General features: G+C 43.2%; 2 protein-coding genes across 2 annotated transcripts; both read left to right on the forward strand.

The window, feature by feature from the left end:
• Positions 1-7,551: 7,551 nt before the first annotated feature.
• Positions 7,552-8,214, forward strand: LOC148101096 (uncharacterized). Its single transcript, XM_087845728.1, has one exon. The coding sequence runs from the start codon at positions 7,573-7,575 to the stop codon at positions 8,212-8,214; it is 642 nt and encodes a 213-aa protein (XP_087701854.1). The 5' UTR covers positions 7,552-7,572.
• Positions 8,215-25,982: 17,768 nt separating this feature from the next.
• Positions 25,983-55,010, forward strand: snx7 (sorting nexin 7). The gene is made up of 9 exons (XM_006805161.3): positions 25,983-26,152; positions 38,027-38,215; positions 39,665-39,775; positions 40,257-40,415; positions 40,516-40,714; positions 42,775-42,974; positions 43,266-43,352; positions 45,543-45,695; positions 53,629-55,010. Exons 1-9 carry the CDS (start codon positions 26,069-26,071, stop codon positions 53,701-53,703), a joined length of 1,257 nt encoding a protein of 418 aa, XP_006805224.1. The 5' UTR covers positions 25,983-26,068; the 3' UTR covers positions 53,704-55,010.
• The last annotated feature ends 17,079 nt before the right edge of the window (positions 55,011-72,089 follow it).

Genomic DNA, 72,089 nt, shown 5'->3' on the forward strand with positions numbered 1-72,089 from the left:
CATCTTTATTCATTATCAAAGACATAATGAAACACAATTTCAACCTCTGCATATCAGTGTCTGTGTGTGGCTGCAAAAATGCAAAAGATAAGAAAGGTGTCACCGATTCTGAATAGGAGAAACGGTATTAACCTGCAGTAGTGGTTGATCACAGAACCGTCATTTATAATTGATTTTTGCGATAGTTAATTGTGGTTAATTGCTTAATACTGAACCAAATATAATCACATATAAGTTTAATCACTATAAGGAAAAAGAAAGTATGGTTAATCTTAGATAAATGTCTCAATTTAAATGTATGATTTAATAAAATAAATTGTATCGAGCATATCGTGATCATCAAACACAGATTTTTGAAGAGAAAAAGTTAAAGAAAGTATTCCTGGATCAAAAAGAGCAGAAATGGATGTTCATGTGAAAATGAACTGAAGATAAATTGCTGAATGAAACATGAAGTATTAATATGTAGTATTGACAAATTATAATAAGTATAACACAAAATAGAAGAAAATGTAATGAAGTTTCAAAGTTTAAACTGTGTTTTAAATTATGTATATAAAAAGTCATATAAGGAGAGGATTATGTAGTGTTGCTGGACATTGGAAGATTATATGTCGACAACTGTGATTGGATGTCCAGAGGGGAGAAGAGGGAGGGGAGGAAATTGGGCAGATGAGTATGAAAGATAGCACCTAGAAACACTCTGGGACACTTCCTCTAATTCTCACAATGAGCAGACTCCAGAGAGTCCACAAGCCGAATTATATCAAACAACGTCAACACCGAGTCAGAGTAAGTTAATTAGATAAGTATAATTCAGTTCAGTTTGATTTATACAGCACCAAATCCCAACAACAGTCACTTCGAGGCGCTTTATATTGTAAGGTAGGCCGTACAATAATAAAAAGGAGGAATCTCAACAATCACATAAATATTAGAAAGAGGTTGCAGATATCGGGAGCTGAAATTAGCAAAGATGCTCTATATACATATATATAGCGGGAGGTGCCCACAGCAGCACCTGCTGCTTGTTGAGAGTAAGAGCAAACCTGCTTTCACACCAGAAAGTCGTCATAAGTCTCCAATAACACCAGTAAAAGTCGCCAGATTTGTCGCTAGTTGCTTTTTAGAAAGAAAATTGCTAAGGGTGTCTGAAAACTCGCTAAAGATAGTGACAAAGTTGCTAAGTTGGCAACACAGCTTGATGAGTTCCAAGACTTGGACAATATTATACAGACCGAAAAGACAAAAGTCAAACTTTTTTGAATCCCATTAGGAGGAATGGGAATTTTGTGCAACAGAATGATATATAACATGGTTGCATGACCCCCACCAACGTCTTCTGTGCAGACTTTGCTGCTGTGCAGGACAATTTATCTTCATCACTGATTATCTCTGTCTTTGGCATTTTGGATACAGAAAAGGTGATTTCTTTTTCTCTTTTGTTCCTTTTTTTGCCATGCTCTTACACCATCAGTCACAAGACACACACACACACAAACACACACACTTGTGTGTGTACCCGGCCCCCAAAAGGACATCGTTGCCCTTAATCATCACTAGTGATGCGACTCAGCTTTCATATCTTTTTGAATAACCATTTAAAACTATTTACAGAACAATCAGGTGTTCTGCGTCAAATAAGCAGTCACACAAATTACTGATTTTTAAATATAAATTTATTTTGCCTGAAACGCCAGAATCGCAGGTTAAACCTCACAAAATTTCAACAACCACCAAACAGCTAAAACAGTAAATGAGAGCAGGAACACGGATTCTGCACAAAGACGTAAACACAAAGCGTGGACCCGCCAACGGATCAGAATCAGTGAGATGTGACTTTCTCACCCGACGGCACAGACACAGTTGAGGCTGAAAGCCGACAGCTCGCTGATTCTGATCCGTCAGCAGGTCCGCACTTTGTGTTTACTCCCTTTTTGCAATAGATTCAGAAGCTGCAGGTTTTTATCTCTCTCCAAACAATAATGAATGAACCACGATCCAAACTACGCTTCACATTTCGCTTCACATAAACATCGTCATGAATTCACTCTAAGTTTTGCTGTTTTGCTTCCACCAGGATAAAATCACACTTCATGCACAGCTCTCTCTCTCTGTACTTCAAGAACAGTTTTCCATCTAAAAATCTGTTTTCTGCATTATTCTCTTGCTTATTACGCACCAGTCTACTGTTATTTACAGCGCTGTCGGCCGCGGTTGTTTTTTCCTTTAACTTAATTCTGAAAAGAAAACCTAATTTCTGCTGTTCAATACGCTACTAAACAAACTTAAACTTTTTAAAATGATGCAAAATTGCAAAACGCTCAGCTGTGTCTCTAATCAAACCTCTGTAACTTTGCTCTGCTTCACTTCAGCTGCATCAGGTCATGTTCATATGTTGATTAATGACTTTCTTTCATTTTTGATCTACTGCAGAATATTTTTAAGGTCATCTGCTATAAAATCCCGGGCAAGGAACGTCGCCTTCATGTTTTTCTGTGTTTTATCCAGAGTCACTTTGACACAAAGGCATCTGCTGTGATGTTTACACTTTTGATAAAGTCTTGCAAGTGTCAGCTTTCTTTTTATAGCCCTTCCTTTTATAGCAGCTCAATGCAGCGGCTTCAGCAATGGAGATGCTGAACATGGTCTATTCGGACTCATTGTCCCCAGTCTCCCTGGTAGTTCTGTTGAAGCTCTGCCGGAGGTGTGAGTTGAAGATCTCGTGGACCAGGGCCTCTGCTAGGCGTTCCCAGCACACCCTCACTGTACGTTTAGGCACGCCAGGTCTGTCCAGCGTCCTCCCCCTCCCACCTGATCCAACTCTCCACCAGGTGGTGATCAGTTGATAGCTCGGCCCCTCTCGTTACCCAAGTGTCCAAAACATATGGCCTTAGGTCTGATGATACGATTATAAAATCGAGTGTCCTGGTGCCACGTGCACTTATGGACACTCTTATGTTCAAACATGGTGTTCGTTATGGCCAAACTGTGGTTTGCACAGAAGTCCAATAACAAAACATCACTTGGGTTCAGATCCGGGAGGCCGTTCCTCCCAATCACGCCCCTCCAGGTCTCGCGGTCATTGCCCACGTGAGCATTGAAGTCTCCCAGTAGGACAAGAGAGTCCCCAGGTGGAGCACCTTATTCATAATTCAGAATAATTAAGTCATTCATTACGGAAACAGCTAAAAACACATGAGCTGCTGCAACCAGCAGAGCACCATGGTAACTAATTTTATACATTTGTTGTATCAAAGTAATTGTAAATTGCACCTTTTCACCCACTTCCCTTAAAGTCTGAGGGGGCTCAAACAGCAGTGTTCAGCTTGCCTCTTCCTTGTCCTCTATAGCAGTCTTTTCAAACTGTGGTACACGTAACACTAGTGGTACACGTAACACTAGTGGTACGTGGGAAATCTCCATTTTTTTAAAGATTCAATAATATAGCATTGTGGAGGTATGCAAGGACGATACAAGAGTTCCCAAGACTCTTCTGGGAGCCGGAGTCAACCAGAAAACGTCTCCCTGAGCATGACACCTCTGTGAAGAGCAGCCTTTCCTTATTGCCAGCGGTCGCGACCGCTACCGAGCGCTGGCAGGCTCATTTCCCTGGGCCTTAAAACTGCAAAGGCGGCACTGTCACGCTGATGGTAAAAACACAACCCTTTTCCACTGTGCCGTCGTGCTGCGATCCCAGCCACCATCGATGAGTCGGAGGCCCCCAGGAGAATCGTGGGGCCGCGGGAGATGCCGTCAGTGAGCCGGGAACTGTTGCCTGGATGCCGAAGCTCCTAGTATCCAGGAGAATGCAATCCGCTTCTTCTGCGAGTGAGCGGTAATCCTTCACGGCAAGCACAAAACCATGCAAAAACCACAAAGGAGGGTCGTGAAGCCAAAAATCCGGCAGCTTAACTGCCACAGCACAAATTCAAACATACAGCTCTGCTGTCACTTCCAACATAAATGAAGACAGAAAACTAAACAGCAGTGACGTTTGTAGGGTTACTGAAGTTGGGCTAGCTGCTATATAATGATGTGCTACGTGGTGGTTAGCTACACAGCTATGTTAGCATAACATAAACACAGTGAAGCTGGAGGATGAACGCCAACTTTTTCCACTCAATCAGGGTTCTCGATGGTTAGGAACAAGATGCATGGCAAGATGCTGTAAATGGACCAAACTTCAGTCAGGAGAACAACTGCGATATAAGGTTAGTCATTAATATACTGCTGCATGGGCTGTAGTTACATTGTAAGGTTTTAAAAATTGAGCTTTAAAATGATTAGCGGTGATAAAAACCGAGAGAGGCCGACAGTGATGCTGTTGACCGTAACATTTTATTGAAACGATTAGAGCACGCTGTAGGTGTTCAAGGTACTTCACTACAGTGGTTTGAATCAAACGTATCTATAACAGACTTCAGTTTGTTTTTGTAAACACAGAGTCCTCTTCACACACTAAGGTTAATTATGGAGTTCTACAGGGTTCAATCAGAAAACTTTATTTATCTCCAAGGGGCAATTAACATACAGCAGAGCAGCATGGCGTTGAAGATAAGGATGCTAGAACCAATTCTGTTTACATTATACATGTATACAGAATTATACATGCAGTATCATTAGAAGGCATAGCGTACATTTTTACTGCTATGGAGACGACACACAACTTTTTCTGTGCATGAAGCCAGATAACACACAGCGGTTAGTTAAACAGCTTGGATGTCTTGGCTTGACTTGAATGATCTCCAATTTTCTGCTTCAAAATTCAGATAAAACTGAGGTTATTGCACTTGGCCCTAAGAGTCTTGTCAGATGCTTACTCTGGTTCCTTTTTTGATAAAGCATATGGTTAGGGATGGATATTGTTGTTACACTCTAATAGGCTGCTGGGGGATCCCAGTGATGCAATGAGTGTTTCTTCTTCTGTCACCTTTTTCAGTCACTATGTATTTATACACCTCTCTGCATTTTATCATTAGTTATTATCAATCTCTGGCTCTGTTCCACAGCGTGGCTTTGTCTTCCTTCTCTCATCCCAGCTGGTCGGGGCAGATGACCACGCCGCCCTGAGCCTGGCTCTGCTGGAGTTTTGTGCCTAGAGCACAAATATATATATATATATATATATATATATATATATGTAGGGTCTCGATCTCCAGTCCTCGAGGGCCGGTGTCCTGAAACTTTTCCATGTGTCCTTGTTGCAACCAGTGTTGGTCAAGTTACTTGAAAAAAGTAATCAGTAACTAATTACTGATTACTTCCCCAAAAAAGTAATCCCGTTACTTTATTGAGTACTTATTTTCAAGAGTAATTAATTACTTAGTTACTTTTTAAAAACACGATTTACAACCTGAATAGGTGATAAAGTGATAGATCTTTCAGCCCAATTCTACTTTTTCTGCATAATCCATCATACAAAATGTAATCAAATGAAAAAGTCTCTTTTTAAAACTTGTTTTATTCGTTTTAATCTTTTAACTTTATGCATCAAGCAAAAATTTAATTATATGCAACATTCACTGACTGGAAGAAATTAGTTTAATATTTAAACCTATTTTCTGCACATTCCAGCACATAAAATAAAATATTTTGTGTGTTTACACTCAGTCTTTCAAATAGATGCAAGTAAAACAGCAGAAAATAAATAAAGTCAAAGACTAGCGGTCCTGTTGCTCTATTTTCACCTGTAAAGCAGGAGTGGGGTAGGCGGAGGTTTACCCTGCGGCAGGTGTGCAGCGGTCAGTGGAAGAATCCGCGAGTTTCTCTGTGAGTTTCCCATTACGTACCCCTACTCGGTGCTTGCTCGGAAGTTTAGGGGTTTTTTTGGCTGTAAAAAGAAGTTTTCTTCCCACGCACAACGGACACTAATGTTTTTGTCACTTTTTATGGAATCAAACTCAAAGTAAGGTCAGTACTTCCACGCTTTAAACGCTGCACGCTCATACTCTCTCTGCACTCGATATATGATCCATTGTTGATCTGCACACAGCTGTTGTCACGAACGTCGCACTCGCTTACGTCACTGTCATGAGACATTCTCGCAAAAAATCACGGTTTTAGTAACGCAGTAACGCAGCGTTCCTACGGGAAAGTAACGGTAATCTAATTACCGTTTTTGCAATAGTAATCCCTTACTTTACTCGTTACTTGAAAAAAGTAATCAGATTACAGTAACGCGTTACGCCCATCTCTGGTTGCAACACACCTGAATAAAATTAGAAGGTCATTAGAAAGAGTCTATAGAACTTGACTGCATGCTGAAGTGGCAACCCCTAACCCTACTCAAGTAAATTTAAGTAAATGTACGTGTTTGGAAAAATGTACTTCTAAAAGTACTTTTATTGGACCATGTTCATTCACTCATGAGCTGCTATAGCAGGAATCAAATGGCTGAATCACCACCTCAGCATGCAGTCACATTCTATAGTCTTGCTAATAACCTACAAATCGTATTCAGGTTTGTTGCAGCAAGGAAATATGGAAAAGTTTCAGGACAGCGGCCCTCGAGGACTGGAGTTTGAGACCCCTGGCCTAGAGGCAACTGTTGTTGTGATTAAGCGCTATATTAATAAAATAAAATGGATGGATAAACACAGTGTATAGAAATAATAATGCATGCTCAATCATCCAGGTAAGTAAATCCCAAAAAGTTGACTTTCTTTATCCATCCTTTAACTTGTCTTTATCCTTCAAGCTTGGGTCCTCTAACAGAGGAGTTCCTCTTCTTGCCAGAGATCTTCGAAGACGACAGGATCTTAGCTTGGTTGTTATCAACCACCCTAGGGGGCATATCCCAATTTGACCTCAGGTCTTCAGGCAGAAAAAAACAAGAAACACGAGGAGCAAGAAGCATGAAGATACCAAAAGCATCTTGCTGAGGTGTTACTTGCTATGGGAAACTTATTATGTGGGAAGGGTATATAGTTGAGCCAGTATATATTTGATCCCATGTAGATTAGAGAAAACCCAAAATAAATTCAAGCTTGTGCACCCAGTTATTGTTTTTTATAATCCCCCTGGAAAGAGAAGAGTAGGATGAAATCATTAATAGTGGATGCTCATAAATGGTAAATAGTCTGATTCCTATATAGGGCCTTTCTACTCTATACAACATGCCACATTCACCCATTCACTTCCTTCTATTCCTTTAAGTGCTTGCTTATTCCTTTAAGAGGCTAAAACAGCTTGTTTCATACAGTGGATGGTCTAATAAGCGGCACCAAAGCACAGAATAAAAATCATACAATGCTTATCTACTCAAAATAAATACGGTGCCCTAACTTAATCATCTTAAGTAAACTCTACTCAATTTTTTGGAGGCAACGAGTTTGCATAGTGTTTTCCAGTCCTGTTAGATTAGATTTTACAGTGCAGAGTACAACAACACAAATATGAATCTGGGAAATTAAAAACTTGTTTGGCTCTCGGCGAAGGCAGTCGCACTTTTCTCCTCTCCTCCTTCCCCTTATCTTCCCTGCTTAGCTTCTTGTGTCCTTCTCTTGTCTCGTGTTTTTACTTTCCCTGGAACAGTCTCTCACAGTCTGTTTGTAAAACCTAAAGACAATTATGGATTTGGTCAACTGGTCTCTGAATGCTATTGACACCCTTTTCTCAACGAGAAGTCTGGGCTCGGGAGAGCCCGAGTGCCCTGGAGGGACTTTCCCTGCCGGATACACGATGGACGGGTGGCAGAAATGGAGGATCATGTGCCTGGCAGGACTGTCGATCGAGGACGCTGAAGACATCTACCTATTCGGAACCATGATAACAGGGTTCTTGCTGATCGGAGCTGGCTTGGAACTGGCTTATCGGAGAATTAAGAAAGCGGAACCGGCTGTTCAAACCCCCACAAGGCTGCCCGCTGGGATTGAAGCGATGGGACGAGGTGCGGCTTCTCAGAACGGGCTCACTGAGTGCAGCATGGTTAAGAGCTTGGAGAAGCTTACGGCTGCCGTGAATACTCAGAATAAGACCTCTGAGCGTACATTGGATTACATCAGGGAGAAGTTCACTCAGAATAACATCTCTGAGCAAAAGTTGGATCACATCTTGGAGCAGCTCACTGCAGTCGTGAGTTCTCAGAATCGGCTCTTTGAGCACAAGAATGACAAGACCATGGAGCGCAAGTCTGATAACATCATGGAGAAGCTCCAACGGGAGATGGAGAGACCAGTGTTGGAGTGTCAACGTGTTAAAGAGCAACTTTGAAATTCTCATGAGTTGTTGCAAAAGAAAAACCACCATTTTATTACGGCGATCCCTTCAGCGCCAGCTGTGGGCTCAAGGCTGGAGCTGAACAACAACACCCTGATAACGACTGTGTTTAGTCTGTTCTTCCCACTCCATGCAAGGCCACCTGGGTTGGCTGGAAGACTGTTTACTTAGCCTGGCAGGGTGAAGGACACTGTCTCAGCTGAACTATGGACACGCACACACATACATATACTGATAAGCACTCACTCATCCTCCCTCCCCTTCCAATGCCTTCGATGATTGTTGCCTCCTGGGAACACGAGGCGGGTCTGAGCCCGCGCTGGAGACACGGCGCAGTGGCAGGATGGCTGCTGTGTTGCCTGGGAGTCGGGTGGTGAGTGGGCTACTCCTCACTCACCACCCAACCCTGTTGCTGGTCACGTGCTCCATAATGTTGTACTGTGGACATTTATGTGCTTTCTGTGCAGAGGAGTTTTTTTGTTTCCTGTTCTCATGCTGTCCTCCTGTAGCCCAGCATAAGTAGAGGTCTCTTTTTTTACTCTTGTACTTTCCCATTGTAGTGTACATTTCAGTGTTTTTCTGTACTGCAACCGTTCTCTGACTTGTATCCAGTGTTGGTCAAGTTACTTGAAAAAAGTAATCAGTAACTAATTACTGATTACTTCCCCCAAAAAGTAATCCCGTTACTTTACTGATTACTTATTTTCAAAAGTAATTAATTACTTAGTTACTTAGTTACTTTTTAAAAACACGATTTACAACCTGAATAGGTGATAAAGTGATAGATCTTTCAGCCCAATTCTACTTTTTCTGCATAATCATCATACAAAATGTAATCAAATGGAAAAGTCTCTTTTTAAAACTTGTTTTATTAGTTTTAATCTTTTAACTTTATGCATCAAGCAAACATTTAATTATATGCAACCAGAGATGGGCAGTAACGCGTTTCTTGTAACGCGTTACTGTAATCTGATTACTTTTTTCAAGTAACGAGTAAAGTAAGGGATTACTATTGCATAAACGGTAATTAGATTACTGTTACTTTCCCGTAGGAATGCTGCGTTACTGCGTTACTAAAACCGTGATTTTTTGCGAGAATGTCTCATGACAGTGACGTAAGCGAGTGCGACGTTCGTGACAACAGCTGTGTGCAGATCAACAATGGATCATATATCGAGTGCAGAGAGAGTATGAGTGTGCAGCGTTTAAAGCGTGGAAGTACTGACCTTACTTTGAGTTTGATTCCATAAAAAGTGACAAAAACATTAGTGTCCGTTGTGCGTGGGAAGAAAACTTATTTTTACAGCGAAAAAAACCCCTAAACTTCCAAACAAGCACCGAGTAGCTACGACGTAATGGGAAACTCACAGAGAAACTCGCGGATTCTTCCACTGACCGCTGCACACCTGCACCAGGGTAACCCTCCGCCTACCCCACTCCTGCTTTACAGGTGAAAATAGAGCAACAGGACCGCTAGTCTTTGACTTTATTTATTTTCTGCTGTGTTTTACTTGCATCTATTTGAAAGACTGAGTGTAAACACACAAAATATTTTATTTTATGTGCTGGAATGTGCAGAAAATAGGTTTAAATGTTAAACTAATTTCTTCCAGTCAGAGAATGTTGCAGATAATTTAATTTTTTGCTTGATGCATAAAGTTCAATTCAATTCAATTCAATTCAATTTTATTTATATAGCGCCAAATCACAACAAATGTCGCCTCAAGGCGCTTCATAGATACAGAGAAAAGCCCAACAATCATATGACCCCCTATGAGCAAGCACTTTGGCGACAGTGGGAAGGAAAAACTCCCTTTTAACAGGAAGAAACCTCCGGCAGAACCAGGCTCAGGGAGGGGCGGGGCCATCTGCTGTGATTGGTTGGGGTGAGAGAAAGAAGACAGGATAAAAGACATGCTGTGGAAGAGAGACAGAGATTAATAACAGATACGATTCAATACAGAGAGGTCTGTTAATACATAGTGAGTGAGAAAGGTGACTGGAAAGGAAAAACTCAATGCATCATGGGAATCCCCCGGCAGCCTACATCTATTGCAGCATAACTAAGGGAGGATTCAGGGTCACCTGGTCCAGCCCTAACTATATGCTTTAGCAAAAAGGAAAGTTTTAAGCCTAATCTTGAAAGTAGAGATAGTGTCTGTCTCCTGAATCCAAACTGGAAGCTGGTTCCACAGAAGAGGGGACTGAAAACTGAAGGCTCTGCCTCCCATTCTACTTTTAAATACTCTAGGAACAACAAGTAGGCCTGCAGAGTGGGAGCGAAGTGCTCTAATAGGGTAATATGGTACTACAAGGTCATTAAGATAAGATGGGGCCTGATTATTTAAGACCTTGTATGTGAGGAGCAGGATTTTGAATTCAATTCTGGATTTAACAGGAAGCCAATGAAGGGAAGCCAAAACAGGAGAAATATGCTCTCTCTTTCTAGTCCCTGTCAGTACTCTTGCTGCAGCATTTTGGATTAACTGAAGGCTTTTCAGTGAGTTTTTTGGACATCCTGATAATAATGAATTGCAGTAGTCCAGCCTGGAAGTAATAAATGCATGAACTAGTTTTTCAGCATCACTCTGAGACAGGATATTTCTAATTTTAGAGATGTTGCGCAAATGGAAGAACGCAGTCTTACATATTTGTTTAATATGTGCGTTGAAGGACATATCCTGGTCAAAAATGACTCCAAGGTTCCTCACAGTGTTACTGGAGGCCAAGGTAATGCCATCCAGAGTAAGAATCTGGTTAGATACCATATTTCTAAGCTTTTCAGCGCCGAGTACAATGACCTCAGTTTTATCTGAGTTAAGAAGCAGAAAGTTAGTGGCCATCCAAGTCTTTATGTCTTTAAGACATTCCTGCAGTTTAACTAATTGGTGTGTGTTATCTGGCTTTATGGACAGATAGAGCTGGGTGTCATCTGCATAGCAGTGAAAATGTATGCTATGTCTTCTAATGATGCTGCCTAGCACTAGGTTTACTATCCTGCGCAAATTTGCGTAACTTCCCTAAACCCAACACCCCCTAAAATTACTGGCTTTTTTATTTTCTGGTGCAAGTGCCGAGGTGTTAATCACCCCTGCTGAGATTTTCACAGGTCGTCAGCCTGTTTCTCCTCCAGCTTTTGTTGTGCAAACCACCCATTATCCTTGAGGCCTGGCACATTTGCATTTGCTCACTCAGAGTTGCTCAGATCCAAGGCAAGCCAAACCTCTCTGTTACAACTTTCAGAAATGCCTGCCGTATACAAAATATCCCACACATTGACTGACCTGTAAATACAAAAGACACACAGTCACACCTTCCTTGACTCTCAGCACAGATCTTCCATTGTGCCATTGTCACTGTGTATGTGAGGGAGTGGCATTGCTTGACTACAGCACAGTGCTGTGCATAAAAGCAGACCAACCCAGGCGGGAGAATCATTTCTTGTTCGCATTTCTGAGAACGCACATCAGGATGGCCTCCGTATCACTGCCACGCAAGAAGAACCTCTCCGCGCAACAGGCTTTGGCCTTGCTTCAGGAAATGGACGAAGCAGATTCTGATGGAGGAGAGGTTTCATTTGTCCAGCAGGCCACTGATACCTCCTCAGAAGAATCTGAAAAGGAGACGGAACAAGAACCCAACATGCCTCCACGGAAGAGGCCCCGTGGTACTGGGAAGCCCAGCCAGAGCCACACGGCAAAAGACGGAACTGTGTGGGTTGAAGAGGACATTGGAATGCCCAGTGCAGGAGCAAATCGTTCGTGCTTCACTGCACAAGCTGGACCCACAGAGTCTGCTAAGGTTTGTCACTGCCATAGTAGATATGATATTTATATAAACCCATTTAGAGTGAGGTTCATGTAAATTTACCATTTTCTATTTGTTTATCTTCCGACAGCGCAAGATTACAAGTGTGCTCCAAAGCTTCCTTTGCCTATTAGACGTGGGAATGCTGCAGACCATCAGAGAGTGCACGGTACATCAAGCCCGCAGAACAGAGCCGGACTGGAGTTTGTCAGTTCATGAACTGATGGCATTCATTTCAATCCTGTTTGTAAGAGCGATCATGTGTCCTGTTGGTGCCATTGTGGATTGCTGGTCAGAAAAATTTCTGGTGCCAGTAATCAAAGAGACAATGCCCCGAGATAGATTCATTTCAATTATGCAACACCTTCGATTTGATGACAGGGACACGCGGGCCGAACGGGTGAAAACAGACAAATTTGCAGCGATCTCCGACATCTGGACACGCTTCAACGAGAACTGTGCTAAGAGTTTCACTCCAGGAGAACACATGACCATAGATGAACAGCTGTTCCCTACCAAGGTTCGTTGTCCATTCACACAGTATATTGCAACCAAGCCAGACAAATTTGGGATCAAGTTCTGGATGGCCACGGATTTGGACACCAAATATGTCTGCAGTGCATCTCCTTACTTGGGAAAGGACCCCAGTCGTCAGAAGGGAGAGAGGCTGGCAGAGAACGTGGTCATGAAACTGATGGAGCCGTTTTTGGATGATGGGAGAAACGTCACAACGGACAATTTCTTTACTTCACTGTCACTGTCGCACAGACTGCTGCAGCGCAAAACAACGTTACTGGGCACGGTGAATAAAGTCCGGCGTGAACTTCCTCAACTTGCAAAAGATACTGCAAAGCGAGAGGTATTCTCCACTTCAGTGCTTAGAAGTGGCGGTGTCTCCTTGACAATTTATGCACCTAAAAAAAACAAGACTGTGTGTGTTCTAAGTTCCATGCACCAAGACGTGACGATCGGTGACGACAGAAAGAGGAAACCCAACACGATAGCAGACTATAACCACATGAAGGTATGTGAATGTGTGTACAATTTTACACCAGTGCTACAATGTTTTCTGATGTGTGCTATACAGGCCTATAGAAAAAAACATATACTCATGACTCTCTCTCTCTGCTTTTACAGTGTGGTGTAGACGTGTTGGACCAAATGGCGCGGATGTATTCCGTAAGAGCAGCAACACGCAGGTGGCCAGTAGCGGCTTTCTACAATATGCTGGACCTGGCGGCGGTGAATGCCTACATTTTGTACAAGGCATGTACAGGGTGGACAGGCAAAAGAAGATTGTTTCTGAGTCTTCTAGCTCAGCAACTTCGTTGCCGATTCATGCAGCACAAGGAAATATTAGCACAGAGGCAGGCTGCTGAAGCTGCTGCAGCTGCTGTGCCAGGGACTGTAAAGACAACGCAGTGCCAGGTGCAAGAGAGCTGCAACAGGAATCGCAGCAGGTTTACCTGTGCAACATGCCAGAAATTCACCTGTGCCAAATGCAGGGATGATGGACACTGGGTCTGCAAACGCTGTAAAGTCTGAAACACTTTGAAATAAAACAGACTTGTGTACTCATATATTGTGAATGTGTGTCTTTTGTATGTAGGTTGTAACACAGAGGTTTGGCCTGCCTTTGATCTGAGTAAACAAATGCCAATGTTGCACAAACACACACACACACACACACACAAACACACACACACAGACACACAGCAAATCTGCAAGTGGAAAATCTGCATTGTCATTGCAAAAAAGTGGACAGTGCGAGACAAAAGCAGCTAAATAAAAACTGTACAAAGAGCACGGTATAGAAAGTGCACTATACAAACAATCTGGAAACAAATATGGACACGTGTATTCAAAAATATTGGTGTGTGTATACACACACACATATACATACATATATATATATATATATACATACACACACACATATACATACATATATATATATATATATACATACACACACACACACACATATATATATATATATATATATATATATATGTATGTATATGTAGGTATATGTGTGTGTGTGTGTATAACTAGACTTTATGCATATTATCTAAGGTGTGGCTATATAAAATACAACTGTGTATATGTGTTTATGGACAGGCATGCAATGTAGTGACAAGGATTGACAAGTACTAACATGGTGTATTGTACGCTGCAGGTAAGGAAGGAAAGTAGCCTTGCAGGGAAGGAAAGACCTGAATCTCTCATGGTTGGGGGTTGGGGGAGGGTGTCTTTGCACAACAAAAGCAGGAGAACAATGGAGCTGAAGACCTGTGAAAATCTCAGCAGGGTGCCAAGAGGTGTTAAGGTCGGGGGGAATTTACGCAAATTTGCGCAGGCCCGTAAATCTAGTAGTAGGGACTGCACCAGGGAAAAAAAGGCTCAGTAATTCTAGTGCTAGGGGAAGCATGTATAATGTAAACAGAATTGGTCCTAGCACTGAACCCTGTGGAACTCCATAATTAACCTCAGTGTGTGAAGAGGACTCTCCATTTACATGCACAAATTGGAGTCTATTAGATAGATATGATACAAACCACTGCAGTGCAGTACCTGTAATACCTACAGCATGTTCTAATCGCTCTAACAGGATATTATGGTCAACAGTATCGAATGCTGCACTAAGGTCAAGAAGGACAAGCACAGAGATGAGTCCACTGTCAGAGGCCATAAGAAGATCATTTGTAACCTTCACTAAAGCTGTTTCTGTGCTGTGATGAACTCTGAAACCTGACTGAAACTCTTCAAATAAACCATTCCTCTGCAGATGATCTGTTAGCTGTTTGACAACTACTCTTTCAAGGATGTTTGATATGAAAGGAAGGTTGGAGATTGGCCTATAATTAGCTAAGACTGCTGGGTCTAGAGATGGCTTTTTGAGTAAAGGTTTAACTGCAGCCACCTTGAAGGCCTGTGGTACATAGCCGATTATTAGAGATAGATTGATCATATATAAGATCGAAGAATTAATCAATGGCAGGACTTCTTTGAGCAGTTTTGTAGGAATGGGGTCTAAAAGACACGTTGATGGTTTGGAAGAAGTAATTATTGAAGTTAACTCAGAAAGATCGATTGGAGAAAAAGAGTCTAACTTAACATCAATGGAACTAAGAGTAGCTGTTGATAATATTACATCTGTGGGATGATTATTGGTCATTTTTTCTCTAATGATAAAAATTTTATTTGTGAAGAAGTTCATGAAGTCATCACTAGTTAACGTTAAAGGGATGGTTGGCTCAAAAGAGCTCTGACTTTTTGTCAGCCTGGCTACAGCGCTGAAGAGAAACCTGGGGTTGTTCTTATTTTCTTCAATCAGTGATGAGTAGTAAGCTGTTCTGGCTTTGCGGAGGGCTTTCTTATAAAGCAACAAACTATTTCTCCAGGCTAAATGATGATCCTCTAAATTTGTGACACGCCATTTCCTCTCCAGATTATGAGTCATCTGCTTTAGGGTACGTGTTTGAGAATTATACCACGGGGTCAGGTACTTCTGATTAGAGACCTTAGTTTTCACTGGAGCTACAGTATCCAGAGTCGTACGTAGTGAGGAGGTGAAATTATCAACAAGATAATCGACCTCTGTTGGGGTAGCGTTCAGATAGCTGCTCTGCTCTGTGTTGGTACAGGGCATTGACGATGATAACAGTGGCTGGATTATATTCTTAAACTTAGTTACAGCGCTTTCAGAAAGACATCTACTTTGATAAAGTCCACTCTCCACTGCTGCGTAATCAATTATTGTAAATGTAAATGTTATCAAGAAATGATCAGACAGGAGAGGGTTTTCAGGAAACACTGTTAAATGTTCAGTTTCTATGCCATATGTTAAAACAAGATCTAGAGTGTGATTAAAGTGGTGGGTGGGTTCTTTTACATTTTGAGAGAAACCAATTGAGTCTAACAACAGATTAAATGCCATGTTGAGGCTGTCATTTTTAGCATCAACATGGATGTTAAAATCACCCACAATAATTATTTTATCTGAGCTCAGAACTAAATCAGATATAAAGTCTGAGAAATCAGACAGAAACTCTGTAAGGCCCAGGTGGACGATAGATGATAACAAGTAAGACTGGTTTCTGAGTTTCACAGCTGGGGTGGACAATGTTAAGCATCAGGCTTTCAAATGAATTAAAAGTCTGTCTTGGTCTTTCATTAATTAATAGACTGGTGTGAAAAATTGCTGCCACACCGCCCCCTCGACCTGTGCTTCGAGATTTCTGGTAGTTAGAATGACTCGGGGGTGTTGATTCATTTAAACTAACATAATCATCCTGCTGCAACCAGGTTTCTGTAAGGCAGAGTAAATCAATTTGTTGATCAATTATTAAGTCATGTACTAACAGAGACTTGGAGGAGAGAGACCTAATATTTAATAATCCACATTTCACTGTTTTACTCTTTGGTTCAGATGTGGATACTGTATTGTTCTTTCTTTGTAAATGTTTAAGTTGTTTGTTGCTGGTTTTTAGTTTGTTTTTTGTCTTTTTGGAAGCAGACACAGTCTCTATGGAGATGGGTTTTTGGGGGGGTAGCAGGAGGAGAGAAGCTGCAGAGAGGCGTGTAAGACTGCAACTCTGCTTCCTGGTTCCAACTCTGGATAGTCATGTTTTGAGGGGTTTAATAAATTTGTCCATATTTCTAGAAATGAGAGCTGCTCCATCCAAAGTGGGATGGATCCCATCTCTCCTAACAAGACCAGGTTTCCTCCAGAAGGTTTGCCAATTATCTATGAAGCCCACATCGTTTCTGGGACACCACTCAGACAGCCAGCAATTTAAGGAGAACATGCGGCTAAACATGTCACTCCTGGTCTGATTGGGGAGGGGACCAGAGAAAACTACAGAGTCCGACATTGTTTTGGCAAAGTTACACACCGATTCAATATTGATTTTAGTGACCTCCGATTGGCGTAACCGGGTGTCATTACTGCCGACGTGAATTATGATTTTACTGAATTTACGTTTACCCTTAGCCAGCAGTTTTAAATTTCCTTCAATGTCGCCTGCTCTGGCCCCTGGAAGACAATTGACTATGGTTGCCGGTGTCTCTAGCTTCACATGTCTGAGAACAGAATCACCAATTACCAGAGTTTGACCCCCAGCGGGTGTGTCACCGAGTGGGGAAAAACGGTTAGACACATGAACGGGTTGGTGGTGTACCTGGGGCTTCTGTTTAGGACTATGCTTCCTCCTCACCGTTACCCAGCCGCCCTCTTTCCGCAGCTGCTTGGGATTTGCCGGGGAACAGCTAGCAGGGCCTACGCTATCTTCGGCTGCACCAGCTACAGGGGCCTGGCTAGCTAAGGGTGAGAGTTAAAAGATTAAAACTAATAAAACAAGTTTTAAAAAGAGACTTTTCCATTTGATTACATTTTGTATGATGATTATGTAGAAAAAGTAGAATTGGGCTGAAAGATCTATCACTTTATCACCTATTCAGGTTGTAAATCGTGTTTTTAAAAAGTAACTAAGTAACTAAGTAATTAATTACTTTTGAAAATAAGTAATCAGTAAAGTAACGGGATTACTTTTTTGGGAAAGTAATCAGTAATTAGTTACTGATTACTTTTTTCAAGTAACTTGACCAACACTGTATGCAACATTCACTGACTGGAAGAAATTAGTTTAACATTTAAACCTATTTTCTGCACAATATTTTGTGTGTTTACACTCAGTCTTTCAAATAGATGCAAGTAAAACACAGCAGAAAATAAATAAAGTCAAAGACTAGCGGTCCTGTTGCTCTACTTTCACCTGTAAAGCAGGAGTGGGGTAGGCGGAGGGTTACCCTGGTGCAGGTGTGCAGCGGTCAGTGGAAGAATCCGCGAGTTTCTCTGTGAGTTTCCCATTACGTCGTAGCTACTCGGTGCTTGTTTGGAAGTTTAGGGTTTTTTTTCGCTGTAAAAAGAAGTTTTCTTCCCACGCACAACGGACACTAATGTTTTTGTCACTTTTTATGGAATCAAACTCAAAGTAAGGTCAGTACTTCCACGCTTTAAACGCTGCACGCTCATACTCTCTCTGCACTCGATATATGATCCATTGTTGATCTGCACACAGCTGTTGTCACGAACGTCGCACTCGCTTACGTCACTGTCATGAGACATTCTCGCAAAAAAATCACGGTTCAATTCAATTCAATTCAATTTTATTTATATAGCGCCAAATCACAACAAAAGTCGCCTCAAGGCGCTTCATAGATACAGAGAAAAACCCAACAATCATATGACCCCTATGAGCAGCACTTTGGCGACAGTGGGAAGGAAAAACTCTCTTTTAACAGGAAGAAACCTCCAGCAGAACCAGGCTCAGGGAGGGGCGGGGCCATCTGCTGCGACCGGTTGGGGTGAGAGAACGGTTTTAGTAACGCAGCGTTCCTACGGGAAAGTAGCGGTAATCTAATTACCGTTTTTGCAATAGTAATCCCTTACTTTACTCGTTACTTGAAAAAAGTAATCGGATTACAGTAACGCGTTACAAGTAACGAATTACAGATCTCTATGTTGAATTACAGATTATGTCTGTGAGATCAGATGATTTTCAGAGCTCACATAAAGCTCCTTTTTTGCTTTTCTTCTTTAACGTTCATGCATTTGTTACTACATGTGGTCAGAGTTTATATCAGGCGTTGTACAGTTTTGTGCTTTATGAGATATCGTCATCTCCCTTTGGAACAGAGATGGGCCCAGCCCTGCACATCTGCTGGGAATCAAAACAAATTTCTGTCCATTTGGGCAGAAACATTTAGGCCTATTGTACTACAGTGGGCCTGAATAATACACTATTTGCGGCTGCATTATCATTATGTGGGCTTGTCAGCAGAGGATGAAAAAACAATGGGATAGTTAGGGAGGGGACAGCAATAGGAGTATGAAACGATTTGGTTTAGGAGAAAAAATGCCCTTCAACAGAAAAGGCCCTGTGGTCTGCCTGTGGTCCTAATTAGAAGGCAACATTTTTTGACGGTAAATTGATTTTTAATTGTTCCGTCCCTGATTCATCCAGGTGGCCAAGTTCTCCTATTTAATCCCTCTCTGTATGTCTGTCTCCCTCCCTCTCTTTGAGTGGAACGTGTTTGGAGCTGCCTGCCACGCTTAGCAGCAATTTCCTGAACAAGAGCAATTCATTCAGCATTAGACAGAGAGGAGGGTGCTGGGAGGGGGACACTGGAAACACACAAAAACGAGAGTTCATCCATAATTGTCAGTAATGCTTTTCTACTTTAGTCATTTTGGATGTGGTACAGGGGAAATAGTCACAGTGGATGTTTCCATTTACCTTCATTTTGTTGCTTACCAAGAAGCCACTCAGACTTGTGCAGGCTAATGGCTGTGATGGTGTGTAAAAGCAGTTTGACTGCACTGATCTACATCAGCCATCGTTGGAGCAGGCCTGGGGGGTTTTCTGATCTGATTATTACACTGCCACTGGCTGCGCAGGAAATCTGGTGCTGTGCCAGTTTATCTGGTGAATGGGAACACTGGGAGTCTGTGACAGTGGGGTGACACCAGTATCTCCCTTTGTCAACTCCGCTTTTTATTAAGAATCAGCTCTTGTCACAAGGTGATCTGTGGTCAATACTTCTGTTTTTGTGGTTACATACACACTATAGCGTGTAACTGCAGCTCAGTATTTTTTATTATATTTTACTTTTTAATAAACGACCTATAAGAACACAAATAAACCAAAATAAACAAATAATCAAAAATAAACAAACGGGTGTACGATCTAGTGTGTATATACACGCACACACACACACACACATTACCACACACACATACATACACATACCTACATACATATGTATTCGCCTAAACACTCATACATACTGACATATACATATATACACATAACAATTCAGAAATATGGCATAATGACATAATCACAGAGATTCAAACAAAATCGGGTCTCCTTGACAAAATGTATCAAATATCACTAAATATGTCATATTGGAGTCTATTAATGAAGGTAATTCTTTAAAAATATCCAAACAAAAGTTCATCCCAATTAAAGGGAAGTTGCATCTGTAACTCAGAATGAATCGATACCCAAAAAGTGTTGATCGATGGGCAAGACCAAAACAAGTGGAAGTGTGTTATTCCTTGGGCCACACAGCCTGCTCAGTATTAACTATGAATTACATGTATTTTGTCAGCTGCAGCATAACAAGTTACATTAGGATTCACAGCAGTTTCATAAATATATGAAACATAAAAATGTTAAGTTCATTTTAAAGACGGGCAGCTTTTTTGTCTGAATGTGATGTTGTGCCAAAGACGTTTTGCTTTTCCAACATGAGCTCTATAAATTCTCTTGTTTGTGTTTTGCTTTTATTTGGTTATTTATTCAATTTGTGTTTCAATTTCAATTCGCATTATTTCTGTTATTACGGTGCACGTGTAATACAGCAATATCCAAGCTGACAGGCAGGAGGAGGAAAAAGAGACAGAAAAGGAAAAACATCATAATTCAAATGATTAAAATGAAGCTCAGTTTAACTGCTCTATAAAATAAAGCTGCTATTAAATGTTTCTCCTTCGGACTAAACCTGGATGTACGGTTGAAAGGACTTAGTATGACATGGCTGCATACTCTACATTACAGCCTGGATGTATAACTCCATGTCACAGTAACAGTAACACTGCAGTATATCGATTAATACAGCCGTGACTGTAAAATGAGGCGCATGCAAAAAGCTCCAGGAGCAGCTCTCTGAATATCAAAAGTCTTACTTCGTGGTAATCTTCTCAGCCACCTGTGGAACAGTAAGACTTCTATTTTTAGATACAATCTGCACATTTCCTCACTTTCAGTCTGCAGCTCTGAATACCCACGTGTTCAGTAACTGTCGTTAAATATTTATTGACCCCAAATCCAACATCACCTGCTCAGCATCCATTGCAATGGCTTCAAGTACTCGAAGGATGTACTTAGCAGCGCTGTGACCTTTCCCTCTGCTCGGACACGCCGTGGCACCAAAATGAGCTTCATGACATCTGTAATCACTCATCTGCCTGCATTCCCTGGTGTTTAGGCTGCAAGTCGATTCTTTATATCGCTTTTATGTTCCCACCAAGTCAACCTGCAGTTCAGTTCCTCATCTCTTATTAGTGCTTTAAAAGTCACAGTTTCATAGAAATTCACAGAAACTGTGATCCAGGTGCCTTTTTCCTAACATCTGTCTTGTTGAACATTAGTTTATATGCAGTGTTGCTCCATTAAGATAAAGATGTTGAAATGGAGACATGATTAAAAAGTGAGAAAATCCTTAGCAACGGCCAAGCGAATGACCCGAATCACCAGCTGCTGTCATCACAGAGCAATAAGAGCACAAACAGAAGAAACGAGTTCACACAACAGTTGGAAAAATGTCTGTAAAGCTGCGTTTCCATCTTGTCCTTCCACCACAACAAATCTCTCACTTTTTACACAGCAGTGTTGAAGCCAGAGCGCCAACCGATGTGATGTTTGATTTTTACACCTGCGCCGACGAAACAGCGAAACAGTGAACCCTGACAAAGCTCGTCCACCCATGCAGCAGGGAGCGGTCATCACTGTCACCATCACAGGATTTCCAGTCTAACAGCCACACAGCTACCCCCACGCACACTGCCTGTTTTCACTGCGAGAGAGAAGCAGCCACGCTGAGCCTGGGAGGACGTGCAGCTTTATTTTAAAAATCAATCAGACAGACAAACTGGTATGAAATGGCAGGGAGATAATGTGATGGTGTGGCGTGGTGACCTTTAAACACGGCCTGCCGCTACAGCCCGACCACCACAAAACCCTGACCTTTGTAGAAGCATTACAGAAGCCTCTAATCTGAGAGCCGGTTGGGGGATGGGGACACGTGCACACATATGTACCTAATTTGCACAGGCATGGACACCACCTTGTATTTGTTTCATGCATATTTATGGATAAAGGCCGACACACGCGCAGCCGCGTATTTACAGGTAGACACACGGAAACATATCGTGCAGACACACACAAACAAACACACACAGCCTTCCAGTTGGCTGCAAAGGCCAGATGTGATAATGGCTTCCTGTATGTTAATGCTGCTGGCTGGAACGCCTCTGTCTGCTCCTCAGTATTCCGCTCAGGTGACGCTCGCATCATTTTGAATTGCAAAATGCCAGAAGTGGAACGACACATTGTTTTTAATGCCGTTGCCAGCGTGCATTTAGAGAAAATACAGAAAAAATATCCTGTGGAGTGTTTGAATAGATAATTATGTGCGGCACTGTGTGTGCATATGTAAGTACGTACGTGTGCAGAGTGCACACTGAGCAATCTGACCCAGGCAAGTGGAAGACTCGTGGTAATTGTTGGAAATGAGAAAATGGATCCATATATATTGATTATCTTCGTCCATTAGGAAAAATTGGTGATGTTTAAGCAAGTGATGTGACGACACATCAATACAAGAGAGCCAGGAATAAAAAAAAGGAAGTGCACATTCTGGCCGTCTGGTCGACTGATGAATCTTATCAACAGCTGCTTTGCTGAAGAGGAGATATATGACTTTTTCAGCTGAGTTATTTCTGCAATTAAGAAACGGTAATTTATGGTTGGATGTCATTTGCAGTGTTGGGAAGGTTACTTTTAAAATGTATTCCACTACAGATTACAGATTACATGCCCCAAAATGTATTCTGTAACGTATTCCATTACGTTACTCAATGAGAGTAACGTATTCTGAATACTTTGATTACTTAATATATTATCATGCTGTTTACAACTACATGAATGTACTATTGCTGTGATTTATTACTGTTACTGAAGGTCCGCGGCTCCGAACCGTAGTAAAGGGACCTCTGGCTAATACGGTGGGTTCTGTGTCGGCTCGTAGCTGAAAACTAGCTTTACTTTGTTGTCTGGGTCAACTTTGCTAGCAGAGACAGAGAGAGGCGTTGAAAGGCTGCTCCAACAGAACTTATTGTTTCAGAGGAAAACACGAACACGGTGTACAGTCGAGTCTTAATAGCTTACTTACAACTGGGCTCGTCAGGCACTCTTCTTGGCTGCAGTGGTTATTATTATATTTACATGCTTCCAGCTCCCGTTTCTGCTCGATGACAGCTCGTACTTTTCCTTTTTCTCCCTCCCTCGCTCACAGACACATAACGTGTATGGCAGTCCATTCTCCCTGCAGCACGGACTACACTGCCCATGATGCTACATTCTTTAGAGCTATACCTGTAGCATTCTGCCTGTTAGCTTAGCACAACAACAACAACAGGCGCTCTCTCACCCAGGAAACACGCAGAGAGAGAGCGTCACCCTGTAACCATGGCAACCGTAACGCTGCCGCCTGGAACAACAGAACGTAGCTGTCAAACAAAACCCAAACAGTCCTGACCCGCCACAATATGAAACAGGGAAGTACCGCCGTGTAATCCATTTATTTCAACAAAGTAACTGTATTCTAAATACCACCTTTTTAAACGGTAACTGTAACGGAATACAGTTACTCATATTTTGTATTTTAAATACGTAACGGCGGTACATGTATTCCGTTACTCACCAACACTGGTCATTTGGCAGAGGAGGGAGAAGAAAGAAGAAGGTGGAGAAATGTTGCTTTGCTATTTAAAAATGGGGATATTGATGCACATTGTTAGACAGTCTCCAAGGAGACATTGATAGTGCTGCAGTGTTATTCACATGAATAGGGTCAAAATGAAGCAGGATATACGACCCTGAGTGAACTACATGTGATCAGTGTGTAGAAGTGTCTTCCTGCCGTTGATCCTGGCGTCATGGCAACATGAAGCCAACATTCATTATTTGGATACAATATCAGCAGTAACACTGCAAAAATGCCCAAGTGCTTCAAATAAAATACAAATAATCTGAAGTATATTTATTCATAATGGAAGTGAAGCGAAACTGTGAGTTTAAAACAATGAAAACTTTCTAGTGAACTCCACTGCAATCAACCTGTTCTGCATATACACAGCATCCTGGTGCGTCCGCCTCACTCGCAGCGGCACCTCAGACCACGCCCCGCCACAACTAGAAATGAATACAAGAGCTGAGGCTGAGTGCTTTGGAGACAAAGTTAGAGAGGTTTGGACATGTGCAGGGGACGAATAGTGGGTATGGTGGACAAAGGATGGTGAAAATGGTGCTGCAGGAGGAAAAGAGAAAGACCTCAGAGAGGTTCATGGATCTAGTGAAGGAAGACGTGCAGAGGGCAGGTGTGAAACAGAAGAAGGTGGTATAGAATGAGATGTGGGGACTATTAAAGGGAGCAGCTGAAAGAAGTGGTTGCAGATAACAGATGACTCTGGCTCTTCCTGTAGAGTGCTATTGTGTCTCTACACAGACTCCAGGGATGGTTCTGGTCCTCTTCCTGTCCACAGCCCACTTAGTCTTTGCAGATGCTTCTGTTTGTATCATGTAACAGAGCAGACTGCAGCAGTCCTGCAGGAAAGTGAATTTTGTTTTTTCTGTACCCTTATATTGTGTAGTGAAAGTAGACAGTAAAGGAGAAAATCGAATCACAAAGAAAAAAATAAATTGCAGAGAAACTTATTTTTCATTGTGAATAAATGAAGATTCTCTCACATTCAAAAGGAAAACAATAACTCTTTGTGCAGGAGCTCCTTTGCTTCTTTCAGGCGCAGCGTTTGCTGTAAAGTGTCGGTGACTGTGTGAGCGTGCAGTGGTGGTCCAGCCTGAGCTGTGACACATTGTTGCACAGCCTTATGCAACACTGACATCTTTTGGTGCTGGTGGGGCTGACTGTCAGTGCAGCCTGTGCGCCAGCCACACTCCCCTGAATAAACACACAGTTTGCCTGTTTGTTGACAAGATCGCAGGTAAGTGAAAGTCTCGCTCAGCCAAATATGCAGGAAATACGACCGTGCTCTGGTGTAGTGCGGGTGTTAATGATCACTGGTTCCTAAACACTGGATCCATAGTTCATAGATGACAGAGGTACAGGAACATCAGGAGGAGTGGAAGGTCTAACAGTATCAGAGCTCACAACCTTTCTTCAACAGAATGATGACTTGAAATATATTTTGAAGCTAAGGCTTCTTTATTGTTACTTAAGTAGAGTCGTGGATGCAGAACTTACAGTAGTAATTGTTCTTTCATAAACCGTATAAAATTCAAATATGTATGCACTTCAAATAAATCTTTAAAAATGTTTAAAAATCCACGTGAATGAAAATATAAATGATATAAAAGTGTAAAAAAGGCTAAATACACAGAAACACATAAGCAAAGAAGACGTCATAAAAATCAGGAGTCAAAGAGAAAACCTCTCTCTCTCTCTTTATTATTATTATTATAATTATTATAATTATTAGCACTTTATACAAATTGTCTTGTTTACCCGTTCATACAAGCCATCAAAGAACAACTCAGTATCTTGCACAGGGATATTTGACATGCAGACTGGAGCAGCCAGGGATCAAACAAACAGGTTGCTGTCAGTATTTTTCTTTCCTAGTTTTAAGTTTGAGTTCACTGGAATGAATAAGAATAAAAGGCTAAAACGATACTGCAGTGTTGCAAAACTATAATCACATTATGGGGCAGCGCTTTTCCACTTTGACTTTGTTGGATCTGTTAAGCTTAACATTTGATAAAACATAATAAATAGCACATATGTTATCATAACAGAAAAACAAACTTTAAAACAAACAAACAGAAAATATAAAATAAATAAATAAAAACACAGAACTCCAGTGGTCCTGTTCAGACACGTTTCTGGCTAAATCATGCTCATGGCCTTTCCTTATGATATGAGGCAACACATGTACACTCAGCATTTTGGCTAAAAAACATGAACAAACTACAGCCAACACTCAACTTTACTGCGAACAACAAAGACGCATAACGAGAACTCAGCTTCCGGGCCAAAGTCGAACGTGACCGGTCGCAGCTTTTACTTTGAAATCCGTCAGAGGAAGTGGCATCCTCGGCGGGCCTCTGAGTGCGGCTGCCGTGCGGAGTTGAGGTGGAAGTTTGTGTTTAGTTAGTCTCCGGAGCTGAGAGCGATGAGCGGGCACACGGTCCCTGCAGACTTCTCAGAACACATGCTGGACCTGGACGAGGACGAGGACCTGGAGGTTTTCACCAAGGTAACTCCCGCAGCCGCTCCGCGCTTCAGCCGCTGCTCAAGTTTACTCTTCCCGAAGATTCACCGCCCGCACTCACACATACACTCGTCGGGTCGAGGGACAGCTCTTCGGCGCGTGTTTGCGCAGGCGCGAGAGCTGAAGAGCTCGAGCTTGAAACATAAAAGATGAAAGGTGGGGCCGCTGAAAGTTTTCACTGTCATGTCGTCATCAGGTTAAAGAGTAGGAGAGCTGTGGAGCCGGCTGTATGCGACCGAGGAAAACTTTTGCGATACTTCTCTCAAAAGTTAGGATCTCAGACTTGACAGATAATAACTCAAAACCGAGAAACTATCTTGAAATTTCGATGTAGAAGTCGAAGCTTTCAGCTTCACTCTGTCTGTGTGGAAGCCTGTGAGTTCACTTCATTCATGCGTGCACACTTCCGGGCTCAGTCATGTGACATCACTCTAAAAGTGTGTGATCGTCCACGCAGACACATAAAGTGCGCTCACTGTTAAAAATTCACCTGCATGATTGGAGGAAATCTCAGGTCCACGGAAGCAGCAGGTTCCATCTTCACTTACAGTCTATGGACACTCAGCAGTCACGTGATCGGAACCTCCCAGGTGTGTGTTTTCTGACGATCAGCTGAGATTTTGAGATGTAGTGCTGCTGTGTGATGACGGCAATGTGATTCTCACAGCCATGAGAGCCTGAGTGGCAAGTCTGAAAGAAGTTCTATAATAACTCTTAGTTATTGTGTTTGCAGCTCTCTGTTTGTAGATTTCATTTCACATAAGAGTGACGTAGATGTGTGTGGTGGTCTGTGCTCAGGTAACCAGGGCTGTGTTCACTCCAGCTGTAGCAGTGATAGTGCTGTGCACTCGAACCTCGTCGTACTAACCAGGTTCCAAAACAGTGAGACGCTGTGTAATCTGTAAATAAAAACCACATTTGAACATCTCATACGTCCACATTTTATTCACAAGAAAACATAAACAACATAACAGATGTTTAAATCTTCTCTCAGGGCCAGGGGCGGAGCTAGAGGGTGTTTTTCATATGACAGTGTTGTTTATTGAAATAAGATGGCAACAACACTTTGAGCCTAGCTACAGTTTACACTGAATATATTGCATAGTGTTACCCCCTCCATCATTAACAAATGGTTCAGCCCACAGTGCAGACTTGATATCACTTGTTGTCAGTAGCAACCCATGCCTATGATTGTGCCAGAGCACCATGGGCATTTCAGATTTCACACAGGTGCTTGGTTGTTACACTGAAAAAAACCTATAACTACTTATAGGATTTTATGTTTTTGTGTGATTTTAGATCAGTTGTGTTAACACAGCATGTCAATGAAAAAATAAGTGTAAATTCAGACACGTGAGGTTGAGCTGAAGCGATTAGACCAAACAAGGCAAAAAAGATCAAATGAAACAATTTAAAGATGAAATACAAATCAAAACTGGCCGGTTATATTTTGGACCTCAGAGGGTGAACCCAACTCATTTTTGTTCACGGTGCAGATTTCTGACACTTTGTGTAAATTAAGCAACAATTTGATTTTTTTTTTTTCTTTTGTTGTTGTCCCGTTTGGATCTTTAGCATCAGAGTTGTTGTCTTAAGGCCAAGAAAGATGCCAAGCGGATTTATTTTACCAAGTGGATCATCATGGCTTTGCCATATTGGTCCATTTGATTGACCTTTACTATAATTATGTGTTTATTTTATTTTCGGTTGCTACAAACGGGACAAACAATTTGATTATTTCTAACAAAGTGTGAACTTGTGTTTGTAAATGAACCGCCCCATGTTGTGTAGCTTTCTGGATTTTATACTTATTGGGCTACATATTTATTTATTATACAGACTGTACAGTGCATAGCATCAAAATACACATTTTATGCAACTGAAATGTTTAATTACAGTGGGGCAAAAAAGTATTTAGTCAGCCACCGATTGTGCAAGTTCCCCCACTTAAAATGATGACAGAGGTCAGTAATTTGCACCAGAGGTACACTTCAACTGTGAGAGACAGAATGTGAAAAAAAAATCCATGAATTCACATGGTAGGATTTGTAAAGAATTTATTCGTAAATCAGGGTGGAAAATAAGTATTTGGTCAATAACAAAAATACAACTCAATACTTTGTAACATAACCTTTGTTGGCAATAACAGAGGTCAAACGTTTACTATAGGTCTTTACCAGGTTTGCACACACAGTAGCTGGTATTTTGGCCCATTCCTCCATGCAGATCTTCTCAAGAGCAGTGATGTTTTGGGGCTGTCGCCGAGCAACACGGACTTTCAACTCCCGCCACAGATTTTCTATGGGGTTGAGGTCTGGAGACTGGCTAGGCCACTCCAGGACTTTCAAATGCTTCTTACGGAGCCACTCCTTTGTTGCCCGGGCGGTGTGTTTTGGATCATTGTCATGTTGGAAGACCCAGCCTCGTTTCATCTTCAAAGTTCTCACTGATGGAAGGAGGTTTTGGCTCAAAATCTCACGATACTTGGCCCCATTCATTCTGTCCTTAACACGGATCAGTCGTCCTGTCCCCCTGGCAGAAAAACAGCCCCATAGCATGATGTTTCCACCCCCATGCTTCACAGTAGGTATGGTGTTCTTGGGATGCAACTCAGTATTCTTCTTCCTCCAAACACGACGAGTTGAGTTTATACCAAAAAGTTCTACTTTGGTTTCATCTGACCACATGACATTCTCCCAATCCTCTGCTGTATCATCCATGTGCTCTCTGGCAAACTTCAGACGGGCCTGGACATGCACTGGCTTCAGCAGCGGAACACGTCTGGCACTGCGGGATTTGATTCCCTGCCGTTGTAGTGTGTTACTGATGGTGACCTTTGTTACTTTGGTCCCAGCTCTCTGCAGGTCATTCACCAGGTCCCCCCGTGTGGTTCTGGGATCTTTGCTCACCGTTCTCATGATCATTTTGACCCCACGGGATGAGATCTTGCGTGGAGCCCCAGATCGAGGGAGATTATCAGTGGTCTTGTATGTCTTCCATTTTCTGATGATTGCTCCCACAGTTGATTTTTTCACACCAAGCTGCTTGCCTATTGTAGATTCACTCTTCCCAGTCTGGTGCAGGTCTACAATTCTTTTCCTGGTGTCCTTCGAAAGCTCTTTGGTCTTGGCCATGGCGGAGTTTGGAGTCTGACTGGTTGAGGCTGTGGACAGGTGTCTTTTATACAGATGATGAGGTCAAACAGGTGCCATTCATACAGGTAACGAGTGGGGGACAGAAAAGCTTCTTACAGAAGATGTTACAGGTCTGTGAGAGCCAGGGATTTTCCTTGTTTGAGGTGACCAAATACTTATTTTCCACCCTGATTTACGAATAAATTCTTTACAAATCCTACCATGTGAATTCATGGATTTTATTTTCACATTCTGTCTCTCACAGTTGAAGTGTACCTCTGGTGCAAATTACTGACCTCTGTCATCATTTTAAGTGGGGGAACTTGCACAATCGGTGGCTGACTAAATACTTTTTTGCCCCACTGTATGTGGGCTACAGAGAATAATTAAGTTATTGACTGTATTTATATGTAACGTGTATGAGCGACATGTATATTTGTACACGTTACATATAAATACTGTAAGTATACTTACGGCATTTAAATAATTTTAACCATCTGTAACACCTGTGTATGTGTTTGTTTTAAAAAGGCTTTGATTTCGCCACCTAAGAAAATTTCTTTACATGCAGCCCTGTCAGGGCCATGTTTCCTGCTGTGCACCAGGCAGTCCTGGCTGGTTTCATGATGCTCTGGATCAGGGCTGTCCAAACATTTTGCAAAGAGGGCCAAATTTTATAAAGTGAAGATGCCCAGGGGCCAATGGTTCTGTAACAAAGTTGCATGAAAATATAATGAAGAACAATTTTAATGGTCACAATTACCTTTATTTAAAAATGGAAATGTACCTAAATAAAAGCCGCGCAGCAGGAACAACTGTAAAGACACAATTGTGCCTTTCATTTATATCTGCAGAGTCAGATAACATTGAACAAACTGTGGAGAATACCCTACATTTCCACGAGTTTGCAATATCTTTGCCTCATGAACATTTTAAACTGGAGTTATAAGTAATGAAAAGTGGTCTGTTATCAATAAAGTTTAAACAAAAGTGAATTTTGCCCTTGACTTTTACAAGTTTTTCACATCTACAGGAAGATTACACAACTGGGAAATTCACTTGCACAAGAAATAAACACATATGTAACTATACACAATATGTACACAACACACACAACTATGAATTAAGAGCATAACAGTTAAAATCAAATCTTAAATGTTTAATAAAGTTCTGCACAGGTCTGCTGATGAGCATCATTTGATTCAGCTGTGCTAAACCTAAAAGAGAACTCAAACATGCAGGATAGCAGCTCTCCAGTAGTTTGACATCCCTGCACTACAGAGAGGAGTGATACTGAGATCTAGATTTTAGTAAAGCGATCAGGTCAGTGGTTGAGATGCGTAAAATATTGTGGGAGACACTCATCCTTGATCTCTTCTTTAAGTTCATGACACAGAATTTTGCTCACACAAATATGTGGAGCGCGACAGCTGTTGCGTAACTCTTCATGTGGACATTAATGTCCTCTGGGAAACTGTCAGTAACCTTTCAAAGCTGGGAAGTGTGCGGTACAGGGCTCTGTTAGGGACAAGTGTCTTTGGAAAAGTTGCCGTTTGCTTCCAAAGGCCTTGATGTGAGCGTATAGTTGGCTCCCCGCTGCGTCTTTTCCTTGAAGATTAACATTCAGCGCAATCCGATACTTCGTAATGTCAACCAAAAAGCCAGATTTTCCAGCCATACAGGATCAGACAGTTCTTCCACTGGTTGTCCCTTCTCATCCAAAAACTGTCTGATTCTGTCTGAGAGAGAAAAATCGCTGTAGTGCAGACCCCCTCACATCGCTGTGATAAATTATGTCCCTGTATTCAGCCTGGATGTCACTGTGGGTGGTACAGAGCTTTAGAGCAAATACAGTTGATTGTCTTAGCTACTGGTTTCATAACATCATCAAATTTGAGATGTTTGGCACAGAGAGCCTGCTGATGAATGATACAGCCAAGTTTAACAGTGTTACCTGTAGGGCTGCTCGATTATGGCAACAATGATAATCACGATTATTTTCACTGAGATCTCGATTATTTGACGATATTTATTTAACAATAACAATGTGTTGAATAATGACTTTAAACAATAATATAAAATAGTGCAAATACTGATAACAGTGCAAATGTTTGCAATATAAGAAATAAATGTAAACATCTATGTTTAGTGAAGTTTGCAGTGTTGCTCTGTGGTGCAGCTACGACACTGTAGCAAAGTTTACACACTGTGTCTACTTGATCCACGTCTGACTCTGAACCCATAATGTTTCCACACCACTCAAGTTTTTTTTTACCTCTTTTCAACCAACAGCATCACTCTCCTCTCCAAATAACTTCTGCTGAGCTTTCCGAGCTTCCCTCGGGTCCTCTTAATCAGCGGTCCCCAACCCCCGGGCCTCGTGAGTCGTTTGGTACCGGGCCGCGAGAGTTGAGGCTCAGGTGTGAAATGTATGATTTTCAGGGTTTTTATCGGTTTTTAGCGTTATTTTGTTATCGTTTTTATCGTTTACTCAGTTTTCCTGGGTCTTTTCACGTGTGTTATGAATAAATCTTCTTTTTTTCAGTACCGGTACTAGTTTTATTTTGTTGTATTTATCCGCGACACCTTAAAGGCCGGTCCGTGAAAATATTGTCGGGCATAAACCGGTCCGTGGCGCACAAAAGGTTGGAGACCGCTGCTCTTAATTGTTGTAACACGTGTTGGAAATGCAGAGAGGTGCGCTCCATTCGCCACACGGAGCAGCGCGAGAGTAAAGCACGAGGGAGGGGCTAATAATCGGCTCAGTCATTTTTAATGATCGTTGAAAGCCCAGATCGTAATCGAGATTAAAATTCGATTAATTGAGCAGCCCTAGTTACCTGCTTCTTTGCTGACTTTATTGCAGATCCGCCACGGCAGGTGCACCATCAGTAATGATGCTTTACTCCATGGTAGCTTCACATCATCAACAGCTTCACAAACAGAAGCCAATCCTCTGCTTTGACCCTCAAGGCTTTTGAGATCCAGCAGCTCCTCTGTCACGTTCACCTTGTCGTCGACTCGTAAAAGAATCAGCAGTTGCGCGGTGTCAGATGCATCGGTGCTTTCATCGCAGTCATGAGTAATAATCAAAATCCACTCCTCTGTCCCGCAGCTGTCTGTCAATGTCTGACGATATATCCTCAACTCTGCGTGCCAGTTTTGCAGACATTCAGAAATTCTTGCTTCCTCTCGGAGCAAATGTTCTCCATCATTTTCATGACACAGTCTTTGACAGACGTACCTTCAGTGAAAGCTTTGCCATGTTTAGCTATTAACACTTCGTAGCTTTCGTGATATCTTCATGTGTCTCACAGGCGTGAAAAATCGTCGTTGCGAAGCCAGAGCAGCTCGGAGCTGCTTCACTTCTTCAGCGCGCTCACTCCCTGTTAGCTTGTTATATGTTGCAGCAAGTTTAGTCTCGTAGCGTCTCCTAATGTTGAAATCCTTAAACAAGGCAACAAATCAGACAAACACAACTGCCTCGAGTTTCAGTAAAAAAATGCTGCTATTCCCACCGCTCCTGAAAGCGGCAGCCCTCACTGTCAACAGTCGCCATGGCAGAAATGAGCAGAGAAGGGCGGGCTCGCAGCACAGGTGCAAGTAGCAGAAAAAGTGTGCAGCCACCATGTGGTGAAAAAAAGGAATTACATTTTTAAAGTCATGATTTATTTATTCGGACTAAGGAAGTGAGCCGTGAATAATACATAATTAGACTGAAGCTGCGGGCCACGAAGAAACACTCAGAAATTAAGTTAAATTCAAGACATTGAACTTACATTGTGCTTGTCAGCTGGTAACAATATACTCAAAGACCTTTCAGGGAATCTGAGCAGATAGATCATAAATCATCAACAACAGCCACTTTCTTTTCTTTTCCCAAAAACAAACAGAACAAAAAAAAAAAACGTAAGAAGATGCTAGTAATGTACCAAACATAAAAAAAATTATCAGGCACCATTCATTGCATTAATTTTGGTAGTAATTGTGAAAACACTTAACTTTGAGTTGAAATGATGAGAACCATTCAGAATGAGTCAATTTATACGTTTTCCATTAAGAACTGTTTAATGGAAAACGTCGAAAAAACAAATAAGAAAGGCGTTTAAAAGGCGTTATTACGTTCTTATAATGACACATGATGATTAGCTGAATATGACAGAATATGACAACCGCTTCAATAAAAGCTGAAGTAACAAAACAATAAATCATCTAGCAATTTTCTTTGGCTTATCTGAATGGCTGGTAAGTCTGGTACTGAATAGTGACAGCAAAGATTAGTCGGCTAGCTGAGTAGTCATGTACATCCCTTTGGGTCGAGGGACAGGTCCTATCCTACTATCAGTCTTCTTTGAGTCACTGAGTGGGGTGATGGAGGGTGCTCTGCCTGGTGACTCCATCGTCCTACTAGGGGACACCTTGGCAAGGGCGGTGTGACCTGGAGCCTAATGATGTCTTTCACTTGCATCAGCATGTCTTTGGACGGGCTATTTAGAGATCCACCGAATGGCTCCCAAACGCAGGCTGAACTCCAGTTACCTGTGTGTTGCTTCAGTTGCTTCAGTTATTTCACATGGGCGTTACCCATGCAGGTATTCGTGTTGGACGCTGCAGAAAGAAAGAACAGCAGTTTGCACAGGCTCACCTATAAGAACCTTTGAGATCTTTGATCCCCAAAGGCAGCTCCTCTCTTCTTGACTCTACACGAACTAAACTGTGATTGTGAGCTTATAGGAGAGATGGCAGCACGCCGTGAAGCAACAAGGTGCAAAAGAGCCCAGTGCTGAACATAAAGACGAGGCGACATACACACTGATATGAAAAGCGGTTTAATGGAGGGATTTCAGTCAGGACGAGCTGTGTGCATGGAAGAAATGAAGCTACCAACAGTCCTGTTACTATGACAACTGTTGCTGTCACAGTCCAGTGCTGCTGATGAGGATCTGAGCGTGTGCAGATGTGTCCTGCATGTGGCTCAGGTATGCACAGCTGTACGGTGCCTGCAGCCGAGCACGCATCTATGCTTCCACATCACGTTACCATAACAACCAGCTCACTCACAGACATGCAGGGAAGTAGTTGTGAATAGATGTTAGCCTAGGGCAGGAGCATCGCTGCTGCTGTTTCTGCAGATGGAGATGATGTGGAACTATCAACCATCCAGAGGCCAGAGCCATGTTTGTCACCATCACAGGACGACGTTGACCTCACACCGCTGTTAGAGGAAACACACCTGTAGGCAAAGCATGTACGCTTCACTACTATTTGCATAAAGTGGATCATTTGAATGCAGCAGCAATACTATCCATGGTGAAAGGGCGGCACTATGCTACTAAACATAATAGTGAGTCCCCGTCTTACCCTCTAAATAGGGCTGCAAACGATTATTCTGATAGTCGACTAATCAGATCATCATCCATTGGAAACAATGTGCCAGGAGTCCGACCCAGAAAGAGTAATAAGAGTAATATTAACACTAAGTAGCTGCTGCCATTGCTGGAAACTGGAATTGTCTGGGCTGCGCTATGAATTCTGGGATAGGTTGGGCCACGACGGATACACCCGACCCATCCTTCAAATCTGGAGAGTCTTCGTTGCGTCGCTGTGATGTAATCGGGCTTCAAATGCGGCCTCAGGAAGATGCTGACCTTGAATTTGGACACAGCTAGGATACCGGACACAGCTCCTTCTTCTTCTTCTTCGGGGTTTAACGGCAGCTGGCATCCTTGTACATGCAGTGCTGCCATCTTCTGTTTCAGTCCGTTATTACACTCTTAAATCCTACTACTTATTCCTGCGTCTTTTGTGATCTTACAAAGCTTCAAACGACGCGTCGACTGTTAAATCAGTCGTCGACTATTAACAACATAAACAAGCGGACACGCGATGGTGTTACCGTCGTTGTTGCTAACGACAACGCATAAAAACAGGCGCTTGTCCGTCTGTAGTGTGGTTATATTAAATATAAGAGAAAGAGAGAACTTAATAATAACTACAGTGACTATCAAAACCATGAAAAAATATTGCTGTAACAGTTTATTTTGTGACACCACGAAACAAACGATAGCGTAAAATGAAACTATAGACGTTTTTATATCGTCATCCGATATATATCGTTATATCGAACAGCTCTACTGCTGATGTGTTCACTTTTCATCACCGCAGCCATCACATACTGCTGTGAAGGCTCACACACACACTCGGACAAAAAGACAGCACATCTGTGTCTTCCAGGACATACAACATCAGGGCTCGCAAAATTTCAAAATCCCTGGTAGGCCTTCGGGCAGGGACTCTTCAGTTTTTGGTAGCCCAAAATAAATGTAAGTAGCCCGAATAAAAAAGAGCAATTTTTTGATTGATGTTTTGTTTCCTGTTTTGTTTCCGTTACAATATTACACATTAAAGTATAATATTGTAACGGAAACAAAACATTAATCAAAAAATTGTTGAAACACAAATTACAACATTGTATAAAAATTACAACCATCAACTCAAATACTTGGTTCTAATTGAACAGAAATTTCTATGAACTTGTAAGAACTGTAGAACATGAATCAGTCTGTGTCAGATCCTGAATTTGAAATTTACAAAGATCTTACTTAAAAATGCCTAAACAACCTTGCCCCTGACTATCTCACAGACCTCCTCAGTCTCTATACTCCCAGAGGTTCTTTGCGATCTTCTGGCCCAGCCCAGGCACCGTCTGAAGACTAGGGGTGATCGTGCCTTTGCCTCTGTAGCACCAAACCTCTGGAATAGTCTTCCTGCTACCAATCGTGCCTCTGACTCCATTCAATCCTTTAAAGCACGGTGGAAAAGTTACCTATTCAACCTGGCGACTCGCTAATTCTCACCGCTCATTAATTGCTGTACCGTTACTCATTTCTCTGGATAATCATGAATTCTCTACTTACTAATGCTTTTGTTTGTTTCTCTATTTTACCTTGTTTTAATGACTCACTGTTCAGTGTAATCATTTACTGTTTATTCCGTACTGTGAAGCACTTTGGTGTACATTTTCTGTAAGTTCTGTGAATCTCAGGCAGCTAGACCTGCTGTTTTCAGCTGGGCATTGTGTAGCTGGAGTCGAGTGTTTTGACCGATGCATGAAACGAAACATTTTTAGGCAAAAGTTGTAACGGCCGCTATTGTCTTTGTATTTATTACACGGCGTGCTGTAGGGGTGGGCCTTATCATACCGTTCACAGTAACACTGGTATAATTTTGGGCAACGATAAGAAAATGAAATATGGCGACAGAATCTGGGTAAAACGCGCATGCACAGTGCCTTTGTTTACACACGCACATGGCGGAAAAAGTATGGCGGCGACGCAGAATGAGAAGAGCGAAAGCGGATCGTTAAATGAAACAATGAACCTGAACTGGTTTGTAAAAATGCTGCAGCTTCAGTGGTGTGGAACTGGTTTAGCTTTCGTCCGTCAGACACACAACAAAGCACTATTTTTGGTAGAGCATGCTAGCTTTTAGACGCATCCCTGTGCCGACACACCTGCATCAAATGAATGGCAGTTTGCAGGCCTTTCCAACCTTGATGGCGTGTTGGCGAGGCACGCCGATCATCTGATCCGGCCTTGTGGGAGTAGGGATTAGAGCAGGGTGATATGACCCAAAATATTTATCACAATATACATTTGAAAATTTGTGATAACGATATAACTGACGATATAATTAACACTAGACAAAATACTTTACAACTCCTCAACTTTATTAGTGCAAAAACCCCATCAATGCATTTTCACTTAAACAAGCAGCTGTTTTTATCTGCATTAAAGTTATATAAAAATGTAACAGTGCAAATTCCTCGCTGACAGTTTAATCAAAAGACATTTCCAGAGGAAATTGGCTGACATATCCTCATTAAGAAATGAATACAGCCACCACAGTGACATCAGAACCATGAACAAATATTGCTGTAAACAGGTTATTTTGCGACACCACGAAAACAAACGATAGCGTAAAATGAAACGACAGACGTTTTCATATCGTCATCAGATATATGTGGTTATATTGAACAGCCCTACCAGCATGTGCAGCGACGATGAGGCAGAACCAGGCAGCTCTGCAGCATGGACAGGGTTTGGTTCTGAAAACACGGACCAGAAAACTGTGCTGTTGTACAAATGATGGCACAACGCGGCCCCACCTCAGACTCGAACACAAACCTCTTCTACCACCTACGCAAGAATCACGTGAAAGTAAACTTTAGACTCAAAGGTTGGAGCAGGCTTTTCCCCGCAGCACGCCGTGTAATAAATACTCACAAAGTTTCCAGACTCGACTCCAGGTACACGACGCCCAGCTGAAAACACGGCACACAGGTCGAGTTTCCTGAGATTCACTGATTTTACAGAAGAAGCACAGGTTTGTGATCTATGTGGTTATCGGGATGAGAAATGTTTATATCAGGATCTGAGAGGTCACATTGCACAGCCCTGCTTCTTCAGAAACTGCATAACTTTATTCATTTGTTTACTTTCTACAAAAAATCATTAAGTCTTTCATCAAGCAGAGCCTTGCGTCTATAACAACATTCAACACAAACAAGTTCACCTGTTAAAAACTTGAGATGCTTTGGTGAAGAACAAAATCTCTCCTGAATTCATTGACTGTGTTTCCAAAGCTGACAGGACACAGCTGGCACTGATGTGTTGTTGACATACAAAGTGAGTGAGGCTGTGTTTGCACTTTCTCTGTGCTCCAGAATACTTCCCTGCCAGATGGAAGCCCCTTGCCCAACTCTCCCAGCTCCATGGTCAACCAGTACAGACTGGAGGACGATGATGAGGGCAAAGAGGACGCCAACACTAAGGACATCTTCGTCACCGTCGACCACCCAGAGAGCCAAGTGACGGCGATCGAGACGTTCATCTTGTACAGAGTGGTGACCAGGGTGAGGTGGTGGTCCTGCATCAGCGTGGTCACATCGTGTCTCACACAGTAGTTTGTTTGGATGCTTTCTGCCATTACAAGCATTTAGTCTCTGTAGTGTGAACAGTTTGTAAAGGCAGACTGCACAGGTGCTGCGTTTTATCTATGTGAGGGAACGAGACTGAAAACAGTTCAAGATGAAGAGTTGGCACGGTGCGGCCCACACAGCTATAGGTGTTCCCCACACAGCTATAGGTGCGGCCCACACAGCTATAGGTGCGGCCCACACAGCACACATAGGTGTGGCCCACACAGCACACATAGGTGCGGCCCTCACAGCTATAGGTGTTCCCCACACAGGTATAGGTGCGGCCCACACAGCTATAGGTGTTCCCCACACAGGTATAGGTGCGGCCCACACAGCTATAGGTGTTCCCCACACAGCTATAGGTGTTCCCCACACAGGTATAGGTGCGGCCCACACAGCTATAGGTGTTCCCCACACAGCTATAGGTGCGGCCCACACAGCTATAGGTGCGGCCCACACAGCACACATAGGTGTGGCCCACACAGCACACATAGGTGCGGCCCTCACAGCTATAGGTGTTCCCCACACAGCTATAGCTGTGTGGGCCACACCTATAGCTGTGTGCGGAACACCTATAGCTGTGTGGGGAACACCTATAGCTGTGTGGGGAACACCTATAGGTGTTCCCCACACAGCTATAGGTGTGTGGTGTTTTCAAAGTGTTGACCACAGAAAGATCCTTACTGTGACAGTACTGTCCACCTCTGTGGTTTTTATGATGCAGCTTGATGTCTGATTGCACTGTGAAATGAAAGCATGGCATGAAAAAGAATTCATGGAATCGGTTTATAGACCAAAATGTATTCTAAGCTTTTGCACCTTTGCAGATATAACAGCTGAACACAGCCGTGGCTTCTTTCTACGACAGAAATCAAATCTTCTCCCATATCTGTGGCAGAAGTTCCCATAAACGTGGACCTTGTAGCTGCTTTGCTTTCACTCTTCTGTTCATCCCAAAGCAGCTCGATGGGGTTTAAGTCTGGAGACTGTGCTGGACCTCTGTGTTTTCAAGCTCACCATCTTGTTCTTTTTTCCTGAGGTGGTTCTGGCACAGCTTGGATTTATGTTTTGGGTCATTATCCTGCTGTAGGATGAACGCCTGACCAACTAGGTGCATACCAGAGGGTCCTGCATGGTGCTGCAGAACACATTTAAAGTTGTGTTCCCTGAAAAAGGCCATTTTGTATAATAATGTACATCATTTTTCAGTTTTATGTGACCTTTGTTTAACTTCTGTCAGTTCACCACTTACGTTTGAACCATTTCAAGTAATTCGTTGGACTTGAACAACTTGAATTGGCATGTTCAACAAGCTTTGAGCAGTAAATGTCTGTGTATATGTTAACAGATACTGTCTGTACTCATGTGTCTCTCTCTCTCCAGACCACTCGCAGTGACTTTGACTCCAGTGAGTACGAGGTACGGCGACGCTACCAGGATTTTGTGTGGCTCCGTAGCAAACTAGAAGAAAAGCACCCCACACTAATCGTCCACGTACGTATCAGCTCACCAGGTCGCTGCTCTGCACAGCTGCAGGCTGCTGCACGCTACTGCGAGGCATGTGCATGCGTCAGTTCATTCATCCACAGCCACAGGCTGTAGGAGCATTTCTGAGGTTCCCTTTCTTTGCTTTCTGTTGGAACGTGAAAGATTGTTGAGGTCTGAAGTTCAAGCAAAGCCACCGTCCTCATGTCCAGCTCTGTATGTGTGTGTTGGTTAGGTTGCTGCTCTGCCAGGAGCTACTCTTAGATGTGTTTGTCATAGAGAGGATATCTCTCATGTGGTCGCCTCAGGCGTGTAGCCCCACCCACCTGCTCATGCAAAGCTGCTCTGCTAGAATTGACCAATGAAAATAGTCTAATGCATCTCGCCGTCTTCTGCACTTTTATGGACGAACTTGTGTAAATCGGGCGACGTGGAGCAGCTCCCGGTCTGATATCGCCGTCGCTCACACTTCTCTCGTTTCTGTCTCCAGCCCCTCCCAGAGAAGTTTGTTATGAAAGGCATGGTGGAGCGCTTCAACGACGACTTCATCGAGACGAGGAGGAGAGCCCTGCACCGCTTCCTCAACAAGATATCCGAGCATCCCATCCTGTCCTACAGCCAGCACTTCCAAGTCTTCCTCACTGCACAGGTGTGTGTCTGACACACACACACACACACACTTCTGGTTTTAGAATGAACTGATTTGTGACTCGTGGTATTTTGACCCTCTGAGTGTGCGGCTCCTCCAGGATCTGGCTCCTCACAGGAAACAGGGACCGGGCTTCTTGAGCAGGATGGGGGAGACGGTGAGAGCAGTGGCCAACTCAGTCCGAGGCCTCAGAAGCCGGCCGGAGGAGTTTGCTGTGATGCAGGAGTACGTGGACGACTTCAGTAACAAGATGTGCTGCATGGACAAAGTCACCCAGAGGATCGTCAAGGAACAAAGAGGTATCCGTCTGACTGTTCAGAGGTATTCCCAATCCATCTGTCCAGCTCAGTGAGCTCCAGGCTCTCCTCCCAGAAGGACATGGCTCTTATTCCTCCATATCAGAGGAGTCAGATGCTTCCTGGCACCCTCTGTACATCTCATATAGTGTACACAGTTTAAGCTGCTTTAGCCTGCATACAGCTGCAAGCTGCTTTACAACCCAGCACAGCTCCTCCCCTCATGTTGACCCAATGAGTGATGTCATGACTGCACATGACAACACGAGTCTTCTTTGGAGGAGAGTTCCTCTTATTGAGGGCACAGTATCTCTGTATGCAACATATTCATGTGCACATATTGTAACCAGTATCCATGGTGTCACTGATCAGCTGTGCAGGTGAATTGTGGGTAATACATGTTTTCGGTCCAAGTGAAAAACTATTTCTCATACTCTGTTCATCAGAGATGGGCGCGTTACTGTAATCCGATTACTTTTTTCAAGTAACGAGTAAAGTAAGGGATTACTATTGCAAAAACGGTAATTAGATTACCGTTACTTTCCCGTAGGAACGCTGCGTTACTGCGTTACTAAAACCGTGATTTTTTGCGAGAATGTCTCATGACAGTGACGTAAGCGAGTGCGACGTTGGTGACAACAGCTGTGTGCAGATCAACAATGGATCATATATCGAGTGCAGAGAGAGTATGAGCGTGCAGCGTTTAAAGCGTGGAAGTACTGACCTTACTTTGAGTTTGATTCCATAAAAAGTGACAAAAACATTAGTGTCCGTTGTGCGTGGGAAGAAAACTTCTTTTTACAGCGAAAAAACCCCTAAACTTCCAAACAAGCACCGAGTAGCTACGACGTAATGGGAAACTCACAGAGAAACTCGCGGATTCTTCCACTGACCGCTGCACACCTGCACCAGGATAACCCTCCGCCTACCCCACTCCTGCTTTACAGGTGAAAATAGAGCAACAGGACCGCTAGTCTTTGACTTTATTTATTTTCTGCTGTGTTTTACTTGCATCTATTTGAAAGACTGAGTGTAAACACACAAAATATTTTATTTTATGTGCTGGAATGTGCAGAAAATAGGTTTAAATATTAAACTAATTTCTTCCAGTCAGAGAATGTTGCAGATAATTAAAGTTTTGCTTGATGCATAAAGTTAAAAGATTAAAACTAATAAAACAAGTTTTAAAAAGAGACTTTTCCATTTGATTACATTTTGTATGATGATTATGTAGAAAAAGTAGAATTGGGCTGAAAGATCTATCACTTTATCACCTATTCAGGTTGTAAATCGTGTTTTTAAAAAGTAACTAAGTAATTAATTACTTTTGAAAATAAGTACTCAATAAAGTAACGGGATTACTTTTTTGGGGAAGTAATCAATAATTAGTTACTGATTACTTTTTTCAAGTAACTTGACCAACACTGCTGTTCAGACTTTGTACTTTCTTACTCACTTTAATACAGATTTTACTGTTTTTTGTATTTTAATTTATTAGAAACTATTTTAATCGACTGTTTTGTTGATGTTATTTTCTCTTTGTAAGGTGACCGTGGGTTTTAAAAAGGCTCAAATAAAATGTATTGTTATTAGTAGTAGTAGTAGTATGGCATCAAGCCAGTTAAACTGGCGTAGTGATCTGGTCCCATCTGCAGGGCTCCTCTGTGGCAGGACGAGCAGTGGCAGAGCTACAAATGACCTCCTGCAGGCCGCCGTTAGTGCCTCTAACCACACAATGAGAAACTAATTGTGTAAACGTGTGTGTTAGAGGGAAAAGTGCTTATATGAACGGGTGTCAGTGGGTTAGTGAGGTAAGTTATACTACAGGCGTCTGTGGGTCTGCGTCCAAACTACCGAGCAGCATTTTGCCACATCGTTTTCTCGCTTTGATCTTCAGGCTGTCAGAGTTGATTCAGCTTCCTCTCCTAACACGTGACCCACTCGTGTCAGTGCAGACAGCAGCCGCTCACATGTGATGTGTTCAACACTTCCTGTGACCTGCTGCTGCGTAGCTAACAGCACCACCCGGTCTGAAAACGAGTCTTTGTGTTTTGTGCTTCCAGAGTATGTGGACGAGTTGAAGCAGTACAGCCCCACCTACGCCCGGTGGGGCGAGTTGGAGGAGGAGCTGACGGAGCCGTTGAAGGGCGTGGCCAGCTGTGTGGTGCAGTGCAGCAAGGAAGCAGAAGAGCACATCCAGCATCTGTCTGAGGTCCTCGTCCCCGCCCTGCACGAGTATGTGCTCTGCGCTGAAACGCTCAAGGTGAGGCATGAGCACGCTTCACCTGTGCTGGCGCTCTGCAGGTGGGGCTTGATGCAGAGCAGCAGTAAGACGAGGCGTGATGTCAAAGTTGAACGCCGAACACTGGAAGCGCTGTGCGCTCATTCAGGGGAACCGCGGCGTTCCCTGTCTGGGAGCAGTGATCCATCGGTATCCAGGCTTAGGGGGTCAGGAACCCACAGCCTGTCCCACCTCCTGAGCAGCTTCTCCTCATTGTGTTTCTCTTTATATTCAGCATGTGCACTGACAGCAGGTCTCTGGTGGTTTGTGCAGGCTGTGATGAGACGCAGAGACAACATCCAGGCAGAGTTCGAAGCCAAGAACGAGGCTCTGCTGACCAGGAAAGCGGAGCAGGAAGCAGTAAGTTTCATTTGATCCACACATGCTGATAAAAGCACGCACACACTTTCCTCCTCGCCTGCACGTGTCCGAGCCAGCCGGTCGTCTCTGAGATTAGCTGTAATAACGTGAGGTGTGCAGCGGGCCTCTCTCGCAGGGCCGCCCTCGCCTCATATTGGGAAGTGGAGAGGGCTCCCTGGGAGGATTATCTAAATATCCCTGCTTGGCTGAAGTCTGTGCCGAGCTCAGAGTGAATAAAAGCTGCTGATATTACTTCCTGCCGCGCGCTGACAGCTGATCGTGGCAGGAGCAAAATTCCTTCTCGGATGACGCGTCGCTTCGTAATGTCAGGACGCAAAGACCCGAGAAGAAAGGCGTCTTCGTGTGTGTGAGACCTGCAGGTGTCTGTCCCCTCATCAGGCCAACACGCAGGCCCATCCGTTAGATGTTAATTAAGACGCTGTGCTTCCCCCACAGACCGCCGTCGTGCTTTGTGTGAGCGCTGATTTAATCCAGCCCTCCAGGTTGTGTGTCAGCCGCTAACGACAGACCTGCACTAATGAGAAGTGAATGTCAGAAAGGCTGAAAGACATGCAGCTTCAAGGTGTTGTGGCGGCGTGCACAACCACATAAGCATCCACACAAACATGCTGTGTGAGCGTCGTAGTGGACACACTGGCGTTGTGCGTTGGAGAGAAAGATGTGATCAGATCATTGGAGATCAGGTCTAATCACGCTGTTCAGCTCACCTCCAAACATTTGTTCTCAACAGGAAGCACAAACAGTGCATGCTGGGAAAGTGTCGTTCTCAATGTTTCTTCAGGGCAATCAAACAGGACGTCAGAAGGAGTCCGGCTTGTGCGGGCTAGCTCTGATCTTCACATCTGTCAGCACATCTGGTCCTGACTCAGCTGCTGACCCACTGGCTGTGCTTCCTCCACGTAGCTGCTTTACATTTGACCTAAAGCCTGCGTCATTATGACCAAACTTCATCACTTAGTTAGCTGACAGCCGAATGCTGCGAGCAGCTGTGACACAGCCGAGCTCACTGAGTACGTTCATGCTCCCTCTGAGCTTCTCTGCAGGTTGATTGGCCTCATCGTTTCTTCTGAGGCCTCGAGTGATGTTTTGTCAGGTGAGAACCTCAGAGCTGCAGGTTGTGACTCCATCGTCCACTGAGCTCAGACTGGTCCACATGTGATCTAACAGCTCCCATCACACAGGATGCTGCAGGAGCTGGCTCTCCGTCACCAAGGAAACCAGAGCCTCCCGTGCACCTACTAATAATTTGCTCAACCAGCAGTGAGGTCAAAGCAGAAAGCAGCCAGCTATCATAAGCAGGCCCTTCCCTCTCACATCCTTCAGGTCTTTTATTTTGAAAGTGCACACTGTTACGCTCTTGATTTGTCTGTGAACACCGAGCAGCTTTGGTGTTTGAACCCATCATGCAGATGCAGCGCTGAGAAGGGATCTGATTGGTTAGTGGACTCTGTAGTCACATGTGACTGAGCTGCTGGACACAGCACGCAGTCTGTGTGTGAGTCTGTGTCAGCTGACCACACTGACCAATAAGACGAGAGGCTCCTCAGACATCGCACATTAAACTTCCTTCTAGAACGTGACGGGAAGAAATGCTCGACTTTATGAGTCACGTATTAGGCTGTGTGTGTGTGTGTGTGTGTGTGTGTGTGTGTGTGTGTGTGTGTGTGTGTGTGTGTGTGTGTGTGTGTGTGTGTGTGTGTGTGTGTGTGTGTGTGTGTGTGTGTGTGTGTGCGTATTGTGGCCAGCAGGGGGCACTGTTATCTAAGTGAAGTGCACACACTGACCTCTGGCTTTCATGTGCTTCACTGAGAGTGATGAGGTGAGTGTCTGTGGCAGGAAAACTCCCAGCATGCACTCTGCTCCCACAGTAACGCACCAAATATCACAGTGACATGAAGTAACTGCTGCATCTTCTACACTGGTGTGTGTGTGTAAATGCTTTGCCAGGTGAAAATAGTTGTGGAATAAACAGCTTCACACGATTGCAAACAAGCACACACCTACACAGGTACAAGTACATGTTCCTGTGTACAGATACATGTACCTGTACAGGTGTAGCAGGTGCTGTTAGCACAGAGGCTGTGGGAGGAGCTCAGGGACACATCAGGACGTCGTGCTTCCATAATGAACACTAACATGTCAATAAGCTTAACGTGTGTTTGGCGGCAGCTTCAGGAGGAGGTGGATGTCCTGGCAGATCGGATGGAGCAGGCCAACAACAGCCTGAAGGGAGACTGGGCCCGCTGGCAGCACAGCATGACCTCTGACCTCAGATCAGCCTTCATCTCTGCTGCAGAGAAGAACGTGGACTACTACGAGAAGGTGAGAAGCTTAGACGCAGCACGCAGAGACACCTTTCATCTCACCTGACTTTGGTTTGTATCGTTGTGCGCTGTTCAGGTGAGTGTGAGAGCAGCTGCTGTTGAAGTGTGTGCTCAGCAGCAGAGGCTCAGAGTCATTTGTACCTACACGACACTCTGACTGTACTGATGACAGACTTCCATTCAATTCATTTTCACATCCGGAGTCATTAAAATGTGTGTTGTGTATGCCCACGAGCACACGCTGACTGATGCATGCTTGTGTAAACTGAGTGAGGAGCACTGAGATATTATTGCAGACGGTGAAGCAGAGACGCTGGTGAAGCAGAGACGCTGGTGGAGCAGAAAGCTCTCACAGCACCCAGACACGCCCCCAGCTCCTCTGTGCTCCAGCAGGGGGCAGCAGCTCTGCCTGCAGTCCGCTCTGTGCTTCATGGTGCCACATCCTGCAGGTAGAACACTGACTCCACCTCTCTTATCTTTGGAGATGATACTTCTCCCACTCGTCAGCGTGACACAGATCTTCTGTGGATTGTTCTCGGCTCCACTGAGCAGTGGAACAAAGGCTGGTCTTACTGCTGTAGACGCCGTGTGTGCTGCTGAGCGCACTGGTCCTGGATCAGATACCGGGCTGGATTCTCCACATTGTTTGGTGTTAGATTAAACACATAAGACCTGGACAGGAAGTGACTGGCCTTCCTTTATCTTCACCAACACACTGAGCTGGATGAGTGGAGGTCAAGCCCTGACTGAGTGGAGCTGAAACAGGAAGTGATCGCCACACTGCAGCATGTCCTGCTAACTCACCTCCTTCATACAGTAATCTGAAGAACTCAGTCAGGACATGTTATCAGTGCTAAAGGCTGTGGTGTTGGTGGTTCTGCTGCCAAGTCCACATGTAGTAATAATAATAATGGATTGCATTCATGTAGCATTTATACAGCGCTTTTCGAAGCCCTCAAAGCGCTTTACAATTCCACTCTTCATTCACTTCATTCAGCGAGGCTGCCATATCGCGCCACCGGGCCCTCTGACCACCACCAGTAGGCAACGGGTGAAGTGTCTCGCCCAAGGACACAACGACCGAGACTGACAGAGCCGGGGCTCGAACCGGCAACCTTCCAGTTACAAGTTAAACTGGACCTTTAGTTCATTTCATTTGGAATATTTCAGAAATATTAACTCAAAGGTGGACATTATTTCTGTGTTTTCATGAGTGAATATAAAAGTGAAGGCCTTGAGAACGTGTTCTCATGATTGTGTTGATTGTTGTTTCGGTGTTCTGAGCTCATGTCAGTGGTTTGAAGTGGAAAAACGTGTCACACACTGAATGTGCCAGCTGAGCGTGTGCTGAATGCTCAGTGAATACCTGGCACTGTGTCCTCTGCAGGTGGTTTGTGTGGTGGAGGCTTCGTAAGCATGTGCAGCGTGCAGCGCTCTCTGTTGTCTCGTGTCTCGCTCAGCAACACTGGCTGATGGCAGCTTACACACTGAGTCTAATGATCAACAGATGAATTTATCGGATTAAATCACTGTGAGCATCAGCAGCGTTTTCCAGGATTATTCTGGTTTCAGGATGCCCCGCCCTCCTGCTCTGAAGCCCAGTCACAACAGCAGTCGCATCCAGCTGCTCCAACACTCCAACAAAACAGACGTGGAAGTGAAGAAAGGCTCAGACAGGATCATGACTCTGAAGATGGAAATCAGAGTGTTGGTGTTGAACGCTGTCAGTGCTCCACAGGTTGGAGGTCAGCGGGAAGAGAAAGGGGAATCCTGGAAAAGTTGGATAAAGTGGAGGAGAGGGTCCTGGAGACGGGGCAAGACTTCAGTGACTTAAACAGAGGTGATGAGGAGGTGCTGGGTAGGTAAGAGAGGTGCTGAAGGAGACATGATAGTGGATTTTGTGAATATCTACAGTGACCACTTCAAGAACAGGGAGATAAAGTATGAAGGTGGAGCCGGTGACTAAATGATGGAAGTAGAGTTCAGCTCTGGGTGGTCGGGACGAGCAACCAGATGATGAGAGAAACTGCCAGTAAGGTGTTTGGTGTTTCCTCTGAACAGAGGCAGGAGGCTCGGGATGCTCCTGGTAGCTGGTTTTTAACGTCTGAGTTTCAGACTGGTCAGTTCGTCTAATCTTTTCTCTTCTTTACTCAATTCAGTTACATTCAAGGTGTTTCATGTCAGAAACTAATAACGAAGCATCTGAAACCAGTTATCACATTCTTCAATAATGAACATGTGCAGCGCCTCGCATCGTGCTTTATGATCATTACACCTTATAAGAAAGTAGACCCGAGGACTGGGAGGAAAGAGCTGACGTGTGTGAGCCTGGACTAAAGTCCAGTGGAACCAGGAAGTCTGGATCAGGTCTCTGTGTAAAAAGTCCTAATGTCTGATCCTATCATAGACAATACAGCTGAAAGGTGAAAGGAGCTGTAACTGCCTCCTGTGATCTCCTCTAAGCTAATGCTCACTTTGTTCTGATCTTTGAGAGGAGAGAAGCCGGCCTGCCTCTGTGTGGGTATATTGCACTCAGATCCAAGAGGGAAGGAGTTGTTTTGCTCTCAGAAACAGTGCGCAGAGGAAAAGCCAAAGGTCATAAATCCAATTTGTGCATCCACAGTCTTGGTCACACGTCTCATTGGCCTTGTTTTCTACATTTATTCCACATCACATCACATCTTCAGCAGAAGGTCTACATCACTGCCAGCACAAGCTGTGTAATAGCTGAGGTTTGGTTTGGTGTGAGAGCCGTTTGTGTTGTCTTGAGGAACCGCAGCACGGCGAGGTGTTGAGGAAGTGATGAGAGCATCAGTGGACAGTATCAGAGTGGCAGTGGGATCAGTGGGCCTGAGCTTCCTGAGCTTCCTGAGCTTCCTGAGCTGGGATCGTTTCACTGGCTCAGTCGTGACTTCAGTGAAACTCTGCGCAGCGACGTTTAAAGAGCAGTTTGCACACTGTGCTCTGGGTTTCATCGCAGCGATCACATGTGTGCACACATTGTTATTCAGGTGCACATGTGGGCCGTGTGGCCGTGGGGGCCGTGAATGATTGATTGGTGTGGAGCCCAGAGAGGCTGTGAGGATCTAATAAGAAACCTCCACCTGGGAGGGTTTGATGGCAGCTCGGAGCGACGCAGGCAGGAAGTAAATGAGTGAGGATGGAGAGATCGAGGAAAGAAGGGTGGTGTTGCTACGTCAGGTCAAAAACAGTCGATGTGATCCTTTAATGCCGGGCTTACACGGTGCCATTTTGAGTCGTGCGACCGTTTTGGTGATCGGCCCGATCTTGGCCTTCATCGTGCGTCGTGTAGTATATGTGGGGTAACGAGAAGCGATTAACACCTCACGACCAGCTCCCGATCATCGATCGCTTGGTCGTGGTTTGAAATCCTCACGACCGTCGTGACGGTGTCACCGCAGCTTCTCACACTGCGCACGCACAAACACAAATGTCAGTGAAAAAGACGGCGCAGCACGGCGGCGTGTGATCTGGACACAAGCGATGGAGGCACTTGTAGAACTTTGGAAAGCTCATCCGAGCCTTTTCGATGTGGCCTCACCAAATGATCACGACCACAACAACCATGAAAACAGTTGGATTTACATCGCTGCTCAATCACAGCTGATCATGTTTTTCATTAATTTAGCAAAGTTGATGGTGTCTGTGTGTCTGTGTGAGTGAAAGACAGAATTCCTGTTATAACCTTCATGTTATGGACGCACAGTTTGAGCACTCAGGTTGCATCAGAGCATCGTGACCTATGAACTTCTCACCCCTGCGAGTCAATCGTGCAGTTTGAGCAGGAGCTGAATAACACGACTGAAAAATCGAGTCCACTCAGTCATATGTGAAGCAGGACGGGCAAGAGAATATTAAACAGAACAAGTTCATTCATGATCTGTTCATCAGTCAGAAGTTACGTAGTCACACTAAGAATGTAATAACTAGTAATAATGTAACTATTGTAACTAGTTAAAGTTATTATTAATGATGCACTGATTGTCATGGTGATGCACAGTTATGAGGGGCTCTGCCTTCATTCTGGATGGCAGAGCCCATTTCTATGGTTACCTCATAGCAACAGTGTGCTGGAGAAGTGCTGCTGTAAATATCATCTCTGAGCTGCAGCTCCTCGTCTTCCTGATGTTGCTGTCACTCGGTATCACTGTTTGTCACTACGGTCGTCTTCCTCTACGTCCGCTACCCTTTGACTAGAGGTGGGAATCACCATACATCCCACGATACGATATTATTGCAATTTTTTAAAATATTTTGCGATATTCAGATTCTGTACATAAAGGTAAACTTTATCAATATTCATTTTCTCTAATATCAAAGTCTCACACTCAGTCTTTCTCTCATTTCAGTTTGATTGTTGACAAACTGAACGGTTTGTATTACAGTCTAGTCCAACTTAACTGAATCAACCATCTGGTACAATTATAGCTATTCTGAACTATGCAGTTTATGAAAACTATGCAGCCCCTTCAGCAACTGAAGAATTTGAAAGTAAATTAAAACAAAATATAATTTTACATTAAATAAAAAAGTTTTAAACTTAATTAAAATAAAACATGTCTTAAATTAAAATAAGTAAACTGTCATGTTTATTAAACACATTTGGACAGTGAAGGAATGTCAGGATTCTTGCTCAGAAAAAGGATCAACATGCTCTGAAGTCAGAGCACAAAAACCTTTTTGTAACAAAGTATCGATTTCTGCTGTCCCTGTATCCATACATTATTAGCAAACAAAATATCACCATGCTACACAGTATCCATTTTTTCCCCCACCCCTCATGTCCAGACGTACTCTGCACAGATCGCCATAAAAATGTATATACATAAATATAATATTTAAAAAAAAAAACACCCTGAATGGTTTCTGTACAAATTGAGCGAGTGCCAGCGATTGGTTGGGTGAAGTGTGCACAGTGAAGGACGACCATGTGACCTGATGGAGCATGGAGATATTGAGATGACAGTTTGGTTTCTTGTTGGGCATCCTCTCTCTGCACTCACCAGGCATCTGCACAGGATGCATGATGGGAAAGATGAGAAGAATCTGGCAGAACTGTACTAAGTAGAGAGGTCAAAGGTCGCACACAGAGGTGAGAGAGCAGCTTTGGTGAGGAAGCTGCAAGTGGCCGAGTGTCTGCGGGGCACGTATGAGGGCTGCGGTAAGCAGGGATTACACCGAGGGACGTGTCTAATTCCTGCTTCCATTGGTGATGAACAGGCTGGTGAGACACGAGCAGGTGGAGAGTGAGTAGGGGGGCAGCAGGGTGATGGCGGCCCACCAGCTGGCCCCACATTTGTTCCTGACACCAGCTGAATACCACCGCTCTGAGCTCTGGTACTTTTCTGTCTGTGTTTTAAAGAATTATACGTTTTTGTGCTACAAGAGCACCAACACACCATCTCTGTGTGTTTGTCCTGATTCTGGTCACCTGCTGAGCACCAATGAGTGTGGAGGAGAGCGGTCAGCTGATCAGGCTTTCCTAATGAGGTCAGAGTTGAGTCAGGGCCGTGTTTCTGACTGCGCCGTCCTCTCGTCCCAGTCTTCAGACTCAAAGAGAGCTCTTAGTCAAAGCTGTGTCCCCGATGTCACACCGGCATGAAAACATTACTCCGAAATAAATTATCAGCATTTATTAAATAATAATTCTCCAGAAATAAAAGAAAACAATGTTGTTTTTGTGCATAACAAAAAGCTCACAACTGTGCAGTCAGAATGTAAACTAACAGGTAGGGCTGCTCAATTAATCGAATTTTAATCTCGATTACGATCTGGGCTTCCAACGATCATTAAAAATGACTGAGCCCATTATTAGCCCCTCCCTCGTGCTTTACTCTCGCGCTGCTCCGTGTGGCAAATCGAGCGCACCTCTCTGCATTTCGATCACGTGTCACAACAATTAAGAGCAGCGGTCTCCAACCTTTTTTGTGCCACGGACCGGTTTATGCCCGACAATATTTTCACGGACCGGCCTTTAAGGTGTCGCGGATAAATACAACAAAATAAAACTAGTACCGGTACCGAAAAAAAGAAGATTTATTCATAACACACGTGAAAAGACCCAGGAAAACCGAGTTAACAATAAAAACGATAACAAAATAACGCTGAAAACTGATAAAAACCCTGAAAACTATACATTTCACACCTGAGCCTCAACTCCGAGGCCCGGTACCAAACGACTCACGGACCGGTACCGGTCCGAGGCCCGGGGGTTGGGGACCGCTGATTAAGAGGACCCGAGGGAAGCTCGGAAAGCTGAGCAGAAGTTATTTGGAGAGGAGAGTGACTGCTGTTGGTTGAAAAGAGGTAAAAAAACTTGAGTGGTGTGGAAACATTATGGGTTCAGTCAGACGTGGATCAAGTAGACACAGTGTGTAAACTTTGCTACAGTGTCGTAGCTGCATCACAGAGCAACACTGCAAAGTTCACTAAACATAGATGTTTACATTTATTTTTATATTGCAAACATTTGCACTGTTATCAGTATTTGCACTATTTTATATTATTTTTGACAATCTTTAAAGTCATTATTCAAAACATTGTTATTGTTAAATAAATATCGTCAAATAATCGAGATCTCAGTGAAAATAATCGTGATTATCATTGTTGCCATAATCGAGCAGCCCGACTAACAGACGCTGAGCAGAATAACAAAGACAGATGTCACAGCTGCTCTGTTCCCAAAAGTTCTGCTGCTGACAGCTGGAGTTTGAAACTGTGTCTCTTACAGACATTTGTGGTCCTTATACACACACAGTACGTATCACTCCGCGAGGCTCCTCCTGACTATGGCAGCTGTAATGCTCCAACAATCCATCCAGCGGTGCGACTTCGTAGTTTACCAAAGTCGTACTGAAACATTGTTGACAGATAACTGAGTGCCGTGTACATAAAATCGGTTCGCGGTCAGTAAGCACAACCAGAACTCATACATAAGGCGATTTTTGGGAAAATGAAAGGATTTTAGTGTGAGCTTATAGTCCGAAAAATACGGTAAACGAGTTCTGTAAGTAGTTTGTTTGTTGTTTGTTTGTTTCGAGGCCGGAGGCTTCGGTCTGGGACACAGCAGTTTCACGCACTCTTCATTTTGCACTTCATGGCGCTGTTGTAAATGCTGAAAATACAGGTAGTGCTAGCTGCACGGTGTCAACATGTTAACCAGGTAACCGCTAACAACGCCGTGCAGCCCCATGCACGGGACGATCCGCGGTAACTTGTTAACGGAGATTTGCCGCGTTAATACAGTTATGGCGTTAACGTCATTTTAACGCTGCAGCACTAAAATAGTCTCCAAATGTTTTCTTTTTACCGACCAGCTCCTCTTTGATAGCTGCCGTGACGCACGCACGCACACACACGCACGCACGCACACACACACACACACACACACACACACACTGCACACACTGCACACACACACACACACACGAGATGATGTTTGGTGTGACGCGGCTGACATGATGTAGGAGCAGCTCATGGAGGACGAGCTTGAGTGTTTCTTCTCTCTCTCTTGACTGTGTTTAAAGACGGGACTCTGGGGTCAAACTGAAACAAAGGCAGGTGTGACTTGAGGTCAGAGGTCAAATGTGATATCTTAAATCTGTGTTCAGTATGTTGAAGGACATCTCTGCCTCCTGTGGTGCGCTGGGCAAAAACAAAAACACATCTATGTGTCTTACAATTTGACATGTAAACAATAAAATAGTTAATGTCAAAGTGACGATGAATATGTTGAGTTATAGTTTCACGCTTTAGGTCAATTTTCCACCAATAATGATGAAGCTGACGTTGAGGCCTCGTGGATGGAGGGACGTTACTACGAGCTGCCGTTCACTGAAAACACAGTTTTATTCTCAGCGCTCACGTCGCTGCTGCTCGCAGTAAGATTAATATTGTCGTCTTTGTTTCAGTGTCTGGCGGTGTGGGAGTCGTTCCTGGTGTCACAGAGAGCAGACGCCAGCGGAGGCCAGGAAGACGTTGCTTAAAGAGTTCAAAGGTCGACGCCGCCCCCGCCCCCAACCCCACATGACACACACCGCTCTCTCCAGCAAAACCTTCAGATGTACGAATGAACCACTGCCCGTCTGCTTCCTGTCTCTTCTGAATCCCAGTCTCACCATTCCAACATCACTAAAACCAGCACTGTAATCCACACACACACACACACACACACACACACACACGCACACGGTTCTCTGGTTTGTGTCGTTGTTGTGCTGCATGCTACAGTGACATAGCTAGCAGCTGGCTCCTGTCATGTGACACGGACGCCCTCAGGTGTCCTTCGCTAACTCGTGGGTTTGGCAGCAGGAGGCGTTTCACACGAAGCAGCGACGATCAGCCTCAGAACATCCTGCTCAACAGAAAAGTTTAATTTGTAATAAATGGTACATTGATGTTGATTTCTACTTTAATATTTAAAGTTTATAATGAAACTCTGATGTTTATTAGTCATTAGTGATGCAGTCGTTTTAGTAAGTTCTGAATTGTATAGAAGTGATAGACAACAGACACACGGCTCATGATGGTGATGATGGCGATGATGAGCCTGTGTAGTATTTGCTACATCAGCCCGATGTTGTTGTGCAGATTCACCAAAGAGTCGTGTTTCCTCACAGCTGCTGCCGTCTGCACGTGTGCAGCAGCGTGTTCAAGCCAAACGGGCGTCTCGTGCTGAAGCGACCAAAGTATCTGCTGAAACGTAATCAAAGCAGTTTTCAGTCTTTACTCACCTGCTTCTGTAAAAGCATCTGTTACTGTCAATCATTAAGATGAGGAAATGATGGGTTTGCAGGAAGCATCCATACACAGCACTACAGTTCTACAGCCCTATGTTAAAATAATAATAATGATAAAACGTCTTTTGGAGATTATAAATGTGATGGTCTGAGTCATGTGTCCATGCTAATGGTAACAATAGAGACATAAACACAGCTGTGATGAGCTCGTCAGAGCGTGACCGTCTACTTTTATCAAGATGAGCTACTGAAAGTTGAAAATCTGAGTCTTCTTATTGGAAACTTCGACTGCAGCTCTCTGCCAAAGTTATGCACCAAACAAATGTCTCACATTTCATGAACAAACCTCACGTGTGATGCAAGTTGAATCAGATGCATGTGAGCTGCAGACAACACTACTGGAAGCTTTAGTCAAGTTTACTCATCTGCACTACAGCTGTTCCAGCTGTTCCACCCACCGTTTCATACTGTGGACCTTCTGCTTTTATCATTGTGAAAAATAATATGTAATAACATGATTTGAGATACTGACAATAAAGACTGATGTGACGCTACAGAGTTTGTCTTCTTTTTGGAGTGTAGAGCAGCAGCAGCAGTTAGGTCATCAGTCAGTGGACCGTCCATTGACAGCATGGTCCCTGCATCATCTGGGCTCCTAAGTAGTTTTGTTCTCAGCAAATTAAAATGCATATCAATAAAGATTTTCAGCGTGAATATTCAGTTCATCGCGATCCGGTGTGTGGTTTCAGTTTAGACATGCTGTTGAGCCGTATCACTGAGGTTCAGCTCCCTGCATGCTCTCATCTCACATTGCTGCAGTTGCAGCACATCGAAGATTAAACCAGTCAGCAAAGTTTGTTTCATTTTGAGCCACAAGCTGAGGTGAGGCCTACTTCTGTGTCATCAGGCTCTGGAGCAGCACATGGATGACTTTCCTGTGTTTAAATGTAAACATGTAACACTGAGAGTGCTGATGATGTACAGATCAAGTCAAAGATCAATGTCTTCCTGCTCCTGAAGTTTTTTTAAATATAGTATAGATCTCTGTCATCCTTCCGTGGCTAAAGTGTACCAACTAGTACCTACACATCCATCAGATACAAAGCAGCATCATTAGCATTTGCTTTTTATTTGGTGCCCAGTTCAAAACTACAGAGTAGGAAGTACTGTCATCAGCTCAGGTCAGACTTTGAAGCACGTTTGATGACAGCATCATCAACGCACATATTAAACATGTAAGACTGCTTTCTTCCATTTGTGCAACATCTCTAAAATTAGAAATATCCTGTCTCAGAGTGACGCTGAAAAACTAGTTCATGCATTTATTACTTCCAGGCTGGACGACTGCAATTCATTATTATCAGGAAGTCCTAAAAACTCCCTGAAAAGCCTTCAGCTAATCCAAAATGCTGCAGCAAGAGTCCTGACAGGGACTAGAAAGAGAGAGCATATTTCTCCTGTTTTGGCTTCCTGTTAAATCCAGAATTCAAAATCCTGCTCCTCACATACAAGGTCTTAAATAATCAGGCCCCATCTTATCTTAATGACCTTGTAGTACCATATCACCCTGCACCTAAGACTGCAGACTTACTTGTGGTTCTCAGGATATTTAAAACTAGATTGACAGATAGCAGCAATTAGAAAATTAAACAGATGGTGTGGTGTCCTTGTCTATAAAACTGAATCTTGGTTTCATCTGTCCAGATATTTTTTAGTTCAGACCCATGAAGGCCGTGGCAGAGACCGTGTTAAGGTTTATTTATACCCAAAGGTAAATTAGCTTTGCAGAAAAATGACAGCATTTTTCATCTCTTCTCAAAACACACACAATGAAACCTGGCAAACACATATTTGATAATTAAACAAAATGAATCAAATCAAAACGATTCTTATTGAGTTCAGTGACAGCAGCAGGACAAAGCTGCTATATAACGCTTTGTCCTGCATTTTGGAGCTATATTTGCAAGGATTTAATCAAAATAACCTGAAATGTAGGACTGAGTTCTTTAGCACAAGGTTTAATTAGGCAGCCACTAATGTTATCAGGACCACAGCTCGGCCTTTTGGACATCACTGCGTTCAGTGATAAAGTGCTGTTGTGTTAGTTCAGCAGGCATTACACACACAAGCAGGTAGGAACAGAGATAACTCCTTTCTTTCGTTTTTCTTTTTTCTTCTTCCCAAATACCACAACAACAACATACTCACTAGCGCATTTGGTAAATGCATCTACAGAACAAATGCAATAGTATGTGGACACAACAAGTGCTGAGTATGTTTCAGTTTCTGTTTCAGTTCCAAAATATCCTCGTTAAAATCAGAAGAAGGTTTTTTTTGTTTGTTCTTTTTTGCCTGTCCCGTTTGGCTCTTTTACCATCAGAATTATTGTCTAAAGGCGGAGAAAGATGCCCAACGGATTTACTTTACCAAATGGACCATCCCAGCTTTGCCGTAATGGTTTATTTGATTCACCTTTTATTGTTTATTTTATCTTCACTTTGCTAAATACGGGACAGATTTGACTGGGGAAAAGAAAAGGGAGAAAGAAAGAGGGAAAGAAAAACAGTGGGGAAGAGGGACGGGGATAAAGGGCAAAAAACAAAAAACAAAAAAATAAGCAGACAAAAAACACATCTATCGATCACCTGGATCACCTGTTGAGAAAGAAAAAAGAGAAAACAAGCAGATGAAAACGAGAGTAATACAATAAACAACATCACGATGATCTATGTGAATATAACAGTAAATACTAAATATTAAACATTATTGTGCAGCACGTAAGATCAACAGCGCACAGTGTGCTTTGAGGTAGCAGCCAAAAAGGGTGTAGTTTGTGTGTGTGATCACCCGTGTGTACACCTGTGAGCATGGACGCGCTTGTTTTTAAAAGGTTCCTTCATGTAATGATCTGCTGGAGGGTGTGGGGGGGGCCACAGCCCCGTCCACCAGGGCATGAAGCAGGTATGGAGGAGATCAAGACTCCAGACATCCAGAGGCCAGCAGAACACAAGAGACCAAGGAAGACCAACAGAGGGGCAGCCGCGCCACTATCCCATAAAGAGCTGAGGAGAGTCCCAGATGAGGGGTCACCCAGCAGCCGCGGAGCAGAAGCCAGGGGGGGTTGCAGTGACGTGCCCGTGAGCTCCGCCGGCAGCCAGCTGTGCCAGAGTGACCGAGCCCCAGGCCGAGAGGCCGAGGGCACCCCACCCCCGAAGTGGCCCGAGCGAGCCCAAGGCTCCAGGCCCCAATAAGCAGCTGCCAAGGAGTGAGCCGGTGTGTACCTGGACGCCCACCCCCAGACACAAAGAACCACCAACGCACCGATGTCTGAGGGCGTCTGCCTCTGGCAGGGGGAGTGGTGGGGGGAGATAGGCCTCCATACCATGGAGGGCCTGAGATGTCCTCAGAGAGGTGGCGTCTGATACCCAACCTGACATATAGACACAGACATACAGGCACACACAGATACAAACATCCATTCCCACCCTCATGCTCTCATATGCAATTACTCAACACTCACCCAACGTGGAGACAGACATAAAGAGACGCTGTGCACACAATCACACTCCCCAAGCGTACTCTAAGAACCGGGTCTAGGTACCCTTGCCCCTGGAGGGGGAAACTGCACTCAGACCCAGGTGGTGGAGAAGCAGACCGCCCCGACTCCGCAGCAGCAGGGAGGCCCCACATTCCAGACCCCAGTCGGACGGCCAACTCCTCCTCCTTGCCCCCCGCTCCAGCAGGTCGCAGAGAACGGGGGTGTGAGAAGACTCCAAACCTCCCTCCGCCCGCTCATATGTAGTGTTGATGCATGTGTGTTCTAAGGTGCATTTAAAACCCAGGAGGGCATGGAGCTACCTGCCAGAGAGCAGCAGGTAAGCGCATAGCCCCTCCTGATAGCCCTCAATGTCTACGTGTATTTAAAATTGAGAGGTGGGCAACGACGCCAGGGGTGAGGTGTACACCCTGATGGTAATTTGGAGTCCGTGTAGCGTGCCCACCCCCAAGATCCTATATGTATGTGTTATGAGAGTGTGAGTAATGTGAATGTCTAAGTTGTGAGATAAAATTGAGGCACAGGCAGCCAGAAGGGGACAGAGGGGGGGATGCCTCCCCTGCACCCTGGTGACACACCTTTACCCCAAGGCCCTGCATGTGTGGGTGATTGTGGTGGAGCGGGAAGAGGGAGGCAGCTGGAGATGGGGAGGGAAGGAAGGGAGGGGCAAGTGACCCCTCTCTGGGGCCAGCTCCCCCACTGACCCCAGTAGGCACCCCCATACTCTGCAACCCGCCAGGGAAAGGGGGCCCAGGCCCATCCGGACCGGGTCCCAGTACAGCAGCGCCGCCCGGCCCCACAGTGCCCGAACAGCCCACCTGACCCCACCACAGAGAAAACTGCACCCACCCCGTCATCCACTCATCTTCCAGGCTACACAAGACAATAGACGCCCAGGCTGAGATCTTCCTCCACCTCTCCTGTATCTCCCCCTCCTGCAGAGAGAGTTCCTGAAGAGAGGAGAGCTCCTGCAAGATGTAACAGCCTCCCCCACCAGTTGAAGATCCCCCCAGGTGGCTCGATGCACTGGCGGCACCCTGTGCCAGGGCTGGACCCCTATACACCCACCCGCCCACAACCCCGGCAACACACCAACCAGGATCCAAGCCCCCAAGGCCCAGCCAGGGCCCCAGCCCAGAGAGGGAGCGCCCCCAGAACCTCACGCCCGTCCCGGACCCACCCAGGGGCAGCCAGGCTGCCAGGTCAGTAACCCACGTCCGTCAGCACAGACCCTACCCTAGCCCCACTGCACACAGCCACGAGGAAACCGTCACCTAAGAGCCAACAGAGCCCCTAACAGGCCATGACCGCTACACCAGGTTGAGCCCTCCAAGGAAGATGCTCCTGGGGAACCCCCCGACGCCCCAAGCCTGTCCCTACCCCCACACCAATCACAACAGCGAAGGTGGGACCAAACTATGACCCCCCACCCCCACTAGGTAATGGAGCTGATCAAAGCAGCCCAGAGCAATTGATCTGATGTGGTGGCAGAGGCTGTATCGAGACTAATGTAATCTAATAGATAATTTCTATATTGGTTAGAATTAAGATTATTTTTATTTTTCCAGTTCATGAGGACTGTTTTCTTGGCTATGTATAGGGCAGTGAAAACCATATGGGCTATATTCTTTTCTGTAGAGACATTATCTAAGCTGCTCAACAAACACACTAAAGGGGAAGTTGGAATGTTACATTTCAGACACTTTGATAAGTCTTCACATATCTCGCGCCAAAACCTCTGAACTGGTGGACAGAACCAAAGAGCATGGATATAATTGTCCGGTGAATTGGTTTGGCAGTGTGAGCAGTTGTTGGTAGACGTAACGCCCATCTTGAACATCTGATGACCTGTATAGTGCACTCTATGTAGTATTTTGTATTGAATTAATTGCAGACTGGGATTTCTAATTAAATGAAAGGTTTTTAAGCAAATCTGAGACCAGAAGTTTTGGTCTAAGTTAACTGATAAATCCGCTTCCCATTTTGCAATAGGAAGTGATATTGATTCATCTGTTTTAGAAAGTGTTCTGTATATTTTGGAAAGTAATTTGGGGGTTTTAAGAGTAAGAAATTGAACCACACTTGGTGGCTGTGGTGTGGTTTTCATACAAGTCCAGACAAACCCCCATTTTTTTGCAGCCAATTTGCTTTCAAGAAGGTTTTTGTAGCTCTGTTTTGCTTTCAGGATTTTGGTTTTCAGGTCTTTGGTGGCTGCAAGAAAGTTAGTAACAGCCCCCTCTTTAAAAAAGCCAGTGTCTTTTTCCTTAAATAGGATTTAATGCTTTTGGTGACCCGTGGCTTATTGTTAAGGCACACCTTAACACGATTAGGGGTATAATCATGTCTTTACAAAAAACTAGATATGAGCTAGTAACATCCACCAAAGATCATCTCCACAAGACTGGATAAAAACTTCCCAATCTGTACATTTAAAACATTCCTTCAAAGTAAACACAGATTCTTCTGACCATATAACAACAGTTCAGTGGAGGAAGTGGGAGGGATTTAAGTGTTAAGTATTCTTCACCGATCCATAACAAAGGTCCAAGATTTGGTAGGACAGGACACATACTGATAAAAATTTCCCAAAGTCAGTGTGAAGGTGTTTCTTGAGGAAATAATGGTGCAGAAACAAATTGCTCCAACTTCTGCAGTCAGGCAGAAGGTTCTGCACCATCCGGTGGACAGAGAGACTCAAGAGGAGCTTCTATCCCCAAGCCCTAAACCATAACACACACACATGTGACTGAGACAGGACTCTCTTCTAGACACTTTAACACACTTTAACAACAATGTACATTTCAGATTTTTAATTTAAAATTTCCAGATTTTATTTAATTCATTTAATGTACACAATTCACCCACTTACTGCACATAGTGCTCCCCATGTATATATTCACTTAATGTATATAATGTTCTTCTCTCCCCTTTTGCACAGTCGAGGAGTCAGGATATATTTCACTGCGCGTTGTACTTGTACAACTACGCACGTGACTGTTGAATCTTGAAAACAGAAAGAATCCCAGCGTATATACCAAACAAGACAGAGCTGTGTGAACAGACAAAATCACACAATTCAACACATGATACACTTTAGGTAAAGTAATAGTAACAGTTTCTCTAATGATTAAAATTTTATTTGTGAAGAAGTTCATGAAGTCATGAAGTAAGAAGTGGATTTTGTAGTCCAACTACAGCTTCAATCGTGATCATGACTGAAGAATTAATTAATGGCAGGACTTCTTTGAGCAGTTTTGTAGGAATGGGGTCTAAAAGACACGTTGATGGTTTGGAGGAAGTAATTATTGAAGTTAACTCAGAAAGATCGATTGGAGAAAAAGAGTCTAACTTAACATCAATGGTACTAAGAGTAGCTGTAGATAATATTACATCTGTGGGATGATTATTGGTCATTTTTTCTCTAATGATTAAAATTTTATTTGTGAAGAAGTTCATGAAGTCATCACTAGTTAACGTTAAAGGGATGGTTGGCTCAAAAGAGCTCTGACTTTTTGTCAGCCTGGCTACAGTGCTGAAGAGAAACCTGGGGTTGTTCTTATTTTCTTCAATCAGTGACGAGTAGTAAGATGTTCTGGCTTTGCGGAGGGCTTTCTTATAAAGCAGCAAACTATTTCTCCAGGCTACAGTTTTCTCTAAATTAGTCTAAATTAGTGAGACACTATTTAGTTTCCATCTAATGAGCTTATAGAAGGACGTAGTGTGTCTGAGCTCTGTTCCCCACTGCTTTACAGTCCAGAAAAGACAAAACAGGGTTTTCATGAAAACTGTTAAATGTTCAGTTTCTATGCCAGATGTCAAAAAAAGATCTAGAGCAGTGGTTCTTAACCTTGTTGGGGGTACCGAACCCCACTAGTTTCATATGCGCATTCACTGAACCCCTCTTTACTGAAAAATACAATATGATTTTTTTCAAATTCAAGACATAGATATGTTTTTTACTGGTGCACAAAATGAGCCGTGCATGTCACGGCGGAGGCTCTGCCGAACCCCTGAGACCGACTCACCGAACCCCTAGGGTTCGATCGAACCCAGGTTAAGAACCACTGATCTAGAGTCTCATTACTGTGGTGGGTGAGCTCTTTTACATTTTGAAAGAAGCCAATTGAGTCTAATAACAGATTAAATGTCTTTCTGCTTCCTGTTCCCAACACTGGATAGTCATGTTTTGGGTGGTTTAATAAAATTGACCAAATTCAGAGGTGTGATGGATGCCATCTTTCCTAACAAAACTGCGTTTTCCCCAGAAATTTCCTAATTATCTAGAAATTATTTTTTGGACACCACTCAGACAGACAGCAGTTTAAGGAGAACATGCGGCTAAACATGTCACTCCTGGTCTGATTGGGGAGGAGACCAGAGAAAACATTGTTTAGGCAAAGTTACACACTGATTCAATATTGATTTTAGTGACTTCCGACTGACGTGACCGGGTGTCATTACTGCCAATGTGAATTATGATTTTACTGAATTTCCGTTTACCCTTAGCCAGCAGTTTTACATTTCCCTCAGTGTCGCCTGCTCTGGCCCCTGGAGGACAGTTGACTATGGTTGCTGGTGTCTCTAGTGTCTTGATGCTCAGTCATCAACATTTTGGGAACAGATGTGCCGATTACCAGAGTTTGTTCCAGAGTGGGGATTACACAAACGTTCACTGACTGCACCGCTGCAGCACAGTCATGTATTTCTAAAACATTTGATCTTAGTGCCAAATGATTGAATGATGAAGTGTTTAAAGTTGGATAACAAAACAACTTTTGCTTAAACAGGATCTGCATGACACTGTGACACCTGCAGCATATTAACCTCCACAAACTGTTTTTATCTCACAAACAGAGCAGCAGTCTGCAGGAAAACCACCCCAGCTAATGTTAGATCTCTGTGATCTGTTCCACTGTTGAGCTGAATGTTTTTTATTTTTATCCTCACACCTGATGCAACATAGTGTCAGCACAGCCCAGCGCTAGAGCAGCCGAACAGCTGCACTGCTGAACAGGGTTACATAATGCAGGATTCTGCTGCAACAAGCACGATGCATGAAAAGTGGTGACGCAAACGAAAATCGAACAAAATCCCTGAAACGTGATACAGACATGCTTTTCTTCATGACGCAATCTATTCAGTCTGCACCACGAAGAAAAGTGCATGCTGATGAGGAATCAAGCATTCATCATCATCTTCATCACAGGAAACACAGAGTGTGTACATTCACTGAGAGCCGCAGCTGCTACAGGTAGGAAAACCATTCAAACAGCTCTCCAACCCCCCATAGAAGCCAACGATGTCCAAACCCACAGCCCGGCTGGGATTTTACCACACGGCAGTCTCGCAGAAGTCAGTGACAGAAAATATTTACAGAACACTGATTTAAAATAATCCTCTTCAAACTTTATGACAATGTTAAAATGAAGGAATTTTTGTAATACAAGCATGCTGATCCACACAGGTGTACACACAGGTGTACACACGGGTGTACACACAGGTATGCACAGACGTGGACTACACCTTTCTAGGCTGCTGCCTCAAAGCACATTGTGCGCTGTCTGTCTTGCGTGCTGCACAATATCGTTTAATATTCAGTATCTACTGTTATCTACTGTTATCTACTGTTAGCTAGTTTATTGTGATGGTGCTGTTTTTATTATGTTGCTCTTTTTTTGTTTGCTTTCTCTTCTGTTTTTTTTCTCCATACAGGTGATCCAGGTGTTTTGTTTTTCTTTCTTCCCCCCTTTCTCACCGTCTCTTCTCCCCTCTGGTTTTCTTTCTCTCCCTCTCTTTCTTTCATTCTTTCTCCCTGTCCTATCCCCCAGTCATGTCTGTCCCGTTTGTAGCAACTGAAAATAAAATAAACACATAATTATAATAAAGGTCAATCAAATGGACCAATATGGCCATGATGATCCATTTGGTAAAATAAACCCGCTTGGCATCTTTCTTGGCCTCAAGACAACAATTCTGATGGCTAAAGATCCAAACGGGACACAAAAAATAAATAAATAAATAAATAAATAAGACAAAATAAAATAAAATAAAATAAAATAAAATAAAATGAAGGAATTTTGCTTGTTCAGATGGCAACATTTGCATTACATTGTATCTGTTGTCACCTTGAATAGGCTTCCTTCTACAGACACAACAGGGCTCAGTACAACTCTGACATCAGAATGTGAGCCCATTAAGACAAAGATGAATAACTTTTGCTACAGAGGTGGTTTAATGAGCCTGCTCTAACCTGGCCGGCTTTAAAACCTAAGAAGATGGGACTGCCACCTTCTGGTGACTCTCTTGGATTCTCCCAGATTATATTACCCTAAAAGCATCTTGATAAGAAGAGAATTTTGTACCATCAAAGGCACATTAACCTCCTTTTGTCCATGGTATGCAGGTAGAATTATGTGTTCTAACCCATACTGTATATGATGTCTAAGAAAACCTTACGGTGGTCATTCAGGAAGTTTGAACCACATCTCCTGTTCTCTATAAACGTGTCACGGTATTTTAGGTTTTGAATTTTTTAATCTTGTTTACTCAAATCCCTCCTCAAGATCAAAACAAGACTGTAGCTGGTCTCTAATGGTATAGTTTGTTTCCTGTGCTTTTGAGTTTTCTGATTGTATTATGTGAAATTTAAATTATTTTAGGTTGTGTAATTTCCTTTAGCATTCCCCTCCAGGGCTCTAACTTTTTGCCACTGGTGTGCCTTGGTTGCACCAACACAAAAGTTAGGTGCACCCAAATTTTTCAACTGCATCTCTTAACTCCACTGTTTTACCTTTATTTTTTATTGCTGTCCATACAGACAATATTGATTTGTAAATGATTTACTAATAATCTTTTCAACACAAAGTTCTTTATTTGGAGCACATTTCTACAAAAAAGATAAGTTACTGAAAAACTGCTTAAAGTGTGTTGGCGCTCTTTGGTAATATTGTAGACAATGTTAAACATTAATCATCACATCGCCTCCTCTGACGACCTGGCGGCCGTGGGGAGAGGGGACACTTGGGCAGTGCATTTATCACTGCATATAATCTGTTTTCTGGATACAATGTATCGGCTCAGAGTCAGAGCACTGGCTATGAATTTCAGACGCCTTAACAAAAAGTTATCAATAGTTCTTTTCATCTTTTCTTATTACCCACAGCTACATCCCTTTCTGTCAGGCTTAGGCTGCTCAGCAGTGCTGGGTATCATCACTGATTTCTATAATCCATTTGATTCAATTTGGACTCAGACAGTCAGAAACAATGTTCCCTCTAAGCTGGCACGGTCTCTGCGCACAGAAAATCTGCGTTGCGTACAAAAAAAAAAAAAAAATCTAACCTGAATTGAAATTAAAATTAAAATTAAAACTTTAACAATTCTGTTTTGCACGCCGCAATGCATTGTGGGAGCACGGCGCCATTTTCAGGGTCTACGAATCAAAACAAACACACTGTGTTGGAACGACAACGACAAGAATCATGCTTAAAAGCAGCTCAAAAGAAAACGGACGGTACAGAGGCCGATTGCGTCCAGAGGCGAAGCGGCGGGACTTGAAAAAAATAGAGTGCATCGCAAATCTGGACCCATATGAAATACGGCGGTGGAGTAAAGACCCAGACGACTTACCGCCACTGTCCTACCCTGATATCTTCACGTATCTTGTTTGTGGAGTAAGCGCTTACACTGCGAACCAGTTTCGTAATTACAAGTCACTGGAGGCGCACATCCAATTTACAAACGGCTGGGTGCAAGATTTGGCTATTTTCAAGCCGCCAAACTGTGAGTACGTCGTCCTTCATACCAAGGTAAGTCAGCTGGAGCGCATCAAGTGTAATAGCCATTGTCCACCCCCCACCATAATTAATGTTATACATTTATCATTGAACTGCTAAAATGTCGTTATCATATTATGTGCCCATAATTGTAAAGTAGATGCAAACTAACACTTTGATAATCGGGCAAATTATTAACGCCAATTTGTGTCCTCCCTGTCTCATTTCATTTATTGTCTTTACATCAACCTTGTCCTTGTATGTTACAGGTACTGCATTCCCAAAGACTGAATGAACCTGCATTACGGCCGTGGGTAATTGTAAGCACCACGGGGAAGGTCGAAGCCGCACACTGCACCTGTATGGCCGGAGTTGCGGAGACCTGTGGTGAAAAGGCAGAAGAAGCCGTCCTTCAAAAAGAAAGATTCCTTCTGCTACGTTTGAGGAGTTGTCACCAGCGTTAGACACACTTGTTAAGTGGTGTTAAACTTAACAATGTGGTGTATGCTGTACAGACCTCTACATCGGAGAGACCAAACAGCCACTTCACAAGCGCATGGCACAACACAGAAGAGCCACCTCCACAGGACAAGACTCAGCTGTTCATCTGCATCTAAAGGTCAAAGGTCACTCTTTCGAGGATGCCAATGTTCACATTGGCAGATGGTTTGAAAGAGGAGTGAAAGAAGCATCTATGTCCACTGTGAGCGACCATCTTTGAACAGAGGCGGTGGTTTACGACACCAACTCTCTGCCATCTATAATCCAGTTTTGAGTTCCCTCCCCAGACGCCTTAACGCCCACTCACATCCTGGGCCATCTGACCTCAGGACATCACATGATAAGGTGGGGCCAGGTTTCATAATGAACTCACCTGAAACTCTGGCTGATTGGGACCCACACCCAGTTCCACACCTTGGCTCAGGCGATTAGAGGATCATCAGGGGGTCCTTTTGTCCCTCTGTGGGGGGAAACTCCCACTAGGGTTATATCTGGGACTCTCCACCATTTGACCTTAGAACTGAAGAAGCTTCTCGGATGAAGGTGAAACGTCTTCAAGTAACTTAAAGAAGTCCAGACACTTTTCTTTGCAAGCTCCTTAGACATACACTCACTTTGGTGATTTGGACTATTCCTTTTCACAGCTGTTGTTAGGTTTTTTTCCTTTATCTCCTGTAAAGGCAAACGCATCTATTTGTCGTTTCAGGTTGTAGTATTATGCAACATTTTCACAATTCATTCATTAATAATTATTGTCTTTATTTATAACTGGCATTATTGTTTCATTCTATTATAGAATCTTACAAGAAAGAGTCAAAATTATATAAATATAATAAATATTCCATTATGCTTTATTAGCTGCTTCGGTGAAAAACAAATCAACAATGCAACAAAAACAAAACCATTGCAAAACAACATACTGGAAAACAGTTATTCATCACTTGATTGCTTCAATACAACCCTTGGACACATATATGCAGACTTTTCGTGGCTGTTTTGATCTCGCTCTCTCTCTTCACCGATCAAATCTGGCTGTGGTAGCAGCTTTAAACTCGGTGTGACCCAGGCTGATAGAGGGGCCCAGTCTGGATCACATTCCTGCATTTTGTAAGCTGGTTTCCCAACAAAACACAACAAACATTAGCCCGCAAAGCCACAGGGAACAAAGCAGCATAGCAACAAATTCAATTCAAATTAATATAAGACTTATTTGTAACCTACATCAACAATTATGTTATGATAAATTACGTAATAAGTACAACAGAAGACGTACCTTTGAAGGAATGCTTGGAGCAGGAGTGTTCTGGGACGTTATATTTGGTCTTTGAATGACTGCAATCCAGGCCATCCGTCGGCTCTTTGTTACTTCAGAAACATGGTTTGAACAATTTCTCTTCCAGGACGTAATCCGATAAAAACCGATCTCTCTACCCGTCGGCTTCCCGTGGCTGTCATGTGACCGGCTATTGCAGTTAATAATACAACAGCTTCTTTGTGTTTCTTTTTATCGCTGTGTAACTGTTTTCACGTGAAAGCCTGCGTGTGCTAGTACCACTTGCCACTCGTACCCACAATCCTTTGCGGTTTTACCCCGGAATGACGTCACATTTTCAATCAGCTAATCAACGTCGCTGACAGGCTCTGACAGCGTCCTTATGTGCCGACACCGGTGTTTTAGCGAGCAAAGCGGCTGATGTGGAGTGAAGCCACGTTAATGACAACGTGAACAACCATTGGAGATGTGAGCAGGACAGACGGAACAACTGACAGGAAAAGTGTGGACTTTATACCAGTTTTTAAATTGTGTTGATCGGCCGTAAAACCAGAGTTATGATAAAATATCTGCAATGTTTGTTTTTCTTCCTGAATACTGTCGTTGTTTATATTTACTGCGGGAAGAAACGGTAAAAACGGCGTTTTATAAGGAAAACGCTCGAAAGCCTGTGAGCAAAAAAAAAACAACCAAAAACCCCACCCTTTCCTATTGGTGGAAAAATGTACCATGTCGACCAATCAAACAATGATATGGCAACATGGCATTTAGATGTTTAGGGAGGGGGAAGTTTTAGGAGTGACGGCGTGTTTGAGATGTGAGAGATTTGCGACGTTTAGCACAAATCTTGTGTAGTTAGTGTGTAGTTTCAGACCTAATAATTGTCATTTCATGTAATTGAGACTCTGTTTTATTTATTTATTTATTTTTATTTTTATTTTTTTTTATTTTCTTTGTTTTATCTGAGCACATACGTGTGTATATGTACACAGAGTAAATGCAAGTATGTGTACTTGTGTATATATTGGTTTTTTTTGTATATGTCTGAAATAAATAAAGATACAATACAATAGTTAGTGTGTAGTGTAGTTTTGTTGTGTGTCAGAACAATGAGGCGACTGCTGAGTGTTACAGGTGTTACAGCAGTGACACATCTGCTGCTGTCAGGCCTGCAGGTATCAGGCTGTTGTTCTCCTTCATCTCATAGTGGTGTCACAACACGGCTCATAGGAAGTGACAATCAAGAGGGAGATCACACACAGGTTTTTAAAGGCTGTAAGACATATTTAATGAAAATAAGGTAAAGCAACTTAAACACAATTTAAAGACCATAACAGCCATAACTGAAACCTCCAAAAGAACAAGATGGATGCCAGACAGAGAGCGCCAGAGCAAGAGTAAGAATCTCAGCTGATTGAGTCAAGGTGTCTTTATATACACTAGGTCTGGCCTTCTCAGGTGTGCTGCATCAATAATTGGGTCAGCTCCACCTACCTGGAAGAAACAGGTAAAAGAAAAAGCAAAACACAAGGCCAGCCCACTGGCCGTCACAGTGGACAGAAATTATTTTTGGGAGTGGCACAAATAATTTGTGTGGCATCAGATTTGATGCAGAACAGCTGATTGTTCTGTAAATAGTTTGAAATGTTTGTTTAAAAAAACGACTTGGCTGCATTTTTAGGTAAACAGCTGCAAAAAACTTTGTTCTCGCATAACTCAGTTACTTTTTTGAAGAAGTAACTATATAATTAATTACCCAACATTGGTCATTATTTACTGTATTTTGCAGACAGAGTTACAGACTCTCTCCCAGACCACAGACTCATAATACAAGTCAGAGCTTTATTTAAAAAAAGAAGAAAAAAAAGAAAGTTGTGTTTTCAAAATTGGAGTTCAAGTTATTTTTCCTTCCAATAGTGTTAACATACTACAGGTCATGAACAAGATTGTTTTTAATTTTCATTGTAAGTGGGCTAAAGCAGTTAATTAAAAGTAGTCTAACATAAATGCTGTAATTTGATTATTTTAATAAACCGTAACTTGGATGGATTCGATGCTGGCGTGACCACAGTGCACACGTCTGCCGAGAGCAACACAGATTTAAGATGAGGTGAGAAACTGTTCTTGAAGTACACAGATAGAGCGAGAGCTGTGCAGGAAGTGTGAGTTTATCGTGGTGGAAGTCAGAGGGGATTAATGACGATGTTTATCAAATGTGAAGCGTAGTTTGGATCTTCTTTTGCTCCTGGTTCAGTCAATTTTGGTTGGAGAGAGACAAAACCTGCAGCTTCAGAATCTAGCACAAAAAAGACGTAAACACAAAGCACGGACCCGCTGATGCATCAGAATCAGTGAGCTGTCGGCTTTCAGCCCCGACGGCGTGTCCGTGTACGTGGCGTCGTGTGAGAAATTCGAGAAACAGATTCTGATGATTCTTGTTCTCCAGATTTTATTTTTTGTTGCGTTCCGGACACCACCACATATTTTGGAAAGAAGAATACACAACAAATTGCAGTCTAGATGTGCAAAGTTGGTAGAGACACAGCCTAAAAGACCTAAAAGCAGGTTTTTCTTGCATTTAATTTTATTTAACACATTCTTTCTATTTCATTTTATGAACGACTCTGTATGTATCACATACAATCCTAATAAAATACATTTAAGTTTATGGTTGTAATGTGTAAAATGTGTAATGTTAATAGGTATGAATACTTTTTCAAGTCCTTTTCATTTTAAAATGTGATCTGTTTGCATTTCTAACTAATGTAGTTCTCCTCATGTGTCAGACTCTCCTCTGGCTTAAAACTTATGAGTTTTTAACAGAAATATTGATATTAACACAGAGTGCTCTTTTGTTTGTTGGACCCCAGTGACTCATTTCATCACACTGATATCAGTGGAGTCCTTGTCAAACATGAAGGTGCTGGGCTTCAATATTTATTGCATCTCAGTCCTACCTCATTAAAGGGACAAGTTGTGATAAAGAATACGGAAGATGTGCCAAAACACTAAAGATGTGCCAAAGGCTATATGGAATCTCTTTGGACTTTTATACGCACTCAACTACCCCAACTGTCAAGGCTGAGTAGCCGGTGTGTTTGTGGACTCAAGTGCAGACACAGAACTGCATCTTAACAAAAACGAGCTGCTTGTTTGGCCAAAAAACACATCGGCCATATCTCCCACAGTGAAGCACAGAGCGAAGTTAGAAAAAGGACTTTGGGTTACTTAACGTAATCCCTGGTTCTCTGATACCAGAGTGAAATGTTTCACCAACACTTCCACTGCTTGGACACAGAAAGAAATCTGCTTGGAATGAGTTAGGAGGGGCTCGTCGGCCATGATAGAATGAGAATTAATCTGCATTCCTAATTCATTTTTTAAGTTGCATTTTTAAGAGGAATTTGAACATCTTTTTTTAGATTCCATCAACCAGTCCATCCATCTGCTACTGTTTATCTTATTCAGGGTCCCTTTTGTTTCCCCAGAGAATAATGAGACAGTGAGAGACAGAGATAGCGGGCTGTGTTGCTGAAAGATACGGAAATAGGGAATTGGAGATTTAGAAGTGTGCATTCCCATAATTCCATGCCCAATTACATTAAAAGCAAAATTGTCAGTGGGTTAGGCTGAATATAACAGGTGGAGTGAGCCGTGGGAGCACTTTTGATGATGCAAATGTTAGGCTGCACTTGTCAGATGAAGATGGAGAGAACTGTGGTGAACATAGAGACTCAAGAACTGATATCAAAAGCTTCATCTTCTCAGAGGACACACTATATAGAATAGAATAGAATAGAATTCAACTTTATTGTCATTGCACATGCACAGGTACAGGGCAACGAAATGCAGTTTGCATCCATCCAGAAGTGCTTTAGTGATATAGATATATTACAATATTACATATACGTATATTACAGAAATGGGTCTATTATGGGATGTTATAATGTAACGGTATGAAGTATGTTATGAATATGCTATAACTATAAGTATGTACAGGCTGTAGTGAGTACAAGCTATGTACAGGATATAAATATGAAATAAAAAACTATACAGAAATCTGAGATATACAGTTATACAGAAATGTGAACTATGCAAGTTATAAACAGTTGTAGGATTGTAGGATTAAAAATTATCGTATGATTATTTACACAGAACTATACAGTAGTGCAATTAAGATCAGTGAGATATGTGGATAATTTCTACAGAGGCTATAAAGTGCTAGTGGTTGTGAATGGTGGTTCAGTCCATGTTATTATTGTGTGTTTGAGGGTACAGTTGTCCATTGTGTGTGTGTGTAGGTGGGTGTGTGTATGTTCAGTCCATTGCTGTGTCCCATTTCAGGGTCTGCACACTTGAAGTACGCATTTTAAGTGCAGTTACGTCACCGCCACACGACGACGGCTGTCCCAATTCAAAGTGTACTTGAAATGCATACTCCAAATGCGCCATGGAGGGGGTGGGAGGTATTATCCATGATTGTCCTCATCTTGGACAACATCTGCCTCTCAGGCACCACCCTAACAGA

Source organism: Neolamprologus brichardi, chromosome 9 (genome assembly GCF_056152115.1).
Source record: "Neolamprologus brichardi isolate AB-2024 chromosome 9, ASM5615211v1, whole genome shotgun sequence".
Taxonomy (NCBI): Eukaryota; Metazoa; Chordata; class Actinopteri; order Cichliformes; family Cichlidae; genus Neolamprologus; species Neolamprologus brichardi.

Coding starts and splice junctions, on each gene's coding strand:
- LOC148101096 (XM_087845728.1), top strand. CDS start 7,573: ATGGATTTGGTCAACTGGTCTCTGAATGCTATTGACACCCTTTTCTCA.
- snx7 (XM_006805161.3), top strand. CDS start 26,069: ATGAGCGGGCACACGGTCCCTGCAGACTTCTCAGAACACATGCTGGAC. Junction 39,776..40,256: donor ACCCCACACTAATCGTCCAC/GTACGTATCAGC, acceptor TTCTGTCTCCAG/CCCCTCCCAGAGAAGTTTGT. Junction 40,416..40,515: donor AAGTCTTCCTCACTGCACAG/GTGTGTGTCTGA, acceptor CGGCTCCTCCAG/GATCTGGCTCCTCACAGGAA.